General features: G+C 47.4%; 1 protein-coding gene and 1 pseudogene across 1 annotated transcript; both read right to left on the minus strand.

Moving 5' to 3' along the window:
* Window positions 1-42,824: 42,824 nt before the first annotated feature.
* LOC125520534 (putative laccase-11) lies at window positions 42,825-45,212 on the minus strand. The gene is made up of 3 exons (XM_048685491.2): window positions 44,550-45,212; window positions 43,365-44,456; window positions 42,825-43,271 (listed from the first exon to the last, which is right to left on the minus strand). The coding sequence occupies exons 1-3, from the start codon at window positions 45,058-45,060 to the stop codon at window positions 43,141-43,143; spliced, it is 1,734 nt and encodes a 577-aa protein (XP_048541448.1). The 5' UTR covers window positions 45,061-45,212; the 3' UTR covers window positions 42,825-43,140.
* A 15,679-nt stretch (window positions 45,213-60,891) lies between these two features.
* On the minus strand, window positions 60,892-62,218 carry LOC147991804 (uncharacterized; annotated as a pseudogene).
* Window positions 62,219-72,089: the final 9,871 nt, after the last annotated feature.

A 72,089-nucleotide genomic window follows, 5' to 3' on the forward strand; every position in this document is an offset into this window, starting at 1 on the left:
TCTGCTATATGAAGTCTTTCGATGGGAAAAATCAGAAGCCATGTTCTTGGACGAAACTCCGCCGCCACGAGGCGGAACCTTGGCGGAACAAATCTAGGGGTCTGGCGGAGCTGTTCTGCCGGGGAAACTTCCCTCCGGGAGGGGAAAATCATCGCCATCGTCATCACCAACGCTCCTCTCATCGGGAGAGGGCAATCTCCATCAACATCTTCATCAGCACCATCTCCTCTCAAAACCCTAGTTCATCTCTTGTATCCAATTCTTGTCTTCAAGTCCAGGATTGGTGCTAGTAGGTTGCTAGTAGTGTTAATTACTCCTTGTAGTTGATGCTAGTTGGTTTATTTGGTGGAAGATCATATGTTCAGATCCTTTATGCATATTAATACTCCTCTAATTATGAGCATGCTTATGCTTTGTGAGTAGTTACGTTTGTTCCTGAGGACATGGGAGAAGTCTTGCTATTAGTAGTCATGTGAATTTGGTATTCGTTTGATATTTTGATGAGATGTATGTTGTCTCTCCTCTAGTGGTGTTATGTGAACGTTGACTACATAATACTTCACCATTATTTGGGCCTAGAGGAAGGCATTGGGAAGTAATAAGTAGATGATGGGTTGCTAGAGTGACAGAAGCTTAAACCCTAGTTTATGCGTTGCTTCGTAAGGGGCTGATTTGGATCCATATGTTTCATGCTATGGTTAGGTTTACCTTAATACTTTTGTTGTAGTTGCGGATGCTTGCAATAGAGGTTAATCATAAGTGGGATGCTTGTCCAAGTAAGGACATCACCCAAGCACTGGTCCACCCACATACCAAATTATCAAAGTACCGCACACGAATCATATGAGCGTGATGAAAACTAGCTTGACGATATTCCCATGTGTCCCCGGGAGCGCTTTTCTCTATATAAGAGTTATCCAGGCTTGTCCTTTGCTACAAAAAGGATTGGGCCACCTTGCTGCACTTTATTTAGTTTTGTTACTTGTTGCTCGTTACAAATTATCATATCACAAAACTATCTGTTACCACTTATTTCAGTACTTGCAGAGAATACCTTGCTGGAAGCTGCTTATCATTTCCTTCTGCTCCTCGTTGGGTTCGACACTCTTACTTATCGAAAGGACTATGATAGATCCCCTATACTTGTGGGTCATCAGTTCCTCCTCCGAATACTCCAAAAACAGCCTTCGAACACAAAGAACATGTCCGGCTCTGCAAAACAAGCACCACATATATCCCTAGAGAGTATAATATTTTATGAGCCTAACCCACTGAAAACTTTTGTGCCGTGACATCATGTCACAACCCGGTCATTATTTTGAACCGTTTTTCAGCCTCACGCTTCATGTTTTAAGATGCGGTTTTATTGGCACGTCTTGTCGAAGCAGAGATCATGTCTCCTTATTACGGGATTCTCACCAATATGGGCGTGCATAACCCAACCGTTCCGTTGGCATAATCCCTTGGGAATAGGCAGGCTTTAAGGCCTATGAGGAGGCGTTTGATATTCATCGCCTTTATAAAGGGGCACCGACCCGTCCTTCTCCTCCGCGCCTACCTCATCCTCGACCTTTCCAACCTTGAGTTCTAGTACCCAGGTTTCAACTTAACTGTTCCGAGCCTCCCAGTCATGTCCGGACCTGCCCCTCAAGGCCGGTGGGTGGCCTCCTCTGTCACAGAGGAGGATATCGCAAAGCTCCAGGCAGCAAGATACCTGACCGCGGAAATCCCCCATAGGCTCCCTGCTAAAGGACAGGTTATTCCTACTCCCAGATCCGGTGAGAGTGTCGTATTCATCTCCCACTTCCTCCGGGGGCTAGGGTTCACTCTCCACCCCTTCGTTCGCGGCCTCATGTTTTATTACGGGCTAGATTTTCACGATCTAGCTCCGGACTCCTTCCTTCATATCTCGGCGTTTATTGTCATGTGGGAGGCCTTTCTCCGCATTACCCCTCACTTTGATTTATGGCTCAAGACCTTTAACTTGAAGCCGAAGGTAATCGAGGGGGAGAAAATAGAGTGTGGAGGTGCCACGGTGAACAAGCTCGCCAATGCTTTTTGGCCCAAAGGCTCTTTCACGAAAGTTTTCGACCTATGGCAGCGGGAGTGGTTTTACATCACCAAACCTCGTGGTACCAAGTGGACAGCTACAGCTGCGTTCCGTCCTGGACCTCCATTGCAGCTCGCAACATGGATTAATAAGGGGCTGGACTAGGGATCCATTGACGAAGTGAAGACGCTACAAAGCCACATCCGGAGCCTCCTTGAAAAGGACACCGGCCTCATCAACGTAATCCATGTATTGCTAGTCCGCCGGGTCCTGTCGTGCCAGCGACGGCCCCTCTGCATGTGGGAGTTCAATCCGGAAGGACTAGAGACCCTTCAACACTTCTTCGACACGACGCGCAAAGGAATGTGGAAGTTATTCTTCGGGACACGGAGGCAGTGGCCGGATACCACCGAAGACATCGGCCTCGACTGCAATCATCCGGATACCTCGGTAAGCACTTCGACTCCTAAACACAACTTAGTTAAACATCCCGTAGTACTGAGAAAACATCTTCGCACAGGGCTGGATAAAGAAGGCAGAACGAATTAGGTGTTTAGCCCCTCTTCCCGAAGACTCGGCGGATCCTGTGTTAACAAGGATGCTGGCTCCGGCACCATATCAAGTGCCGGCAAAGGAGGACAAGGGGGAGAGCAAGAAGGCAAAAGGTGGCCGCCATTCTAGAGGTACACCAAATGCTATGTCTGGAGTGATTGGGGCTCCCTCTTCTAAAGACAAAAGAGAAGGGGAAGCCGACATCCCTTCCCCATATGGGAAGAAAAGGACCGCCTCTGGAGATTTGGAGGAAGGCGCTCCTAAGCGAGGGAAGATGTCTTTGCCAGGCGGTTCGGGTTTGGAAGACGACGTTGACGCGCAGTTCCTTTATAAGGACAAGCCTTTAGCCGAATCGTAAGTGAACAAAGGTGTCCTAAACATATTCCGTTCCTTTTCGCTTACAAGGGCAACATCTGAAATATATGTTTGTAGTCCAGCGCGTAGTCTTCCTCAACAGTCCTCCTCCTCGGGGGATCTTCTTCCAGAGATGATGGAAAGCGAGACGCCTCCCCAGACCCTCTCGCCCAATAGGGCGGACGACTTTGAGGTGTCATCTCGGAGGACCTCTCCTGATCAACAAGTGGTGCGAGGGACAATGAAGACCGCGCCCGAAGGTGATACTTCGGTGGCCCAGGGTTTGGGGCATGCAGCCCCTTTAGGGACCAACAACAAAGGCACCGAACTATCCGGTTTACAGCCGGAGATGATTCTAGAGTCAAGCAAACACATCCCTTCATAGGGAGTCCGTACTCCCATCGCCGTTTCCAGGAATCAGGAGGCGCCGGATACCTTGATGGACGTGTTGCAACATGCGTCCATCTCGGAGGAACATCGTACCTTGATGGGTATGGTAGCTGAGCAGATTATGTCCGTGAGAAGCGGATTGAATGAAGCCTTCACGAGCCTGCTAAGAGGCTTCGAGGTATGCAATGTAATATCTTCAATTGCATAGAAAATGCACCCGTGTATAGACAGTAGCCCCTGAGACTCTGGTTGGCGTCCAAAAGGAGGCAATCAGAGGATCAAAAGAGATATGCCCAGGAAATAATCTAACTAAGTGGAACATAGGCTGTTTCATCCACGGCGACTGCCCATGCTACAGAGGTTGCAGATCTGAAGCAGAAACTTGATGTGGCGGATGACGACATCACGTTTATTAACAGGCGGCTTGACGAGGCGCAAGGTATGTTTTGGGACAATCAGTATATGTATGTATAATAATATGAGCATGAAGCTGAGAGTTATATACTGAAATATGCATAACTGCAGATGGTGCTGCCGCGGTTGAGACCCTGTGGGCTGAGCTCGTCCGGGCCAAGGAGCAAGTCAGGATGAGTAATGTGGCTGCCAAGAAGGCAGCTGAGGAGTTAAAGGCTGAACAGGTTGCTCGGCACCAGTGCAAAGAGAGAATATCTTCCATAGAGCAAGATCTAAAGGATGCCACCGGCAAATTCCAAGCACCCGAGGAGGAGAACAAGGCCAAAAAAGCCAAACTTGAGAAGGCCTTACGAGATGCGAGAGAGGCACGATCCGAGTCGAGAGAGGCTCGGGAGGAGATCCGGCAAGCCGGGAGATAGCGGCCGGTAAGCCCTTTCTATTCTAGACTAAATTCGGCGATCCGAAGTATGCCCCGCTTAATCAAATGTGGAGCTCTCCAGATGCATTCTTGGACTTGCCGAAGAGTGCCTCCGATGCGGCGCAGTTTTACCAAGCGCAAGAAGGGTGTGCAACGGAGAAGCTTTTCTGGTCACAATTCAGCACGCCAAAGCGCCCACTGTTGCTGAACGAATAGATGGCCCAGTGGGCCGAGCTCCACAAGATATACGGTTCTACCATGCAGGACGTCGTGGTCCGGCTGTGGCCGACTGAGCTAGTTCCGAATAGTTATTTCGGTTTAGTGCAGCGACTTGTGGATGTGGTGCCGCGTATCGACGCCGTGAAGCGATCAGTGTGCATTGAAGGTGCACGGATGGCTTTTGCCTGTGTCAAGACGTATTGGGAGAAGATGAAGGCCACTGATATTGCAGCGAAGAGTCCACACGGGGGCAAGGACAAACACACGCCGGAGCATTATTTTAAAGATGTCCTAGAGGGCGCCCGCTTGATAGAGGGTCAGTGCTCGAAGGATATGATCTTCAAGTGAATGTACCAAGATTGTAAAAAACAATATTATGATATATTAAGGCTTCCTTTTTTTATACTTTTGCCTAAAAGTTTTGGTTCCTCCTGTGCGGCCGTCTTTGTATAATCTGAAAGTTTTCCAGTCGTCGGCTTCGGCCCCGACGCATAAAATACGGGGGTGTTCGGGCACTTGATCACTCTTGACCCAACGTCTTGGTCCGTGAAGGAGGTGTCAAGGTGGCGAACTAGGCAATCGGACTATAGGGCTTTAACACTTTTACTTAGCCATAGGAGTTTGACGGTGGGTCTATGATATAGCCCCTGGTATGTACGCGGTTATCCCAATACAGTGCGTTACATAGGTGACCTTAAGAACGGTCCTTCGTGTAATACGGAAGGAATCACGAAAGATTCTGATAAGTCATCGAGTGGTTGACCAGCTCTAGCCACATCATGACAGTCAGTTTTCGGCTTTCCCTACTAAGGTGCTTGACCAGATGAATCGGAAACACAATCGCAGTAGTTCTCCCTTTACTACCATAGCCGATAGAGTGGAACGTCAGGTAGTAAGCACAGGAGCCGGGCAACCCAACTATTGACCAAATACATGATTCGGAGCTGATGCATATAAGGCCAAACTCGTGACGCCCAAGTGTGCTATAAAGCTTTTCGGACTTGTCGGCGACCCACTTGTTCCCATATCGAGCCCTTGGCAATTTGTGTCGAGGTGCGTGTGTGAAACAACCGAAGAAGCAAAATTCAGTTCTGTAGAAAAAGCGAATACTGAATACGGATTATGTTCACTGGGACCTGATTGATATGTCAATCGCCATTTTACAGATAATAACGCCACAACCCAGGCTATTTGACATGTCGGGGGTCGAAGGCTGAGGAAAAAGGCACTTTATAGGCTCGAAATAGAGAGTGCAGTTTACAAAAAAAAATTGGACCTCCTGTCGCACGTCTGCGCCGCCTTGCCTCGGTGAAAGGACTCCTTAACAGGAATAGCCTTTGAGTAAGTGTATGAAGCCGAACTCCGAAAGAGTCCGTGAGATGGCCAGCCTTTGAGCCACCTGTGGTAAAAGATAAAAAATGGTTAGAAAAGAAAAGGAGGCTATATCAGTGCTTGTAGGCCTGTCCGTATTGTGCCTCCGCCGATGACCAGGGTATTTTAAGTGCATAATTATGTATGCGTGGTACAGACTTCGCGGGTATATGAGGTGAACGACGGAGGCCGAATTGCTAAACCATCCCTGAGATTGATCGGTCCTGTTTAATAGAGACCGGCGACTTAATGGACAATAATATATGCGGCTTGATGAGGCCGCTTTGTACTTCGGCTGTACTGGCCGTAGTATGACCCTCTGTACGGAGGGAGCGTTCTGTATTTCCATATATTTTTATGACGCCGCGTGGACCGGACATCTGAAGTCTTGCATGGGCGTAGTGTGGGACCGCATTAAAACGAGCGAAAGTAGTACGCCCCAGAAGTGCATGGTAGCCAATGAGGAACGGGGCAATATCGAAGGTCAAGCCTTCGCTTCAGAAGTTGTTCGGCGAATGAAAACTACTTCCAATGTGATGGAGCCCATGCAGTGAGCTTCTACGCCAGATACTGCTCCCTTGAGGGTAGTTGTGGTGGGCTTGATTCTTGAAGGATCAATGCCTATTCCACGGACAGTGTCTTGGTAGAGTAGATTAAGGCTGCTGCCGCCGTCCATAAGGACTTTCGTGAGATGGAACCCATTGATAATTGGGTCAAGGACCAGAGCTGCTGAACCTGCATGACGGATACTGACTTTGCGATCAAAAGTGATCGGGCAGGCCGCCCATCGGTTAAATTTTTGGGGGACCGACTCTATGGCGTAGGCGTCCCGTGGTGCGCACTTGCGCTCCCTTATAGGGTGTGCGTCACGTATACCATGTTTACTGTTTTTACTTTGGGGGAAATTGCTTCTGACCCCCGCTGTTTGGTGGGCGAGTCTCTTTGTCATCGCTGTCACTGGGCGCCCCCTTCCCCTTGTGTTCGGCATTAAGCTTGTCGGCTTGTTTGAAGACCCAACAGCTTCTATTGGTATGATTGGCGGGTTTATCAGGGGTGCCATGAATATGGCAGGGCCGATCTAGTATCTTGTCTAAATTGGATGGTCCGTCTCTGTTTTCCTTGAATGCCTTTTTTCGGTGACCGGGTTTGGAGCTGCTGAATCCGGCGTTGACCGCCGTGTCTTGTGTTCCTTCGTTATTATTGCGACGCTTGTGTTTATTGCACCGTGGCTTGCCGTTGCCGTCTCAGACTTCGGAAGTACCTGGATCGCTGGCACTGTTGCTTCTACGAGCGAGCCAGCTGTCTTCTCCCGCGCAAAAGCGGGTCATCAGAGCGGTAAGGGCTGCCATGGATTTTGGTTTTTCTTGACCGATGTGGCGGGCGAGCCACTCGTCCAAGACGCTGTGTTTGAAGGCCGCGAGGGCTTCCGTGTCTGGACAATCGACAATTTGGTTCTTTTTAATTAAGAATCTAGTCCAGAGCTTCCCGACTGACTCTCCGGGCTGCTGGATGATGTGACTTAAGTCATCGGCATCTGGTGGGCGGACATGTGTACCTTGGAAGTTATCACGAAAGGCGTCTTCCAAGTCCTCCCAGCTGCCAATGGAGTTCTCTGGAAGGCTGTTAAGCCAGTGCCGTGCTGGTCCCTTTAGTTTCAGTGGGAGGTATTTGATGGCGTGGAGATCATCACCGCGGGCCATGTGGATATGGAGAAGAAAATTCTCAATCCATACGGCGGGATATGTTGTTCCATGATTCGATGTTCATGGGTTTAAGCCCTTTTGGGAATTCGTGTTCCACTACTTCATCAGTGAAGCAAAGGGGGTGTGCGGCGCCTCTATATCGGGTTACATCGTGACGTAGCTCAGATGGAGTCCGTATACGGTTTTTGGCCCGGGCGTGATTATGATTGTTGCGTCCGGCTAGATAGCCATTGTCGCCCATCGGCGCACGCCCCCGCGATCCATAGATCGATCTGGTCTGACCTGCTCTACTGTCCAGGTCCTGCCATAGGTCGTATGTATGTCCCCGAGCTGTTTTATCTCTGCCTTTATGGTGAGGTAGTGCGGGCTGGTGTTCAGCTTGAGTTGTCGCTTTGTCTCGGCCACGTGGTGGTCGATCAGCCGCATTACATGCTGACGATACATGCTCCAGCGCCTTGTCCTCCAATTGAGGTAGCAATTTGCGCTTCAAATAACTTTTGGATGGGCGCTCGAGGCCGTGTTCCTTGGCTACCAGGACATGGGTCCATCTATCATTGAGCAGATCTTTGTCAGCTTGAAGCTGCTGCTGCTTCTTTTTCAGGCTCCCTGTAGTGGCTATAAGCCGGCACTTGAAGCACTCCTGCTCGAGAGGTTCCTCAGGCACGATAAAATCCTCGTTGCCGAGGCTCTCCTCATCCTCAGAGGGTGGAAGATAATTACTGTCCTCCGAGTCTTTGTTTATGGCCTGTTCGTCAGGGCTAACTTGCCCGTCTTCCCGTTTGTCATGTTCTGAAGTTGGCTTAACGGGATCTTCATTGTCTTCGGCATCGTTCGGGGTATTGTTTTCTTCTGTGCCGGTATTGCGTCTTTTCCATGGCGTGACTTGGAGCGGCGCTGCTGACGTCGGCGCTTTGGTTGTATCTCAAGAGTTTTATCCTCGACTGGGTCTTCCTTGTCGACGCCGCTATTCTCTTTGGGTGTTTCCAACATGTACACATCATACGAGGAGGTGGCCGTCTAGCGTCTGGTAAGCAGCGGGTTTTGGGCCTCCTCTTCTCCGGCATCGTTGTCCATACCATCGATGTCGTCGGAGACGTAATCGAGCATGTCGGTTAAGTCCTCAACAGTGGCTATGAAGTGGGAGGTGGGTGGGAAGCAAAATTCCCCATCATCAACCCCTAGTTCGAGCTGGATATAAATCAGCTGTGAGTCCCCTGCTAAGGAGAGGGATTTTAATGAGTTCAGCACATCGCTTAAAGGTGAGTGTCGGAAGATGTCCGTGGCGCTAAATTTGACGTCCGATGCCTGATCGGGCTCGACGAACATGGTGTAACGCCCTGAGACCGATGTGCCAGGTGTCGTTCTGTTATTCGCTGTTGTTGCATTGTCTTTGCTTGCGTTTCATGCATTGCATATCATGTCATCATGCGCATCTCATTTGCATACATGTTCGTCTCATGCATCCGAGCATTTTTTCCCCGTTGTCCGTTTTGCAATCCGGCGTTCCGTTCTTCTCCGGTGGTCCTTTCTACCTTTCTTTCATGTGTGGGGATTAAACATTTCCGGATTGGACCGAGACTTGCCAAGCGGCCTTGGTTTACTACCGGTAGACCGCCTGTCAAGTTTCGTACCATTTGGACTTCGTTTGATACTCCAACGGTTAACCGAGGGACCGAGAAGGCCTCGTGTGTGTTGCAGCCCAACACCCTTCCATTTTGGCCCAAAACCCACCTAACTCTGCTCCATCGTCTCGGTCGTTCGATCACGATCGTGTGGCCGAAAACCGCACCTCATTTGGACTCTCCTAGCTCCCTCTATGCCTATTTAAACACCCCCCTGAAATTCGGATCTCCTTCCTACCCGAAACCCTAACTTCGTCCCCCTCGCGCCACTGGACGCGTCCACCCCGCGCCCAGGCATGTCCGCCCCCGCGTGCCATCTCACTCCAGCCAATCGGAGCGCGCCACCTCAGCCCCGCCGCCGCTCTCCTCCAACCCGTGGGCCGCCACCTGTCCCAGCCGGCTTCCGCGTCGCCCCACTTCGCCGCCGGCCCGCGGAGCCCATCCGGGGCCCGCGCGAGCCCGGATCTCCGCCGCCGCCCGCAGGCACCCCGCGCCTCCTCGCTCCCGTAGCCGGTCGAGGGGAGGAGCCCCTCGATCCGCGCCTCCGCCGCCTAGCGTCTCTCCGCCGGCGACCTCGCCTGCAACCTTCGCCGGAGCGCGCCACCCTGCGACTTGGAGCCCCGTCCGGCGCCGCTGTCGCCAGATCCGGTCATCACGCGCCGGGATCCGCCCCTTCCTGCTCACGGCCGGCCTCCCCTCGCCGGAGCACATCTCCGCTGGAACCGCGCCGCCGTCCACGGCTTCACCGGAATCATCGCTCCCTGCGCCAGATCGGGAGGAGCCCGATCCATCTGCGTTGACCGCGCCGCGCCTCCACGTGGGCCACGCCCGAGTCTGGCCCAGCTCACCGGCCTCCTTCCTCTTCATTTCAGGCCGCGCTCCCGGGCCCATCTCCAGCGCCGGCCTCGCTCGGCCTCCTCCCCAGCTCCCTTCGCCAGCCGCGTGGGCCGCAGCGCCAGGCCCAGCCGGGCCACCTCCTCCGCACCGCGCCAGCCCAGCTGGCCTACCTCTCCCTGCTACCGGGCCAGGCCCATGGGTGAGCCACCCACATCCCAGCGCCCCTTCTCCCCTGTGCCTGTTGGGCTGCCCAATTTCGGCCCGATGCATGTTTTTTTCCTGTTGCGATTTTGTCTATTATCCTGAGTCAGCCAGTTTTGCAGTTTAGTCCCCCAAGATCATGCATTTACTAACTCACAAATGGTGCATCGGATTAAAATGATTTATATATGAAACTTGCTCAGAATTTTGTGTAGATCAATACTATCCAACTTTCACCTATTTTTAAAATGTTTAAAATGTTGTTTGCATTAATTTGCCCCTATGCCATGCTAATACGGTTTAATTCATAACTAAATAACCGTAGCTCCGAATTAAATAAACTTTATATGTAAATGGGGTAGAAAAATGCCTAGTTCAACATGGTGACCTTTATTTGCATGTTAAACAACTCTAAAATTGTGTTTAGGGCAGAACAGTACCAAACCTAATTTATGCTCATGAGGAGTTTCCGGAATTGTTGTTCGTTGTTTCCGGCCTCATTTAAAATTGCCTAGATAGGTAGTTTTGTTGTGCTTCCCCTCTTGCCATGTTAATCAACATTTAATATTGTTGGGGTACATAAACGAGAGAGAACTAAATAATTGATGTGGTGTTTTGTCAATATGCATCCCGATGCATATTGAGCTCCACTTAATTTGTAGGATTGCTTGTGCATTTTGCCATGCCATGCCTCATTAAACCGGACATGCATCATACTTGTTTGCGCATCGTGCCATGTTGTTGTCGTGGTCGTTTACTATGTTGTGTGCTTCTTTTCCGGTGTTGCTTCTTCGGGTTGGTTCCGATAACGTCGCGTTTGTGAGGAACCGTTCGACTACGTCCGTTTGTCTTCTTCATGGACTCGTTCTCCTTCCTTGCGGGATTTCAGGCAAGATGATCATACCCTCAAAATCACTACTATCTTTGCTATGCTAGTTTGCTCGCTCTTTTGCTATGCCAATGCTACGATGCCTACCTTTTGCTTGTCAGCCTCCCAATTGCCATGTCAAACCTCTAACCCACCTTGTCCTAGCAAACCGTTGATTGGCTATGTTACCGCTTTGCTCAGCCCCTCTTATAGCGTTGCTAGTTGCAGGTGAAGATTGGAGGCCGTTCCTTGTTGGGGTTTTTATTTACTTGTTGGGATATCACGATGTATCTTATTTAATTAATGCATCTATATACTTGGTAAAGGGTGGAAGGCTCGGCCTTATGCCTGGTGTTTTGTTCCACTCTTGCCGCCCTAGTTTCCGTCATATCGGTGTTATGTTCCCGGATTTTGCGTCCCTTATGCGGTTGGGCTATTATGGGAACCCCTTGACAGTTCGCCTTAAGTAAAGCTCCTCCAACAATGCCCAACATTGGTTTTACCATTTGCCACCTAGCCTTTTCTTTTCCCTTGGGAGTCGCGCTCCTGAGGGTCATCATTATTTTACCCCCCCGGGCCAGTGCTCCTCTGAGTGTTGGTCCAACTGAGCGATGTCCGAGGCTACCAGGGGCAACTCTGGGATGGCTTACCCGACGTCTGGCTCATCTGAGTGTGCCCTGAGAAAGAGATATGTGCAGCTCCTATCGGGATTTGTCGGCACATTCGGGCGGTCTTGCTGGTTTAGTTTTACCCTATCAAAATGTGTTGTTGTACCGGGATACCGAGTCTGATCGGAATGTCTTGGGTGGAGGTCTATTCCTTCGTTGACCGTGAGAGCTTGTGATGGGCTAAGTTGGGACACCCCTGCAGGGATTTGAACTTTCGAAAGCCGTGCCCACGGTTATGGGCATATGGGAATTTGTTAACGTCTGGTTGTAGAAAACCTGAACTTGACCTTAATTAAAATGAATCAACTGCGTGTGTAACCGTGATGGTCTCTTTCCGGCGGAGTCCGGGAAGTGAACACGGTTGTTGGAGTTATGCTTGCCGTAGGTAGTCCAGGATCACTTCTTGATCATAGACTTCACGACCGTGCCTTGCCTTCTCTTCTCGCTCTCATTTGCGTATGTTAGCCACCATATATGCTAGTCGCTTGCTGCAGCTCCACCTCATACTTTTACCTTACCCCTAAGCTTAAATAGTCTTGATCGCGAGGGTGCGAGATTGCTGAGTCCCTGTGGCTCACAGATACTTCCAAAACCAGCTTGCAGGTGCCAATGAGTCCGTGCAGATGTCGCAACCAAGCTCAGGAGGAGCTCAATGAAGATCTTGTCCTTTGTGTTGTTTCGTTTCCAGTTGATCAGTAATGGAGCCCAGTTGGGGTCGATCGGGAACCTTTGTCGCATTTGGGGTTCTTCTTTTATTTTGGTTCCGTAGTCGGACCATGAGTGTATTTGATTGATGTAATGTTTATTCCTGTAATTGTGTGAAGTGGCGATTGTAAGCCAACTATGTATCTCTTTCCCTTATGTATTACATGGGTTGTGTGAAGATTACCTCATTTGCGACATATGCCTTCAATGCGATTGTGCCTCTAAGTCGTGCCTCGACACGTGGGAGATATAGTCGCATCGAGGGTGTTACACACGGGCGCACGGAGTTTGGAACCTGTGGCCGGAGACGAATCTGAGGTTCCGATGACGCAGGTCATGTTCGAAGTTGGGTCTGCGTGCGGCTCCAGCGCTGCTGAGTATGCGGCTCCCATGGCGGGGTTGAGCTTCCCGTCCTCGGGTGGCGCAATCTGCTCCGGATCTGGGGCCGGAGCACTCACATGTGCTATCTCCTGGGTATGGTCCGATGACAGATTTAGTTCATGCTCATCGCGATGGCAGGGAGCGGCTGCCATGGGCTCGAACCTGTCGAAGATCAAGTCTCCGCGAGTATCAGCAACGTAGTTCAAGCTTCCAAACCTGACCTGATGGCCAGGGGCGTAGCTATCGATCTGCTCTAGATGGCCAAGCGAGTTGGCCCGCAGTGCGATGCTGCCGAATACGAAGATCTGTCCGGGGAGAAAAACTTCCCCCTGGACAACATTATTGTAGATGATCGACGGAGCCATCGAACCTCTTGGAGATGATGCAGCGGAACTCTCAATGAAAGCACCAATGTCGGTGTCAAAACCGGCGGATCTCGGATAGGGGGTCCCGAACTGTGCGTCTGAGGTTGATGGTAACAGGAGACAAGGGACACACAGTTTTACCCAGGTTCGGGCCCTCTTGATGGAGGTAATACCCTACATCCTGCTTGATTAATATTGATGAGTATGGGGGTTACAAGAGTGGATCTACCATGAGATCGTAATGGCTAAAACCCTAGAAGTCTAGCCTATATGATTATGATTATGATCACCTCTATGGACTAAACCCTCCGGTTTATATAGACATCGGAGGGGACTAGGCTTGTGCAAAGTCGATTACAAAGAAAGGAATCTTCATATCTGAACGCCAAGCTTGCCATCCACGCCAAGGAGAGTCCTATCCGGACACGGGTGAGAGTCTTCGGTCTTGTATCTTCACAGCCCATCAGTCCGGCCCATGTCCAACAGGCCGGACGCCCAAGGACCCCTTAGTCCAGGACTCCCTCACTGAGAAATTTGTATATTGATCTACTACAAATGGAATGGGTATTTTATCGCTCTCTGGTAAAAAATGAAAATGAATTTCGTGAGCGTAAAAGTTTCTGTTTTTCAGCAAGATCAAACAATTATCACCCAAGAAGATCCTAAAGGCTTTACTTGGCACAAACACTAATTAAAACATAAAAAACACAATCATAACACTAGCATAATTGTGCTAACACTCAAAAATAGGAAGCAAAAAGCAAAAATAAATTTTATTCATTGGGTTGGCTCCCCACAAGCGCTATAGTTTTACGCCCTTAGCTAGGCATAAAGCAAGGATCTAAGTTTTGTCTTCCAAAGTTTTGGCAATTTTTGTAAGGGTTTTCTCAAACCCGGGAGGCTCTTTATGCTTCCCTAAATTCTCCAGAAAAGAAACCATCTTAAGATCCAAAATATCCAATCGCTTATTACAAAAAGTAATCAAGGCATTCATGCGATTGATACTACCATTGAGGTGTTTGAGGGGTTCATTATATTTTTGTATTTCAACCATATGCTTATGCAAATCGCCAAGTTTGTCCAACATTTGAGCTCCCTCGGGCGTAAAAGGAAACCTCGGGGGAGGACCTGCTCAGCAGATGGGTGTGGTGTTGGGATTAGAAGGGGTGTGCGGAGAGGAGGAAGATGGATGAGGGCGTGCGGCACGTACATTAACGGAGAGAGGAGGGAGGGATTCGGAGTGGGGGGAGAAACGATGATGGACAAATATGGATGGGACGAGGCGGAGGGGGAATTAGAGGATGGTTTCGCGTGAGGATGCCCTCCGTCGATTCGATTCGGTCACCACTACTATGGACTGCATATTCTTGATTCCAAAGAAAAAGGAAAAACTTTATCCTAAACTTTTTTTGTGGGCACTGAAAAAAATTTATTTACATTATTAAAAAATGATGCATCTTTTCTTTTTTCTGATTGTTATATAAACTCAATAGCTTTTGTGCAAACTGTTGAAAATTAAACATTCTCTTAGAAAAATATCAAAAAACTAGATAAGTCAATTCCAAAACTCTAGGTTTTGATCTCGCAAAAAATAAACTCTAGGTTTTGGGTTTCAGTGTTAATTTTCGGCAGTCCAACTAGGCAGACCTTACCTGGCAGCACTCAATTATATTAACCACTAAGGAAGCTATGTGGATAAATCTCGTTGCCACCATGGTATCCAATATATTGGTGATAACTTGAAATATCTATTTTTAGAAAAGGAGGTTAAAAACCTGAAACTATTAAAACTTGAAATATCTTGTGTTTATGAAAAACTTGAACTACCTTCTGCTTTAGAAAACTTGAGTCTTCAATATTATCTCTACTACTTATTAAGAATGTAAGGTTACCATTTCACTACTCTTCCCACCACCCCTTCGTCCAACCTTCCATATATACTTACCTTCTGAACCAATTCAATTGTAATTTACTTACCAAACTTCTAATCAAAATATAAGGTAATTCACGGGCAGAATTTGACGGACATTTATTTACACAATCGCATTTATTATTGACAAGTAAATCACAATCTAACATACTAGAATATTTATATCCCGTTGCAATCAATAATAAATATTCTAGTATGTTAGAACAATGCAACGGGATAATAAGTATTGTTCTAATCACACGAGTAAGCTCGGAAGGTGTTGGCAAGATCTTCAACGGCATTTTCATGTGAAGGTGTGTGAGGCACACCGGAAGACATTCCGCCCATGGCGCTTGGAGGTGCACCCATGCCTCCGATGAGAGATGCAAAACTCATGCCTCCCATGCCGGCCATGTCGCCCGGAGGTGCTCCAAAGCCACCCATGCCTACCATGGTCTCCATGGTAGCTCCAAAGCCACCCATGGCGCCCATGGTAGCTCCGAAGCCACCCATGCCACCAAGGCCATCGCCACCCATGACACGAATCATGGCTCTTTTGGATCAAGACTTCTTCACGGGCAAGATTTACATACTCCTTTTGCGCCTCATTGAGGATAGATGTGTCCAAGAAGAACAAGTGCTTCTCCCAATCCAATAATCTAGACCGCTCCTCCATGCCCACCTTCCTCTCCTCCAATGCCACCTTCCTCTCCTCCAATGCCACCTTCCTCTCCTCGGCGGCCACCCTCCTCTCCTCGGCCACCAACCTCCTCTCCTCGGCTACGGCATCTTGGTTCCTTGCCATCTTCCTCACCTCGTTGGCTTCTTTTCTTGCCTTCACAATAGCTTCCATAGCATTTTTTGAGCTGACCATCTCCTTTCCTCTTCTTCTTTTCTTTTGTATCTTTCTTGGCCCCATCCGGTCGTTTTGGCTTCGAGTATGAAACCGAGTTTGGTGTGGGGCTTCTCTTGCCGTCATCACTTGATGCCTCCTCCTCATCATCATCCAAATCAATTGTTTGCTTGCCTTTGTTCCTCAAATCCAAATCATCCATATCATCACACTTCTTCCATTTCTCATCATCCTTCAATGCTTCATAGCAATGAGGCAAGGTAAATGACCTTCCTTTCTTGATCTTCCCCTTCTTGGTCCTCTTCTCCTCTCCTTTGAACAACTTTTGTGCAATATTGTACTACATGAAAAAACAAGTTAGCACTACAAACACCAACAACAAGCATGATGAGCATGGATGAAATGGCACTTATCCTATCTTCATCATTAGTGCCACTTGGGTTCAGCTTGTCAACCGCCTTTTGTGCAGCCGCCCACTTTTGACAATCCTTGTTGATTGTCGACCACCAGGAGTTAAGAGATCGATCGGAGCAGTCAATTCCACTCTTGTTGCGTAGATCAAAGTGTTCCTTCATCCAGTTCCAATAAGCATCTACACTTTGATCACCTCCAACGGATGGATCCCTCGACACTTCCAACCAAGTTTTGCATAGCAAGACGTCTTCTTTGTTGGTGTAGTTGCCTCCTCTTCCTTCCGGTGCGTCCACATTGCCCTCACCATCCTTGTCCACCTCGAACTCATGGTCCCCGAAATGAATGTCATTCGTTTTAGACCAATGCGAATTGTTGGAGCCAACACCCATAATTGACATGTATGCCTCATCGCTGACAGTACAAAGTATATAGAACAGTGCAAATAAGCTATTTATATGTATGCATTCAAAAAAATAACAACAACAAAATAGTTGGTGAAATTTTATACCTTTGGGTAATTTCCTCGAACACATTGTGCGCGTCGGCCGCCGGCTGCTACCTCTTAAGCACTGCATTGGATTTCCCCGAAGAGGAGAGGATGACGTAGCAAAGTAGCGTAAGTATTTCCCTCAGTTTTTGAGAACCAAGGTATCAATCCAGTAGGAGGCTACGCGCGAGTCCCTCGTACCTACACAAAAACAATAGCTCAACGCAACCAACGCGCTTAGGGGTTGTCAATCCCTTCACGGTCACTTACGAAAGTGAGATCTGATAGAGATGATAAATAATATTTTTGGTATTTTTGGTATAGGGATGCAAAGTAAAAAGTAAAAGCAAAGTAAAAGCAAAGCAATAATAAAGTGATGGAGATCGATATGATGAGAAAGAGACCCGGGGGCCATAGGTTTCACTAGTTGCTTCTCTCAAGAGCATAAGTATTCTATGGTGGGTGAACAAATTACCGTTGAGCAATTGACAGAATTGAGCATAGTTATGAGAATATCTAGGTATGATCATGTATATAGGCATCACGTTCGAGACAAGTAGACCGACTCCTTCCTGCATCTACTACTATTACTCCACTCATCGACCGCTATCCAGCATGTATCTAGAGTATTAAGTTAAAAACAGAGTAACACCTTAAGCAAGATGACATGATGTAGAGGGATAGTTTCATGCAATATGATAAAAAACCCATCTTGTTATCCTCAATGGCAACAATACAATACGTGCCTTGCTGCCCCTTCTGTCATTGGGAAAGGACACCGCAAGATCGAACCCAAAGCTAAGCATTTCTCCCATGGCAAGAACAACCAATCTAGTAGGCCAAACCAAACTGATAATTTGAAGAGACTTGCAAATATAACCAATCATACATAAAAGAATTCAGAGAAGATTCAAATATTATTTGTAGATAGACTTGATCATAAACCCACAATTCATCGGTCTCAACAAACACACCGCAAAAAGAAGATTACATCGAATAGATCTCCACAAGTGAGGGGGAGAACATTGTATTGAGATCCAAAAAGAGAGAAGAAGCCATCTAGCTACTAACTATGGACCCGTAGGTCAGAAGTAAACTACTCACACTTCATCGGAGGGGCTTGGATGATGATGTAGAAGCCCTCCGTGATCGATGCCCCCTCCGGTGGAGCTCCGGAGCAGGCCCCAAGATGGGATCTCATGGATACAGAAAGTTGCGGTGGTGGAATTAGGTTTTTGGCTCCGTCCCCGATCGTTTGGGGGTACGTAGGTATATATAGGAGGAAGAAGTACGTCGGTGGAGCTTTGAGGGGCCCACGAGGCAGGGGGCGTGCCCTCTACCCTCGTGACCGCTTCGTGGCTTTCTTGACGGAGGGTCCAAGTCTCCTGGATCTTATCTGATGAGAAAATCACGTTTCCAAAGGTTTCATTCCGTTTGGACTCCGTTTGATATTCTATTTCTCCGAAACACTGAAATAGGCAAAAAAAACAGCAATTCTGGTCTGGGCCTCCGGTTAATAGGTTAGTCCCAAAAATAATATAAAAGTGGAAAATAAAGCCCAATATAGTCCAAAACAGTAGATAATATAGCATGGAGCAATCAAAATTATAGATACGTTGGAGACGTATCAAGCATCCCCAAGCTTAATTCCTGCTCTTCCTCGAGTAGGTAAATGATAAAAGGAGAATTTTTGATGCGGAGTGCTACTTGGCATAATTTTAATGTAATTCTTCTTAATTGTGGTATGAATATTCAGATCCAGAAGATTCAAGACAAAAGTTCATATTGACATAAAATTATAATACTTCAAGCATATTAACTAAGCAATTATGTCTTCTCAAAATAACATGGCCAAAGAAAGTTCATCCCTACAAAATCATATAGTTTAGTCATGTTTCATTTTCGTCACACAAGAATGCTCTCATCATGCACAACCCCGATGACAAGCTAAGCAATTGTTTCATACTTTAGTAATCTCAAACCTATAAACTTTCACGCAATATATGAGCGCGAGCAATGGACATAGCACTATGGGTGGAATATAATATAATGAGGGGGGTTATGTGGAGAAGACAAAAAAGGAGAAAGTCTCACATCAACGAGGCTAATCAATGGGCTATGGAGATGCCCACCGATTGATGTTAATGCAAGGAGTAGGGATTGCCATGCAACGGATGCACTAGAGCTATAAGTGTATGAAAGCTCAACAAAAGAAACTAGTGGGTGTGCATCCAACTTGCTTGCTCACGAAGACCTAGGGCACTTGAGGAGGCCCATTGTTGGAATATACAAGCCAAGTTCTATAATTAAAAATTCCCACTAGTATATGAAAGTGATAACATGAGAGACTCTCTACTATGAAGATCATGGTGCTACTTTGAAGCACAAGTGTGGTAAAAGGATAGTAACATTGTCCCTTCTCTCTTTTTCTCTCATTTTTTGGGCCTTTTCTTTTTTATGGCCTTTCTCTTTTTTTGGGCCTTCTCTTTTTTTATGGCCTTTCTTTTTTTTTCCTTTTTTTATTCCTCACTTGGGACAATGCTCTAATAATGATGATCATCACACTTCTATTTATTTACAACTCAATGATTACAACTCGATACTAGAACAAAGATGACTCTATATGAATGCCTCTGGTGGTGTACCGGGATATGCAATGAACCAAGAGTGACATGTATGAAAGAATTATGAACGGTGGCTTTGCCACAAATACTATGTCAACTACATGATCATGCTAAGCAATATGACAATGATGAATGTGTCATGATGAACAGAATGATGGAAAGTTGCACGGCAATATATCTCGGAATGGCTATGGAAATGCCATAATAGGTAGGTATGGTGGCTGTTTTGAGGAAGATATAAGGAGGTTTATGTGTGAAAGAGCGTATCATATCACGAGGTTTGGATGCACCGGCGAAGTTTGCGCCAACTCTCAATGCGAGAAAGGGCAATGCACAGTACCGAAGAGGCTAGCAAGGATGGAAGGGTGAGAGTGCGTATAATAAATGGACTCAACATTAGTCATAAAGAACTCACATACTTATTGCAAAAATCTACAGGTCATCAAAAACCTCGGCACTACGCGCATGCTCCTAGGGGGATAGATTGGTAGGAAAAGACCATCGCTCGTCCCCGACCGCCACTCATAAGGAAGACAATCAAATAACACCTCACGTTTCAAATTTGTTGCATAACATTTACCATACGTGCATGCTACAGGACTTCCAAACCTGAACACAAGTATTTCTCAATTTCACAACTACTCAACTAGCACGACTTTGATATTATTACCTCCATATCTCAAAACAATCATCAAGCATCAAACTTTTCTTAGTATTCAACACACTCATAAGAAAGTTTTATTATTAATCTTGCATACCAAGCATATTAGGATTTAAAGCAAATTACCATGATATTAAGACTCTCAAAATAATCTAAGTGAAGCATGAGAGATCAATAGTTTCTATAAAACAAATCCACCACCGTGCTCTAAAAGATATAAGTGAAGCACTAGAGCCAAACTATAAATCTCAAAAGATATAAGTGAAGCACATAGAGTATTCTATCAAATTCCAAACCATGTATGGCTCTCTCAAAAGGTGTGTGCAGAAAGGATGATTGTGGTAGAATAACAAGCAAAGACTCAAATCATAAAAGACGCTCCAAGCAAAACACATATCATGTGGTGAATAAAAATATAGCTCCAAGTAAAGTTACCGATAGAAGTAGACGAAAGAGGGGATGCCTTCCGGGGCATCCCCAAGATTTGGCTTTTAGGTGTCCTTAGATTATATTGGGGGTGCCATGGGCACACCAAATCTTAGGCTCTTGCCACTCCTTGTTCCATAATCCATCAAATCTTTACCCAAAACTTGAAAACTTCACAACACAAAACTTAAAGTAGAAGATCTCGTGAGCTCCGTTAGCGAAAGAAAACAATAGACCACTTCAAGGTACTGTAATGAACTCATTCTTTATTTATATTGGTGTTAAACGTACTGTTTTCCAACTTATATATGGATTATAAACTATTTTACTAGCCATAGATTCATCAAAATAAGCAAACAACACACGAAAAAACAGAATCTGTCAAAAACAGAACAGTCTGTAGTAATCTGTAGCTAGGGCAAGATCTGGAACCCCAAAAATTATAAAATAAATTTATGGACGTGAGGAATTTATCTATTAATCATCTGCAAAAATAATTAACTAAATAGCACTTCACAAATAAAAATGACAGCAGTTCCCGTGAGCGCTAAAGTTTCTGTTTTTTTACAGCAAGTTCAACAAGACTTTCCTCAAGTCTTCCCAACGGTTCTACTTGGCACAAACACTAATTAAACACAAAAAACACAACCAAAACAGAGGCTAGATAAATTATTTATTACTAAACAGGAGAAAAAAGCAAGGAATAAAAATAAAATTGGGTTGCCTCCCAACAAGCGCTATCGTTTAACGCCCCTAGCTAGGCATAACAAGCAAGAATAGATCTAGGTATTGCCATAATAGTAAGATTCATTATTAAAACTCATTTCATATTCTCTACGTTCGGCAGAAAGTTTTCTGTGAGGCAAGCAAAAGTAATCAAAAGGGCTAAATTTAACGGGACAAAAGTCCCCAAGATCAACCTTGGGAGGTATAGGTTCCTCCTTTGGTCCTTCATAATGCACAACCAATTCATCAGTATAAGCATTCTTTTGGTAGAACTTTGTGAGCCTATATTCAAGAGAATATCCTAGTTCATTATTTCGAATATCTAAATCATCATTAAGTTCAGAAATTCTATCAACTAAAACATTGGTAGGAACCCTTTTTCTAAGATTTTCATTGAAAGCAACATAGTCTAGAGATTGAAAATGCATTATTTCTTCTTGATCAAAGAGGATAGCCTCTATGGGAGAACGGCAAGCGTCCACCCTATAATGCACAAAGATTTCTTTGGCTTCTTTTATTATGAATCTAAACTCATGAGCCAAAAAGATAGTAGCGGCACGCTTAACAGAAGAATGCTCAATATTAGAAAATTTTAGAAAAATCCTTTGTATGGAAGGATCCATGTGCATGAATTGTCTTTCAAGTTCAACTACAAGCATGGCAATAGTGTCCGCAAGACTACTAGTTCTGTCAAGGATAGAACTACCCATAAAAGGTAAAGCACCGGCACAAGTAAAGAAATCTTGAATAGCTCCTTTTCCAATAATATTACAACTACCAACACAGAATTTTTTTGTATGAAAGATGGTAGGTTCTTTAGCAGGAGCATTAGAATTTTTCATGATATTATTATTGTCCATATCGACAATAATTTCCCCAATTTCAAACATAGAGGCAGAAGGTAAACGACTTGACATAATGACAAGCTAGCAAACTAACACACGAGCAAACAAAAAGCAAACGGGCAAAAGAGGCAAATAGAGAAAGAGATGGAGGATAGAGAGAGGGCGAATAAGACGGTAAGGGTGAAGTGGGGGAGAGGAAAATGAGAGGTAAATGGCAAATAATGTAATGCGGGAGATAGGGATTGTGATGGGTACTTGGTATGTTTACTTTTGCGCAGACTCCCCGGAAACGGCGCCAGAAATTCTTCTTGCTACCTCTTGAGCACTGCGTTGGATTTCCCCGAAGAGGAGAGGATGATGCAGCAAAGTAGCGTAAGTATTCCCCTCAGTTTTTGAGAACCAAGGTATCAATCCAGTAGGAGGCTACACGCGAGTCCCTCGTACCTACACAAAAATAATAGCTCAACGCAACCAACGCGCTTAGGGGTTGTCAATCCCTTCACGGTCACTTACAAAAGTGGGATCTGATCGAGATGATAAATAATATTTTTGGTATAGAGATGCAAAGTAAAAAGTAAAAGCAAAGTAAAATCAAAGCAATAATAAAGTGATGGAGATTGATATGATGAGAAAGAGACCCGGGGGCCATAGGTTTCACTAGTGGCTTCTCTCAAGAGCATAAGTATTCTACGGTGGGTGAACAAATTACTGTTGAGCAATTGACAGAAATTGAGCATAGTTATGAGAATATCTAGGCATGATCATGTATATAGGCATTACGTCCGTGAAAAGTAGACCGAAACGATTCTGCATCTACTACTATTACTCCACTCATCGACCACTATCCAGCATGCATCTAGAGTATTAAGTTAAAAACAGAGTAACGCCTTAAGCAAGATGACATGATGTAGAGAGATAAATTCACGCAATATGAAATAAACCCCATCTTGTTATCCTCGATGGCAACGATGCAATACGTGCCTTGCTGCCCCTTCTGTCACTGGGAAAGGACACCGCAAGATCGAACCCAAAGCTAAGCACTTCACCCATGGCAAGAACTACCAATCTAGTTGGACAAACCAAACGGATAATTCGAAGAGACTTGCAAAGATAACCAATCATACATAAAAGAATTCAGAGAAGATTCAAATATTATTCATAGATAGACTTGATCATAAACCCACAATTCATCGGTCTCAACAAACACACCGCAAAAAGAAGATTACATCGAATAGATCTCCACAAGAGAGGGGGAGAACATTGTATTGAGATCCAAAAAGAGAGAAGAAGCCATCTAGCTACTAACTATGGACCCATAGGTCTGAAGTAAACTACTCACACTTCATCGGAGGGGCTTGGATGATGATGTAGAAGCCCTCCGTGATCGATGCCCCCTCCGGCGGAGCTCCGAAACAGGCCCCAAGATGGGATCTCGTGGATACAGAAAGTTGCGGCGGTGGAATTAGGTTTTTGGCTCCGTCCACGATCGTTTGGGGGTACATAGGTATATATAGGAGGAAGAAGTACGTCGGTGGAGCTTCGAGGGGCCCACGAGGCAGGGGGCGCGCCCTAGGGGGGGGGGCGCCCTCCACCCTCGTGACCGCCTCGTGGCTTTCTTGACGGAGGTTCCAAGTCTCCTGGATCTTATCTGATGAGAAAATCACGTTTCCGAAGGTTTCATTCCGTTTGGACTCCGTTTGATATTCTATTTCTCCGAAACACTGAAATAGGCAAAAAAACAGCAATTCTGGGTTGGGCCTCCGGTTAATAGGTTAGTCGCAAAAATAATATAAAAGTGGAAAATAAAGCCCAATATAGTCCAAAACAGTAGATAATATAGCATGGAGCAATCAAAAATTATAGATACGTTGGAGACGTATCACCGGCTCAACAAGTGAGCTCACCGGTGCCTCAGTAGCCGCCGCGCCCTGCAAGCTTCTTCCTCGACGGCTTCGAGGAGCCGGAGCCATCCACCGCCTTGTTCTTCTTTGCGGATGTCTTGCCCTTCCTTGGCCGCATCACATTTGGGAGCTTCGAGAGGGGGGCACGTGGCTTCATCGCGGGCGACGGCGCGACACCACCCTCCGCCGAGGTCATCCGCGGCGGCATGAAGAGGTCGCGCGTGATGGCAGTGCTCGGAGGAGCTCCGACGGAGGCGGTTGCGGCGGCGGCATTGGAGGGGTCGCGACTGTAGGAAGGGGTAAGAAAAGAAATACTAAAGCGCGTGCGGGGCGAAGGTGGCGCGGCGGAGAGAGTGAGGCGCGAGCGCTCGAGTGTGCCGCGCGCGGAAGTGGGCGCACCAAATACACAGCGCATGATGGCAATTCGTACCGCATGCCCAACTCTATATGCCGCGCTCTGGAGCCCCTCTACCGATTGCGCCCGCGCTAAAAAGGGCAAATTTGCGGTGCGACGCTTATTTAGCGTGGTTGTTGGGGATGGTCTAACACTACATTTTGTTAGAACATTGACTCGGTCGAGGGGGTAGGGCTCAAAGACAGTAGAGGTGAGTGAATACTAGATTATCGTTCATTCAATGTTCTACTTCACACTTCCCCTAAGACTGCCCACATGTGTAGTGTTGGATATTCACTCATATTTTCATCAATCCGATGAACGAAAATTATGATCTTCATATGTGTTCTTAGTGTTGGGGTACGTAGCATGCAATTTCAAAAAATTTCCTATGATCACGCAAGATCTACCTAGGAGATGCATAGCAACGAGAGGGGGAGAGTATGACCACGTACCCTTATAGACCAAAAGCGGAAGCGTTAGGTTAACGCGGTTGATGTAGTAGAACGTCTTCGTGATCCAACCGATCAGGTACCAAACATACGGCACCTTCGAGTTCAGCACACGTTTAGCACGGTGACGTCCCTCAAACTCTTGATCCAGCAGAGGGTCGAGGGAGAGTTCCGTTAGCACGACGACGTGGTGACGGTGATATGATCTGCGCAAGGCTTCGCCTAAGCACTACGACGCTATGACCGGAGGAGTAAACTATTGAGGGGGCACCGCACACGGCTAAGAGAACAATTGATGTGCTATGGGGGTGCCCCCTGACCCCGTATATAAAGGAAGGGAGGGGGAGGCGGCCGGCCAGGAGGCGCGCGCCATGGGGGGGAGTCCTACTAGGACTCCACTCCTAGTAGGATTCGCCCCCCCTTTTCCTTTCTTCACCGGAGGGGAAAAGGAAGGAGGGGGAGAGGGAGAGGGAAAGGGGGGCGCTGCCCCCTCCCCTACTCCAATTCGGACTGACATGGGGGGGGTGCGGCCACCCCTTGCGGCCCTCCTCTCTCTCAACTAAGGCCCATCTAGGCCCAATACTTCCCCCGGGGGGTTTCGGTAACCCCCGATACTCCGGTAAAATACCCGAACCACTCGAAACCATTCCGATGTCCGAATACTACCTTCCAATATATTAATATTTACCTCTTGACCATTTCAAGACTCCTCGTCATGTCTGTGATCTCATCCGGGACTCCAAACAAACATCAGTCACCAAAATACATAACTCATAATACAAATCGTCATCGAACGTTAAGCGTGCGGACCCTACGGGTTCGAGAACTATGTAGACATGACCAAGACACATCTCTGGTCAATAACCAATAGCGGAACCTGGATGCTCATGTTGGTTCATACATATTCTACGAAGGTCTTTATCGGTCAAACCGCAATAACAACATACGTTATTCCCTTTGTCATCGGTACGTTACTTGCCCGACATTCGATCGTCGGTATCATCATACCTAGTTCAATCTCAATACTGGCAAGTCTCTTTACTCGTTTCGTAGTGCATCATCCTGTAACTAACTCATTAGTCACATTGCTTGCAAGGCTTATAGTGATGTGCATTACCGAGAGGGCCCAGAGATACCTCTCCCATACTCGGAGTGAGAAATCCTAATCTTGATCTATGCCAACCTAACAAACACCTTCGGAGACACCTGTGGAGCATCTTTACAATCACCCAGTTACGTTGTGACGTTTGATAGCACACAAGGTGTTCCTCCGATATTCTGGAGTTGCATAATCTCATAGTCAGAGGAATATGCATAAGTCATGAATAAAGCAATAGCAATAAAACTTAACGATCATTATGTTAAACTAACGGATGGGTCTTGGTTAGAAAACTTAATCATCAAATGACAACACATGTCTATGGTCAGAAAACTTAACTATCTTTGACTAACGAGCTAGTCAAGTAGAGGCATACTAGGGACACTCTGTTTTGTCTATGTATTCACACATGTACTAAGTTTCCGGTTAATACAATTCTAGCATGAATAATAAACCTTTATCATTACATAAGGAAATATAAATAACAACTTTATTATTGCCTCTAGGGCATATTTCCTTCAGTCTCCCACTTGCACTAGAGTCAGTAATCTAGATTCCATAGTAATGATTCTAACACCCATGGAGTCTTGGTGCTGATCATGTTTTGCTCGTCGAAGAGGCTTAGTCAATGGGTCTGCAACATTCAGATCCATATGTATTTTGCAAATATCTATGTCTCCCTCCTTAACTTGATCGCGGATGGAATTGAAGCGTCTCTTGATGTGTTTGGTTCTCTTGTGAAATCTGGATTCCTTCACCAAGGCAATTGCTCCAGTACTGTCACAAAAGATTTTCATTGCACCCGATGCACTAGGTATTACACCTAGATCGGATATGAACTCCTTCATCCAGACTCCTTCATTTACTGCTTCCGAAGCAATTATGTACTCCACTTCACACGTAGATCCCACCACGACGCTCTGCTGGGAACTGCACCAACTTACAGCTCCACCATTCAATACAAATACGTATCCGGTTTGTGACTTAGAGTCGTCCGGATCAGTGTTAAAGCTTGCATCAACGTAAGCATTTACGACAAGCTCTTTGTCACCTCCATAAACGAGAAACATATCCTTAGTCCTTTTCAAGTATTTCAGGATGTTCTTGACCGTTGTCCAGTGATTCACTCCTGGATTACTTTGGTACCTCCCTGCTAAACTTATAGCAAGGCACACATCAGGACTGGTACACAACATTGCACACATGATAGAACCTATGGCTGAGGCATAGGGAATGACTTTCATTTTCTCTCTATCTTCTGCAGTGGTCGGGCATTGAGTCTGACTCAACTTCACACCTTGTAACACATGCAAGAACCCTTTCTTTGACTGATCCATTTTGAACTTCTTCAAAACTTTATCAAGGTATGTGTTTTGATCTATCTCTATAGATCCTAATGCCCAATATATAAGCAGCTTCACCGAGGTCTTTCATTGAAAAATTCTTATTCAAGTATCCTTTTATGCTATCCAGAACTTCTATATTATTTCCAATCAACAATATGTCATCCACATATAATATTAGAAATGCTACAGAGCTCCCACTCACTTTCTTGTAAATACAGGCTTCTCCAAAAGTCTGTATAAAACCATATGCTTTGATCACACTATCAAAGCATATATTCCAACTCCGAGATGCTTGCACTAGTCCATAAATGGATTGCTGGAGCTTGCACACTTTGTTAGAACCTTTAGGATCGACAAAACCTTCTGGTTGCATCATATACAACTCTTCTTTAAGATATCCTTTAAGGAATGCAGTTTTGACATCCATTTGCCAAATTTCATAATCATAAAATGCGGCAATTGCTAACATGATTCGGACGGACTTAAGCATCACTACGGGTGAGAAGGTCTCATTGTAGTCAACTCCTTGAACTTGTCGAAAACCTTTTGCAACAAGTCAAGCTTTGTAGACAGTAACATTACCGTCGGCGTCAGTCTTCTTCTTGAAGATCCATTTATTCTCTATGGCTTGCCGATCATCGAGCAAGTCAACCAAAGTCCACATTTTGTTCTCATACATGGATCCCATCTTAGATTTCATGGCCTCAAGCCATTTTGTGGAATCTGGGCTCATCATCGCTTTCTCATAGTTCGTAGGTTGTCGTGGTCTAGTAACATGACTTCCAGGATAGGATTACCATACCACTCTGGTGCGGAACGTACTCTGGTTGACCTAGGAGTTTCGGTAGTAACTTGATCTGAAGTTTCATGATCATCAGCAATAACTTCATCACTAATTGGTGTAGGCATCATTGGAACTAATTTCTGTGATGAACTACTTTCCAATTCAGGAGAAGGTACAATTACCTCATCAAGTTCTACTTTCCTCCCACTCACTTCTTTCAAGAGAAACTCCTTCTCAAGAAAGGATCCATTCTTAGCAACGAATATCTTGCCTTCGAATCTATGATAGAAGGTGTACCCAAAAGTTTCCTTTGGGTATCCTATGAAGACGCATTTCTCTGATTTAGGTTCGAGCTTATCAGGTTGAAGCTTTTTCACATAAGCATCGCAGCCCCAAACTTTAAGAAACGACGGCTTAGGTTTCTTGCCAAACCACAATTCATATGGTGCCATCTCAACATATTTAGATGGTGCCCTATTTAACGTGAATGTAGCTGTCTCTAAAGCATAACCGCAAAAAGATAGTGGTAAATCGGTAAGAGACATCATAGATCGCACCATATCTAATAAAGTACGGTTACGACGTTCGGACACACCATTACGCTGTGGCTTTCCAGGTGGCGTGAGTTGCGAAACTATTCCACATTGTTTCAAATGAAGACCAAACTCGTAACTCAAATATTTGCCTCCATGCTTAGATCATAGAAACTTTATTTTCTTATTACGATGATTTTCCAGTTCATTGTGAAATTCTTTGAACTTTTCAAATGTTTCATACCTATGTTTCATTAAGTAGATATACCCATATCTGCTCAAATCATCCGTGAAGGTCAGAAAATAATGATACCCGCCGCGAGCCTCAACACTCATCGGACCACATACGTCAATATGTATTATTTCCAATAAGTCAGTGGCTCGCTCCATTGTTATGGAGAATGGAGTCTTAGTCATCCTTCCCATGAGGCATGGTTCACAAGTATCAAGTGATTCCAAAAGCCCATTAGCATGGAGTTTCTTCATGCGCTTTACACCAATATGACCTAAATGGTAGTGCCACAAATAAGTTGCACTATAATTATTAACTTTGCATCTTTTGACTTCAATATTATGAATATGTGCATCAGTACAGTCAAGATTCAACAAAAATAGACCACTCATCAAGGGTGCATGACCATAAAAGATATTACTCATATAAATAGAACAACCATTATTCTCTGATTTACATGAATAACCGTCTCGCATCAAACAAGATCCAAATATAATGTTCATGCTCAACACTGGCACCAAATAAAAATTATTCAGGTCTAAAACTAATCCCGAAGGTAGATGTAGAGGTAGCGTGCCGACGGCGATCACATCGACCTTGGAACCATTTCCGACACGCATCGTCACCTCATCCTTAGCCAATCTTCGTTTAATCCGTAGCCCCTGTTTAGAGATGCAAATATGAGCAACAGAACCAGTATCAAATACCCAGGCGCTACTGCAAGCATTATTAAGGTATACATCAATAACATGTATATCAAATATTGTTGGGGAACGTAGTAATTTCAAAAAAATTCCTACGCACACGCAAGATCATGGTGATGTATAGCAACGAGAGGGGAGAGTGTGATCTACGTACCCTTGTAGACCGACAGCGGAAGCGTTTGGTTGATGTAGTCGTACGTCTCCACGGCCCTACCGATCAAGCACCGAAACTACGGCACCTCCGAGTTCTAGCACACGTTCAGCTCGATGACGATCCCCGGGCTCCGATCCAGCAAAGCGTCGGGGAGGAGTTCCGTCAGCACGACGGCGTGGTGACGATCTTGATGTTCTACTATCGCAGGGCTTCGCCTAAGCACCGCTACAATATGACCGAGGTGGAATATGGTGGAGGGGGGCACCGCACACGGCTAAGGAACGATCACGAAGATCAACTTGTGTGTCTAGGGGTGCCCCCTGCCCCCGTATATAAAGGAGCAAGGGAAGGAGGCCGACCGGCCCCTATAGGCGCGCCAGGAGGAGTCCTCCTCCTAGTAGGAGTAGGACTCCTACTAGGAGGGGGAAAGAAGTGGGGAGGGAGAGGGAAAGGGGGGGCGCCGCCCCCCCTCTCCTAGTCCAATTCGGACCAGGGGGGAGGAGGCGCGCAGCCCACCTTTGGAAGCCCCTCTCTCTCTCTCCACTAAGGCCCATATGGCCCATTACTTCTCCCGGGGGGGTTCCGGTAACCCTCTGGCTCTCCGGTTTTCTCCGAAATCACCCGGAACACTTCCGGTGTCCGAATATAGCCGTCCAATATATCAATCTTTATGTCTCAGCCATTTCGAGACTCCTCGTCATGTCCGTGATCACATCCGGGACTCCGAACTAACTTCGGTACATCAAAACTCATAAACTCATAATATAACTGTCATCGAAACCTTAAGCGTGCGGACCCTACGGGTTCGAGAACAATGTAGACATGACCGAGACACGTCTCCGGTCAATAACCAATAGCGGAACCTGGATGCTCATATTGGCTCCTACATATTCTACGAAGATCTTTATCGGTCAGACCGCATAACAACATATGTTGTTCCCTTTGTCATCGGTATGTTACTTGCCCGAGATTTGATCATCGGTATCTCAATACCTAGTTCAATCTCGTTACCGGCAAGTCTCTTTACTCGTTTCGTAATACATCATCTCGCAACTAACTCATTAGTTGCAATGCTTGCAAGGCTTATGTGATGTGCATTACCGAGAGGGCCCAGAGATACCTCTCCGACAATCGGAGTGACAAATCCTAATCTCAAAATACGCCAACCCAACATGTACCTTTGGAGACACCTGTAGAGCACCTTTATAATCACCCATTTACGTTGTGACGTTTGGTAGCACACAAAGTGTTCCTCCGGCAAACGGGAGTTGCATAATCTCATAGTCATAGGAACATGTATAAGTCATGAAGAAAGCAATAGCAACATACTAAACGATCGGGTGCTAAGCTAATGGAATGGGTCAAGTCAATCAGATCATTCACCTAATGATGTGATCTCGTTAATCAAATAACAACTCCTTGTTCATGGTTAGGAAACATAACCATCTTTGATTAACGAGCTAGTCAAGTAGAGGCATACTAGTTACACTCTGTTTGTCTATGTATTCACACATGTATTATGTTTCCGGTTAATACAATTCTAGCATGAATAATAAACATTTATCATGATATAAGGAAATAAATAATAACTTTATTATTGCCCCTAGGGCATATTTCCTTCAAATATACCTTTCACTTTGCCATCCTTCTTATCCGCCGAATACTTGGGGCAGTTCCGCCTCCAGTGACCAGTCCCTTTGCAGTAGAAGCACTCACTTTCAGACTTAGGTCCAGACTTGGGTTTCTTCCCTTGGGCAGCAACTTGCTTGCTGTTATTCTTGAAGTTCCCCTTCTTACCTTTGCCCTTTTTCTTGGAACTAGTGGTCCTGTTAACTATCAACACTTGATGATCCTTCTTGATTTCTACCTCCGCAGCCTTTAGCATTGCGAAGAGCTCGGGAATTGTCTTTTCCGTCCCTTGCATATTATAGTTCATCATGAAGCCTTTATATCTTGGTGGCAGTGATTGAAGAGCTCTGTCAATGACACTATCATCGGGAAGATTAACTCCCAGCTGAGTCAAGTGGTTATGGTACCCAGACTTTCTGAGTATGTGTTCACTGACAGGACTGTTCTCCTCCATCTTGCAGCTATAGAACTTGTTGGAGACTTCATATCTCTCAACTCGGGCATTTTCTTGAAATATTAACTTCAACTCTTGGAACATCTCATATGCTCCATGACGTTCAAAACATCTTTGAAGTCCCAATTCTAAGCCGTAAAGCATGGCACACTGAACTATCGAGTAGTCATCAGCTTTGGTCTGCCAGGCGTTCATAATGTCTGGAGTTGCTCCTGCAACGGGCCTTGCACCTAGCGGTGCTTCCAGGATGTAATTCTTCTGTGTAGCAATGAGGATAATCCTCAAGTTACGGACCCAGTCCGTGTAGTTGCTACCATCATCTTTCAACTTAGCTTTCTCTAGGAACGCATTAAAATTCAAGGGAACGGTAGCACGGGCCATTGATCTACAACAACATAGATATGCAAAAAAAAACTATCATGACTAAGTTCATGATAAATTAAAGCTCAATAGACATCCCTCTGGTCATCTAAATGATCGCGTGATCGATATCAACTAAACCATGTCCGATCATCACGTGAGATGGACTAGTTTTCAATGGTGAACATCTCTATGTTGATCATATCTACTATATGATTCACATTCGACCTTTCGGACTCAGTGTTCTGAGGCCATATCTACATATGCTAGGCTCGTCAAGTTTAACCCGAGTATCCTGCATGTGCAAAACTGGCTTGCACCCGTTGTATGTGAACGTAGAGCTTATCACACCCGATCATCATGTGGTGTCTCGGCATGACGAACTGTAGCAATGGTGCATACTCAGGGAGAACACTTATACCCTGAAATTTAGTGAGGGATTATCTTATAATGCTACCGCCGTACTAAGAAAAATAAGATGCATAAAAGATAAACATCACATGCAATCAAAATAGGTGACATGATATGGCCATCATCATTTTGTGCCTTTGATCTCCATATCCAAAGCACCATCATGATCTCCATCGTCACCGGCTTGACACCTTGATCTCCATCGTAGCGTCGTTGTCATCTCGCCAATTATTGCTTCTACGACTATCGCTACCGCTTAGTGATAAAGTAAAGCAATTACATGGTGATTGCATTTCATACAATAAAGCGACAACCATAAGGCTCCTTCCAGTTGTCGATAACTTTTACAAAACATGATCATCTCATACAACAATTTATATCTCACACGTCTTGACCATATCACATCACAACATGCCCTGCAAAAACAAGTTGGACGTCCTCTACTTTGTTGTTGAAATTTTACGTGGCTGCTACGGGCTTCTAGCAAGAACCGTTCTTACCTACACATCAAAACCACAACGATTTTTTGTCAAGTGTGTTGTTTTAACCTTCAACAAAGACTGGTTGTAGTCAAATTTGATTCAACTAAAGTTGGAGAAACAGACACCCGCCAGCCACCTGTGTGCAAAAGCACGTCGGTAGAACCGGTTGTTGTGGTTCTAAGTCTGACAGTAGAATAGGGGGGGTAGGGATGTAAAGGTAAGATCCTAGCTACGGCGAGATTGTGCACACAAGATGTACGAGTTTAGGCCCTTCGCGGAGGAAGTAACAACCCTACGTCTCAGTGCCCGGAGGCTTGGTCGATTGGATTATGCGTGAAGTTACAGGGGGTGCAAACCCTTGTCCCAGAGGAGGGGGTGGCTTATATAGAGTGCGCTAGGACCCCAGCCATCCCCCGTTACATAGGGTTCAATGTACATAAAGATGAGGCGTTACTGGTAACGCCAGTAATGAAGTCATATAACTGATCATTAATGCCATGGAGTGAATGCCTGACCGTTGCTATCTGGAGTGACTTTAGACCTTCTATACTCCGAGTGGTTCTTGGACGGTCGAGTGATGATATACTGGTCGGATATCCGAGTGGAGATGTTGGTCGAGTGGACATGTACTCAGCTGATTCCAGTCAGTAGAATTTGCTGTCCTTTGGTTGCCTTTCTCTGTAGGGCAGTGTCCTTGGGAGGGGTGCTTAGATCAGGTCTATTGCCCTACCTACTAGTTTTTTTCTTTGCCAAATTACCCAAAGCTTATGCTATTTTCAATCCAATCGTGGATATTATGCCTGTTATACCTCTATTCTTTTTTCTATTAGCCTTTGTTTGGCAAGCTGCTATAAGTTTTCGATGAAATCTTTAGTACTCTGTATGTCAAATTGAATGATGTGTTCATTCCAAAAAAAATTAAAAATGGGTCATGTAATGTTGATGCGGGTACATGGCATCGTCACCGGTCTCATGAACGTGGTCATGTAATGTTGATCCGGGTCGCTTCATCCAACAATACCACCGAATCAAAATAAGACGTTGGTGGTAAGCAGTATGACTATTATCTTCCACAATTCTTTGTGTTCTACTCGTGCATATCATCTACGCATAGACCTGGCTCGGATGCCACTTTTGGGGAACATAGCATGCAATTTCAAAAAAAATTCCTACGATCACGCAAGATCTATCTAGGAGATGCATAGCAACCAGAGGGGGAGAGTGTGTCCACGTACCCTCGTAGACCGAAAGTGGGAGCGTAAGGTTAACACGGTTGATGTAGTCGAACGTCTTCGCGATCCAACCGATCAAGTGCAGAACGTACGACACCTCCGAGTTCAGCACACGTTCAGCTCGATGACGTCCCTCCAACTCTTGATCCAGCAGAGGGTCAAGGGAGAGTTCCGTCAGCCCGGCAGCATGGTGACGGTGATGGTGATATGATCCATGCATGGCTTCGCCTAAGCACTACGACGCTATGACCGGAGGAGTAAACTATGGAGGGGGGCACTGCACATAGCTAAGAGAACAATTGATGTGCTATGGGGTGCCCCCTGCCCGTGTATATTGTCGGGGTTGTGGTGCGACATATGCCAAGGGGTGGCTTATCATGGAGAGGGCCAAGAGGACATCGTCAGGCTCTAGAGGCGGGAGTGAGCGAGAACGCCTAAGCCGGTGGATCTTAACCAGGTTCAGGGCTCTCCTAGGAGATAACATCCCTAGTCCTGCTCTGCGGGGTCTCCGCATGATCACTATCTCAACAAAGGTGACTACAAAGTTGCTCCTTGAGCTGTTTTGCTAGACGAGAAAGATGAGCAAGGCTAGCCTCTCTTCCCCTCTCTTTATGGGTGTGTAAATCTGCTAAGGTTCTGAACCCTTTGCATGGGTGCCCCGGGGGATTTATATAGGCCTACCCCCCGGGGGTACAATGGTAATATGGCCGTGTGTGGGACCCAGTGTTCAGTGTCTCTGGTCGCCGGCTTCTCCGCCGGCTACTGGGGCCCGCCATGTGGTGGGTCCCGCCGCCTGCATTGTACTTGGCCGACAGGCCGAGCCCGCGGCTTGCGGGTCTTGCCGGCTGCTTGGCACTATAGCCATGCCACTGATGATGCATGCTTTGTTAGGGAAGCGTGGCTACAGTCCCACCGCCTGGCGGGCGCTCACTGTAGCCACATCCCATCTTATCTGGTTAATGGTGCATAGACTTCAAGAGAGGGGGAGGGCCGCCTGCTTGGAGTCGGCGTCCCCCGCGCCGACTAGTCAGGGCTCGCCACCTTCTGGCGTCTCGCAGACAGGTAGGGCCCGCCGCCTGCGGGCCGTACTGACAGCCCGTCGTGGGAGCATGGCCTTCTCTGCCATGGTGATGTCACGGGTGGCGTGGCAACATTGCAGCGTCGGGCAAGGGTTGTTCGCCCGGTACGGCACTGTAGCCACGCTCAGCCCTGGATTCGGGGGTGGCAGGCTGCGCTGTAGCCACACCCCGTCTGGTCGTTATAATGAGGTGCTAACTTCGAGGGAGTGAGGGGCCGCCTGCTAGAAGCCGGCCTCCCTGGAGGCCACCTGCTAGGAGTTAGCCCGTCCCGTCGCCGCCTTGTGGGCTCCACCGCCTTCTAGCAGTCGGCCGCTTGGACCAGCCGGCCCCAAGAAGTCGGTTCTTTGTCTTCGATGCCTGAGGGGCGCAACCGCCCCCGATGTCTTGAAATACTATGGGGGGCTGATGAGGCTACCCGTGGTCATTAACTCCGACATATATAAAGGAGGGGAGGAGGAGGCGGCCGGCCAGGAGGCGCGCGCCATGGGGGGAGTCCTACTAGGACTCCACTCCTAGTAGGATTCGCCCCCCCTTTTCCTTTCTTCACCGGAGGGGAAAAGGAAGCATGAAGAGGGAAAGGGGGACGCTGCCCCTCCCCTAGTCCAATTCGGACTGCCATGGGGGGGCACCCCTTACGACCCTACTCTCTCTCCACTAAGGCTCATCTAGGCCCAATACTTCCCCCAGGGGGTTCCAGTAACCCCCCGGTACTCCGGTAAAATACCCGAACCACTTGAAACCATTCCGATGTCCGAATACTATCTTCCAATATATGAATCTTTACCTCTTGACCATTTCGAGACTCCTCGTCATGTCCGTGATCTCATCCGGGACTCCGAACAAACTTCGGTCACCAAAACACATGACTCATAATACAAATCGTCATCGAACGTTAAACGTGCGGACCCTACGGGTTCGAGAACTATGTAGACATGACCGAGACACATCTCCGGTCAATAAACAATAGCGGAACCTAGATGCAATATTGGTTCCTACATATTCTACGAAGATCTTTATCGGTCAAACCACAATAACAACATACGTTATTCCCTTTGTCATCGGTATGTTACTTGCCCGAGATTCGATCATCGGTATCATCATACCTAGTTCAATCTCATTACCGGCAAGTCTCTTTACTCGTTCGTAGTGCATCATCCCATAACTAACTCATTAGTTACATTGCTTGCAAGGCTTATAGTTATGTGCATTACCGAGAAGGCCCAGAGATACCTCTCCGATACTCGGAGTGACAAATCCTAATCTTGATCTATGCCAACCCAACAAACACCTTCCGAGACACCTGTAGAGCATCTTTATAATCACCCAGTTACGTCATGATGTTTGATAGCACACAAGGTGTTCCTCTGGTATCCGGGAGTTGCATAATCTCATAGTCAGAGACACATGTATAAGTCATGAAGAAAGCAATAACAATAAAACTTAACGATCATTATGCTAAGCTAACAGATGGGTCCTGTCCATCACATCATTCTCTAATGATGTGATCTCGTTCATCAAATGACAACACATGTCTATGGTCAGGAAACTTAACCATCTTTGATTAACGAGCTAGTCAAGTAGAGGCATACTAGGGACACTTTATTTTGTCTATGTATTCACACATGTACTAACTTTCCAGTTAATACAATTCTAGCATGAATAATAAACATTTATCGTGACATAAGGTAATATAAATAACAACTTTATTATTGCCTCTAGGGCATATTTCCTTCACTTAGAGCGTCTACAACTGGACTGGGCAAATCTGACTCCATAAACGTCCACGGACGCATCGCCAGACGGCCACTCATTTGTCCTCTCGTACAAAGACACCCCACATATCCAAACTCTCAAAGCCATACACATCCATAATATAGCACAAATTCACCACCAGCTCAATAATGCAACAAGGCAAAATAAAACAACAATTCAACATGCCAAATGAAATACGACAATGCATAGATAAGCGATACGAGAATGAACCTTTCGCTCGCGACAGCAGCGGTCATGCTCTATTTGCACACGTCGATCTCCCTCTTCGCCTAAAGCCACTTCTTGCCTTCCAGATCCAAGACGGTAGCATAAGCCAACATGAACCTGAAATCCTCCATGTCCTGAGCCGACTGCACCTTCTCTTTCTCAAGCTCAATATTGATCCAAAAGTCTTTGCCTTCTCGAGCTCCCATTCAACATATGCCTCAAGCTTCTCCAAGTGTATCTTCTCCCTCTCAAGCTCTAATTGTTGCTTGCATTCTCCCGATCCCAATCCATCATCTCCTTTTGCACACCCAAGAAGAGCTTGTACCTCTTTTCCTTCTTGTCCTCCTTGGTGGAAAAATGCTTGCCCATGTGGCGGACATTCTACTCATAGCGGAGCCATGAGTGGCCCTACCCTTCTCCCACTTGTTTCCCATCATTTGGAAGTTCCTCTTTGGCACGGTGGCTTGCCCCTCTTCTCCTCCACCTTCTCATATTCATCATCCAATCCAATGGATTCTTGTGAGCTTGTGCCATCGTTTTTCTTCAAATTCGAGGTCATCGACAAGTTGTTGCCACTTTGGTTTCCCATTCAATTTCAACCAACAAATAGCACAAAGTGAATGGCTTTCCCTCGGTTTGTCAGTACAAAGTGGCTGCCAACTCTGTCTAGCAAACAAGAGTCACTCATGAGAATGGAACAAACAAAGTTAGCAGTGCAAATGATGACAAAATGAAGCAAGTCGACTTACATGACTATTGATTCCAATAACACTTTGGTTTCGGTCAACCACAAAAGAATAGTGGCCACAAAACCTGTTCATGCTCTCATGGATGGTGGAACATCTATTTTGGAGTGTCCTCATTATGGATTGTATGGATAGGGTTCGACTCCACATATTCCTTGCGTTCATGGTAATGCTTGTGGATCTTTTTCCAATACGTGTTTCCCTTTTGCTTGATCTATATAGGGTCTATGCTTGTGGCCAACCAAGCTTGACACAACGAAACATCCTCATGGCTTGTGAATGTCGGACCTATTGTTTTGGGTATATTTTTTGTTAGGAGGGCCTGATGTTTGCCTAACATCATGCATAGGAGAATGGGTATCCCCCAAGTCATAATACATAGACTCTTGGCCGTCATTGACCATGTCCTCCATGATAACCTCCTAAGTGATTATATAGCAAAAATAAACTAATGGCATATGCAACAAACTCATTCAATGGCATATCCAACATTAATCCCTAAATTGATCTAATGACATACACAACAAATGAATGAATCAATACAAAGTGGGGCAAAAAAATGTACCATGTCCTCCTCATCCATTTTGTGGAACATGACCTGGGCAGACCCAACGTTGGTGGTTCCTGAGGCATACTGCGCCTATTGGAGTTGTGGAGAGTCATGCACAATCTCTCATGCATCCTGTTGTGTCTAGCCATCCGGTATCCCTGCCCATTCAGATGGCGGAACAGAGTTGGTCCCGAGCGGGGCGGATGGCACACCTTCCTGCTCGAAAGTGTGGGCGGACGCGAACGGCCGCACCAGACCGTACACGTCCACGTCGATGTGGAGCAGCTCCTTGTCTGCAACTTCTTAGGCCCACTTTTTCCTTCGCCTCTCCCTCCACGGTGATGTTCTCCGCCTTGCACAGACTTCGTGAGGCATCATCCATGCTTGCGGTGGGAGAAGGGTTCCTCGGTGACGACATCTCGAACATGGGAAATGGCGGATGATGGCGGCGGCGAGGGCCGGGTGCAAGGGTGGAGGATGGCGACGGCTCGAGGGTGGTTGATTTGATGGACTTAGTCGTTTGGAGGGGGGAGGTGGGTCTGATCTATCGGATCCGATGTGGCGGATGCATCCGAGCGTCCCTATATTCGCCCAAGATATGGGCTAGATTTGAGGCGTGCCGAACAACCTGGGCGTATAGGGCTAGTTTGAGGGAGACCGGTTGGGTGGCATTTTTGCAATTGGTCACTGATTGGGTTGTCTGCCCGGTCGATATGAGGGGTCCGGCTGCAGATGCTCTTACACACTTGACATACATAACACGTCGTTTATGACCTCCATCATATTCTATGTGTTGTTCGGGGTGGCACACATTAAGATAATACAAAGTGGGTTCCAACTTTCAATGATTTTTTCCGGCGGGGGGGGGGGGGGGGGGGGGAGGGGGCTCCTGTCTTTCTTCTGTTCTGTAGTACATCTTATATTGACATTGGTTTGGACGGGGATGATGATGAATAAAAATCCTTAAGCTCTAATCATGTGTAGGTGGTGCTAGGTGTGGCATAGCCGAGCAGCTTGGGAGTTTTGTCCCTATTCTTCTTCATGGATAGCGGTTGGTTGTATGTCGACATGACTCGATGGCCATCGTTGGCAACAACATTGTCTTTTCTAACACCCCTTCTTTTCGAGCCCTTACAAGCAAGGACGTCAGCCCGATCTGGCAACTAGCTTGGTTGCCTGACTAGATCGGAGTGATGCCCCGGCCCCACCTATATGTTTCGGATGTTTGCCATCCTCATATGTATTGTTTTATTACCGCATCGATTCAACAAGGTTTGATCATCTACGGTCCTCTGTAGGTACTTCGATGGCTGGATTTTTCGATGTTGTCCATCGTCGACGAGAGCCATGGTTCTTTTTGATGCTTGTAGTCTAGTTGTAATCTCCACTTGGTCTCGATTTGTTTTTGTGTCTGTGGGTTTAGAGTTCCGTTACCATAATTTGATTGTACCCGAAGCTCCATTGATGTAATTTAAACCAAACCTATGGCTATTTTTAAAAGAAAAAAAACACCATAGCTTATTTGAAATTACATTAAGGAGATGCTTATCTGAGCACACGTACTGGTGCTCGACGGCATATGCAGTCTACCACCGGTAGCTAGGCGTAGGGGAAGGCCATGAAGTACACTGCCACTCTTATCACTTGCTACATCGATCTTATCTGGTCCTGCTGTCCAAAGGGGGGAGCCTTTTTTCCCCTTTAGCTGTAATGGCTGGCAAGTTGCGAGCCATAGGAAGTAGGAACAGAATGCTCAGGTACGGACTGCGTCGTTTAGGGCGCGATAATTCACGGCGTGTCGGCGTCAGCGCTGGACGCTCAACAGTGCAGAGCTTGCATGCAGCAGCAGCAGAGCGCGCCATATTGCTTGCCAGATGCCAGGGCAGTGCAACGCAGCGGCTGCGGCGCTGCCTGCCCCTCTCCTTTTTCTCTTTTCCCTCTTACAAATATGTAATTAATTAGTGCAGAACATAGTACGGTACATTTTGAAGCCTTTCCAGTGTTTCTTGCTGGTAAAAAAAAGATCTACCGAGAAGGCAAAATGGATTCACAGAAGATGAATATGGTGATTCCACAAATCTCCTCATATAAAATCAAGCACATACTATGTCAACTACAGTAGAAGAAGAAAAGAAACAGGTGCTCCACCGATCGAGTCTCCCCTTGTATTACAGCTACTAGTCAATACATATGCATTACAGCTTCAGGAATCAGGAGTAGTGGCGCCAGCACGCGAGCATGGCGACGCAGCGGCGCGCGATGTAGAACCGGGCGCGCTGCTCCCTGACGAGCCGCGCGCACCGCCGCGGGAACGACGACGGCCCGCCGCCGCTCCTGCGCGTGGCCATTGCTCCTTTCCAGCCCCTCTTCTTCGACAGCCCGCACTTGTCCATGGACGCGCCTTTCCACCCGGTCTCCGCCTCCTTCCTTCCGATCAGCGCGCCCGGTCGTGAGCTCGATCGGAGACGAAACTTGGTCGGCGGAAACGGGAGGACGTGAGGGGCAGGGCAGAGCAGAGCGACAGAGCGAGGGAGGGAGGGAGGAGGGCTGTTGGGGGCGACGAGCCAAGTGGTAGAGCTCCCGGGGTGGCATTTGTCTGCTTATATCGTGCAGCAATCGGGGATGACGGAGCGGTCAGTGGAGTGCCGTGTCTGCTCGCGCGCGTAGGGCCTTGATGCGCCAGGGGGCACGCCACTTGGTACCCTTTTCTATTGGTGTGTTGTTCAAACTTCACGTGTACCTTGGCACTGCACGCATGTTCCTGAGTTAGCTAACAAACAATTTAGTAATGCGCCAGGAGTGAGTTTCCTTTTACTGGCATGCCAAGGGTGAGTTTTAAAAATGAAGACTAGGAGCAATGGTTATATTCACTTCGAGTAAAGTCTGAAATAAACCCTCACGTTATAGAGGTCAACCCTCACCTTCAAATCTTCAAAGTCGGTACCCTGAATTCTCTGATTTCTGTCTATCCTAACTCTAAACATGTTTGGTGCATTGGGATAAGATATGATCCTGGCCAGGTTCATCATCTACTCTCACTGACAATATGGATCCACAAGTCTTCCTATCCCCTTATCTTCTTCCTCTATCCTCTCCTCTCCCTATCCCCTTTCCCTCTCCCCATCGTCGATCCATTTTCCTCCTCCTGCCGGGTGCGATCTTGGCCCGCACCTCGGCGTGGCTGTCGTCGAGCGACAAGACATCAGGGTTGACGCGCATGTCGGCCGCCGGGAACCTCTTCGAGATGAGCATGCACGTGACGTGGAAATCGAAGAGGAACAACAGTACATATACCAGATGATGGACTGGAGCACGTTGAGCTGCACCACGAGGCCATTGGGGTGGAGGCTGTACATACAGACGAGGAGCTGGATCCTGGATGCCCATCACTGACGAAGCTAAAAGGAATCTGCTAGGGGCGAAAGAGAAAATATGAGTGTTTGAGGGGGGGGGAGCTAAAAGGTTCCCATCTAAGCCCTTCCAAAAAATTCTTCACAAGTTGGTTGGAAGGCGGGGGGGGGGGGGGGGGGGGGGCGCAGCCCCCAGGAACACACATAGGTCCGCCGTTGATGCCCATGATAAGCATCTTGGGGAGCGTCGCGAACGAGAAGAGCGCGACGGACAAGTCGAGGCCGGTGAAGGTGATGGGGAGGCGCGACCATATGAGGAACGTGGCGTCAATGACGAGCTTCTATAGCGTGTCCGCGATGACGAAGCGCAGGTCTATTGTATGGAGAGCGTTGCTAGAGATGATCTTTAAGATGAGCAGCGGAACAGCGAAGAGGGCAACGAAGTGGTTTATCCCTGCACACTGGTCCACCACTGCATGCACAACAAGTGCTTCCTCCGTGCCTTGTAGGAGGAAGCGGAGGGCTGCCCGGTCCCCTACATGGGGTGTGCCTCCACGACGCACAGGTGCTGCTTGAGGTGCTCCCGCATCATGCCTTCCCCCTGGTTGTGTGCAGGCCGAGGCGCTCGAAGGATTTTATGTTATCGTGAGGACGGCCCAATTCAGATTTTTTGCCATGATTTGTCGCGTTTGCTAAAGAAAATTGCCATCCCCACGACAACATAAATTGCCATGAAAAACATTCGATTTGTCATGCTCTCTCAGCGAACATCACCACAATAACATTTCCGTAAATCATTAGCTGGTCCAGAATACGATTTAATATTGTATACACACTATAAACAGTACTAATAAATTGCCTAGCTAGTAATCTTGAACCCAACAATCAACAGATGTTCCAGGGGTGAGAAGGAAAAGGTGCAATGGAAGAATAACGGCATTCCCTTTCAAAAAACATGAATTACACGACGCCATCCATGGAACTTGCTTACAAGTTTACAGTTACACCAATCTTTCTTTTTTTCTTTCCAAGAGAAAACCAAACATCACAAAAACGGGCACACCATTCATTCATTCATCCAGTCAGGCCAAACCGATCGAGCTGAATTCCTCGACCACCACCAAATTGAGCATGTATGCGTGCACGCGTGCGAACGTGCCTCGCGCGCATGGACCAAAATCGCCAAGGATCTGAGCCGTAGGCTACTAGCACGTGGGGATATCGGAGGGCGGAGGCGGCAGCTTCTGGTTCGGCAGCGGCCCGTCGTTGACAAGCCACGCCATGGATAGGCCCCAGCTCAGGTGCACGTCCAGGTGGCAGTGCATGATCCAAACACCTACAAAAAAGTCAACGGTTCAATCAATACTGCAGCAGTCAACACAAAGTCAACCTGAAGCTAGTGCAAGTGGAGGTGGTTAAAATAACCTACCGGGGTTGTTGGCGACGAAGCGGATGGCGACCCAGCCGGCGGTGGGCACGCTGATGGTGTTCCGCTGCACCGGGTCGACGAGGTTGTACCTGGCGGTGTCGTTGGCGGCGTCGTAGTTGCCGAACCCGGTCCCGACGACGTGGAAGTCGTAGCCGTGCAGGTGCAGCGGGTGGCTCTCGGCGCCCTGGATGCTGGTGTCCTGCAGCACCACCTCCACGGAGGTGTTGAAGGCGAGCGGCACCACCCGGGTGCCGTGGGTCACGAACGTGTTGTTGGGCGGCGTGCCGGTGTAGTTGAACTTGCGCAGCGGCGCCGCGGGGAAGTTGGCCGCGAGCACGCCGTAGTACCGGCGCCGGTAGTGCGCCTGCAGGAGCGACGTCTTGGGCATCACGAACGACACGTTGTTGATGCTCGCCGCGAACCGGGTGTTGTTGGGTCCCTGGCACGTCCCGTTCACCGGGCTCTGGCACGGGTCGGCGCCCAGCCCCACGGCGAAGAAGAAGCTCCGGTCCACGCTCAGCGGCACCCGCGCCGGGTACCGCGCGCTCGCCAGGCTCCGGAAGTTGGACGAGAAGTTGGTCACCGCGCCCGTGTCGTTGTACCGCGGGAGCGGCGGCGCCGGGAGGCCCCGGAGCGCGGCGGGCCGCTGCGGGGCGTACTCGAGGACGGCGGTGGCGGTGGTGTTGTCGAAGGTGCCCACCGTGTTGGTGTAGGGCGCGACGGCGATGGCGAAGGCCGTGGAGGACGGGTTGGTGGCCGCGGTGAGGAGCACGTCCATGGTCTGCCCCGGCGAGATGACGAGCGTGTTGGCGGCGAACGGCTTGACGTAGCTGGCGTCCGCCTGCACGACGGTGAGCGTGTGGTTGGCCACCGCGAAGAAGAGCTCGTCGTTGAGCGCCGCGTTGATGAGCCGCAGCATGTACGTCCTCCCGGGCTTCACCTTGAGCTTGAACGTGCTGTTGGCGCCGCCCGAGCAGTTGTACGTCGGGCCAGGGAAGCCGTTGAAGGTGTAGGCGTCGGACACGTTGGGCCCCCCGCCGGTCTGCAGCGCCTGCTTGATCACCGCCTCCGGGTCGGCGTTGAACCACTCACCTGCCAACCGACCAGCAGTCACGTTAGTAAGTTACAGTCGGTGAAGCACACACAGTGACAAAAATGGCGGACAGTGGAGTGTAGGAGACGTACCGAGCATGAGGGGGACTTCACGGTAGGGCTTGGGGAAGGGGTAGGGGACGCCGCGGGGCGGGAGGATGACGAGGGGGCCGTGGAGGGTGGCGCGGAGCCAGGAGAAGTGGGCGTGCCACCAGAGGGTGCCGCGCTGGCCGACGATGCGGAAGTTGTAGACGTAGCTCTGGCCGGGGCGCATGGGGCACTGCGTGATGTAGGCCGGGCCGTCCGCCCAGGCGCTGCGCAGCTGCCGCACGCCGTGCCAGTGGAAGGTGACGTTGTTGTTGATGTTGTTGTGGACGTTGACGACGAGCCGGTCGCCCTCCCGCACCGTGATCCTCGGCCCCGGGAACCGCCCGTTCACCGTCGGGATGCTCTTGGTCGTGCACAGCCGCGTCACCGTCGCCATGGTCACGTTGAAGGTGTAGCGGCGGGTGAGGCCGGCGGTGAGGCCCGGCATGGCCAGGAGGAAGGCCAGGAGGAGGCATGCAGGCGAGGCGCACCGGAGGCGGCGAGCATCCATTCCCATTGTGCAGCTAGCTAGCTTCCTGCTGGCCACACTTCAACTCCGCGATCGATTAGCTATGTAAAGCTAGATCGAACTCTGCAGGAGCTGCAAGGGAGATGGATCGCTAGCTCGCTGGCTAGAGAGTGGATGGAGGTGGTGAGTGACATGAGTAGCTAGGGTTGGAGTGGCTATATAAACGGCCGGCGGCAGTGCTCCTGGCCTGCTCGTGGTGGCGTGCATGGTAGGGGGTCACCCAGTCATAGTGGTTGGCTGGGTTTGGTGGGCGTGCATAGAAATATTGTCACATAGGGCCGCTCCCCGCTAGCTCTTTCTGCTCGACTGGCCGATCTTTCCAGCCACCGGATCGGATCGACTGGCCCTGCGAGTGGTTGCGTCCGACGATTCATCCGTCGACCGGTGCAAGTTGACGGCAGGCTCCTTTTTTGTTTCTGATTCTGAAACCTAGGAAATGCTTTGATGGCCAGGAATATTAATTTAAGCACGCTACTTCATGTGCACCATGCAGCTGTGCTGACATGATGGTGCACCTAAACGCAGGCATGTCTTGGAATATCAGTTTCTCTTTTTCCTTTTTTCTTTTTGAGAGACTTCGAATATCTTTTTCTTTTCTTTTGGCGAGAAGCGAGACTTGGAATATCAGTTTCGTTCTCAGCTAAAAGCAAAAGCCTGCAATAGCTGAGAGTTTCAGTAAAGCTTGGTAGAGGAAATTTGTCGATGGGGTAGAAGATGATCAACATTTTCATCCCAGGCAGTATGGTGTATGCATCTGCTATTAACACCATGTGGAACACCGAAAGTGGGACGGTGCAGGAGTTCCTATACCGACAAACTGTTGCAAAGCTTAAGCTGGTGGGCTGCCATTAATCATTGAAACCAGAGGTAAATGATAATTTCATAATTGTTCTGTACCTCTGCCTCACACCGATAATTCAATATGGTGGCATATCACTTCTGAACTGAAGGCATGTGAAAGCCTCATGTGACCTTCACCGCGAATGACAAGAAAACTGTTTAGCCTTTTATGGGTGCTAGGTTTTGCTTTCTTTTTCAGAGAAACTGCTGGTTTCCGGCAGCGCCACATATCCAATTATATAAATTAGTCATAGAGAATGCAGATTCCTTTGTGAACTTCTCAAGTTAACTATGGCCCTCAGGGTCAAATCCATAACCACCTTTGTTTAAGCTTTTCATTTGCCGTCCTCTTCCCCGATCTTGTGCTGTCGGAACAAAATTAAATCACTGTTCTCTAATAAATTTTCTATTTGAAGCTTTTTTTTATGTGTGTGAATGTGTGTGCTGCTCGCTTGTTGCTTAGAGCTGCGTGGTTGTTGCAGTGGAGCTCGCTGCTTTTGCCGGATTGGATTGTCATTGTACCCTGTGTGTTCTGATCTTAGTTTTCTTTTTTACTGGGACCCAGTTAAAGCGTCTCGTTCTGTCTTGGTAACCAAGGGAGGGAGACCATGTAGGCACACACCTGAATAAACGCCCAGCCTAATGCTTCAAGGCGAGATTACCTCGGAAAGGATATGAATTAGTATTCCTAATGTATGCGTAGCAATCAGTAGCAAATAACAAATGGAAGCTCTTCGGAGACTAACTAATCAATCGCGCATCGCTTTATCTTTATTTGTCAGTTTATACGGTGCTGGTAACATTAGTATTTTATGCGGTAATTAAGCACGAAACACTTGCTTGCAAGAGCGTAAAGCTTGGGGTTCATTAAGGTTGTGAGATTGGTCCACGTATAATTAAACTCTGTTGTATGTTTGCCGCAGACTGCTGTTTAATATATATCTTTTCAAATGTTTGCCACCCAGTAAAAGAGAGGAGAAAACACGGACGGTAACAACTAGCCCCTGATATCCACTACTACCATATGTCTGCAGTGCAGGTAGATCGATACCAGCAGGAGATCTTCACGTTGGTTACGATGTGACAAAAAAACATCTGCGGCCAGTAGTTGCGACGCAAACGTCTGGCCGGTTTTTCGCGTCGATCGATCTGGCTAACTATCTTCAAGTTGAAGTATCATCACCAGACACTCCCTTCAGTCCTGGCTCACGTCGCCTGGGCGTTTGGCGTCATGGAGCGAGTGGTTGGCCATGCACCCGCGCTCCGCCTCCCGCGGTCGTGCGTGTGCTCCTGCTGGATCCAACGAACCCGTCGGCTTTCCTCGGGCGAGGCGTCCGGGCGAAGTTTACGGCCGGCCGATCGTACGAGGCCGGCGGTATATATCTTAAACTACGATTCGGTCAGTCTCGGGTTGCCATCGGCGTATCGGTCGCCTCAGCTAGCTGCTGCGCATGGACGCATGGTGGACGCGCTGATGATTGCGCGTCTGGTCGAGCCCGGTTCGATCGCATCATCGCCCGGGAGAAAACGAAGAGAAAGGGGAAAACTACCGGCGACCCGCCGGCAAAGCATGGATGGATGGCTACGCCTCGTTTGTTTTAGCACACGAACCAAGTTCTAGAAAACAAAGGGCATTGCACATCGGTGGTGTTTCCGACGTAGCGATTGCTGATTAAGCGGTCCGCTAATTCCATGCCGTTTGTTTCTGTTCGGAGATTCGTGCATTGCTATCTCCGCCTTCCACTCTGGTTGGAGTAGGCTTTGAGTTCAAGGATCACCCTAGAGGGGGTGTTGGAAATTTGCCAAAAATGCAGCAGTAATTTCAAAAAGTTATGGAAAGATTTTCGCATGCAGAGAGTAGGTGTCACACATACATGTGAGAAATGCTGGAAAAAATGATCGCCTGCCAGCGCGGGATAAACAACAAACTAAGTTATTGTGCAAGTAACAAGTAACTACAGTTCAAAGTATAAACACAAATTGTCATAAAAGTCTTTAAGTTACAGTAAGGACATATCCTAAACACACTTAAATCTTTACGAATTTCTACACGTGTGTGTTCCTGCTTGTCCTTTACAAGCACATATGTTTTCATTTACTGTCGATCAGAATGAATATGGCCCAAACGCTTCGGTGGCCATTGACTTTGCGCACTAATCTCCGTGAAAGTTGGTTGGCTCAGTCAGCTTTGAGCAAATCATTCACTCAAAAGCGAACCCGTCAAAGCATTTTCTTTCCTCACATAGGACCCTCTCCTCTTGCTCTTTTCATTTCATAGCGATCAACTCTCTCATCCCCTTCCCGCCACCCCCCCCCCCCCTCTGATTGCCGTCGCGAGCTCCCTCTCCCGCACCACCGTCACATCCTCCTCCCTGACCTCCATTTCCAGCGCCAACAACTCATCCTCCAATGCAAGCTCTCTCTCTCCCACGGGGTGTTGGGGTTCGATCCAATTTGGTTCTACCACCATCACTCCAGGATTCGTCTTTTTCTTCACATTTTATTGATCTAACTCACATTTTAACCCAAAATTTCACTCCACATTTGACCAGAAAAAATAAATCCAATTTTTTTATTATTTGTACAACAACCTTTTCTAAAATGTTGCCATGGAAATGTATAGTTGTCACGATACAATTTACGACCCCATGATGCAGCTAGTAAATTTGCCGTGATATGCATAGTTGCCTTGATATAAGCAAACTTTTCTCTAAATTTTCCATGATCTAGAGAAAATTGCCATGGTCTTGCCATTTTTAATCGTATTGTGGCGCAGCTTGTGAATTAATCGGTTTTTTGTTGTTCTGATAAGTTGTGATCATTTTATCTAGTTTTTTTCATGGCAACTAAATACACTTCTGCAATGCAACTAAATATACTTTTGCCACGACAATTAATCATGTTTTGATAGGGCAACTAAAGATGAGTTACCATCAAACTAGTGATCAAGAACAAAATATTGTTAGAATTACCAAAAATAAGGCATTCTCTCCTTATTGTTGTTTTAATAACTCCACCAATTTTCGACAACTACTTTTTCAAAGACGTGTTTGTTTTCTTTCCCATGGTTAGTCATGTGTCAATAGGATGACAACTTCGCCCTCAAACCCAATATGTTTTGCCACGACAGTCATACAACAATTACTTTTCATGCCAACCATACGCCAATTACCTTTTTAGTTTGTCTCTGGCAACTTTTCAGATAGGTATGGCAAATTAGGCGATAACTTGTCACGGGGATGAGTTGCACACTCTCATTTTGCCATGAGCAGATGGCACTTTTTCATGAATTTTGCCATGTGAACACAAACAATTTTTGAATTTGCCATCATGTACATAACCAAATAGTTCTAATTTTGACATGCGAAACACCACAACATTTTTCGAAATTTTCCATCATGCGTGGAAACAAAAAAAAAATAAGTTTGCTATGTGACCAGTGCAAACTTATTTCTAAAGTTGACCTGCCTTATAATTTTTTTCAAGTTGCCATGATGTCTACAACAATTTTTTTTAGAAATTATCATGTTTCCATGATTATCCAGATTTTATATACAAACTAGGACATAAGCCCGTGCGTTGTAACGGGAGAAAAAACGAGTAGTGCGAAACACATTCACAGTTCTCTATGATGATTGTTACATCATTAACTAAAAAAGATACTGCCATAGAATCAATGAATTTGTACGCAGGATCTTAGTACCACTTCGTGTACGTTGAAGCTTAATTATCGTGAGGAAATTTAGCAGCGAGATAAAAAATAGATGACGGAAGGAGAACTATGAAAGCCTCCATCCTTTATTATTAGGTAAAGATAACATGACTTGCCTCCATGTTCAATTACATTTGCCATGTGACTTTTGACATATTCTCCTACAAACTTCCATCTTTTATAAAACATAAATCTTAAACTCTGCTATGTCACCAGTTTTTTCAATTTGCCATGATTTAGGAAATTAATCCGTCCAAAATTTCCATACGTATTTTTACAATCCTTTGCAACCTATTTTGCCATCATTCATGTAAATTAATTTTATCAAAAAAATCCATGTCACCATTGTTATCATGTTTTCTAAAATTTGCTATGATTTTTAAAGGACAAATCCTTACATTTGCCATAATTTTGGCTTTCTTCCTTTGTAACATCGTCTAGTCTTTTTTCTATAAAAGTTAAGTTGCCATGATTTTATATTGACTATTTGTTAAACAAAAGTTGCAATGAATCATGACATGGCAATGTTGTCAACATTGGTAATTTCCATGCTACATTATTGACACTTGTCATGTGTCCAGCAACTGGCATCCTTCAACACAGATTTTGGCCATGCTATTTTTGTTTTTTGTTTTTGATAATACTATTTTTTGAGATGGAAATTTCTATGCCCCCTGCAAATTATACGTATTATTTTCATGGCAGTTATATTATTTTCACATGGCGGTTTCATTGTACATACCATGCATAATTTTCTGCATGTCATCTGTTTTTTATCATGGTGAATCTCGTAGTTATAGCATGGCAATTTTTTTTACAATTAGCAATGTAATTTTTTAAAATATTTTTTTACCATGGCAACTTCGTCCTACTAACAATGGAAAATAATAAAACTAAGTCATGTTTAGTTCACTAGACTTAGCATGGCAGATTCGTTATAATCGAAATGACTTTTTTTCAAATTCGTAATCATAGTGGCAGAAAATTGCATTACATCATGGTAAATCCACTCGTCATAACATCATAATTTTTTTCTTCCAATGATTGCAAATTTGTGTCTCTAACTTAACTGTTTTTTGGTTTGTGGAGGAACATAGTAGTTGGGTTGAGGAAGAATTACATTTGTTTCTCTATTTGCTTCTACCATATCTTTGACTGTTATGTTCCTATGTGCCATGTTTCGCTTTTCATGTGGTAGATTTAGTTTCTTACTGATAGCAATTGTTGGCACAAATAACACTGTTACTTCCCACAACGTAGTTCCCTAGTATTGGCAAGTTAGTTTTTTTGTCAATCTAGGGATGACCCAACCAAATAAGCATATTCATTGAGATTTAGAAACCATTTTTTTTGTATTTTTCCTTAATTTTCTTTGATTGTAACTTAATAAGGCATCACAAACTTATTTTTTGAATGACGGCAACTTGTGTCCACCCTATCGATTTTGGATTATGGAAGTTATAGGAGGAAGGTGTGGATTGGGGAGCAGTGGGTGTAAAGGGAGGGGAAGAGTGGAGGATCAAGTGGCCGGGGGAGGAAAAAAAAGGTACTCGCACTGGGGGGAGAGGTAAACGATGGGGTCACGTTGGGATCCTAGTCCATGAAACGTTTCTTGACTGCGAAAACTATTTGCTCCCCCCCCTCGTTGGGGGGACGATCCCTCGCTCCGGCCACCATACTGGGGGGGGGGGGGGTCATCTATCTATTAACGTCCTTCACTTTTTTTGGGGGGGGGGTGACTTACATATACATTTTTTCCGTGAAGTTTTTGTTACTGGTATATCTAATCCCGAGATTGATTGCACTCTCTGTCTCGGGGGTCGCCATCCATGAACTTAGATGGAAGAAAGGGCATTGCCTATGATGGTGCACCAAGATGGCGATGGAGTTGTCCCTAAAGGCGGGCAAATTTCTTCAATATTTTTTTCTCTAGGCTCGTCCAATGACCCTTTCATATGTGCCTCTTTGTGTTTATACTTGAGGCTAGATTCAAAATTCGCCCTGACCTCAAGCTTAGACGAAGGTAGGGGCATAACTGATGATGGTGTACTAGCACAAGATTGCGGTGGCATTGCATTTATGGGGATATAAGAGGGGTGGTGGGTTGCCAAGGCCTAGTCAGGTAGACGAGGAGCTTGAAGGGGGAAATGTATCCGGTGCACCCGCACTTGTGCCGCTACCGATGCACCGGATGCCATAGAATATTTTTAAAAATCTGAAAAAATTCTAGCATGTTAACACAACATAGGGTATGATGTCACAAAATTTCGTATTAAAATTTTAAATATTTTTTAAGATACAAAAATGATAATTTTGACATTAGTGTGATAATGGGCCAAATCTAAAGCCCAAGTTATGTTATGTAGTATCCAGTGTTGAATTTGTCATTTTTGTTCATTGAGTTATGTTTCGAATTTTGACTTGAAATTTTGTGACAACCTACATTAATATTGTGTGAGTGTGCTAAAAAAATTTCAGAATTTTTTCAACATTTTAGAAGTACAATATGAGTTCGGTGCACCGGTAGCACCACAAGCTTCGGTGCACCAGATATTTTCCCCTTGAGGGCTTGTTCGGTTAATCCCTCCCACAAGGGGATTGGAGAGGATTGGAGGGGATTGAGGTGGATTTTGACTTGTGGGGGATTTAATCCCTCTCAATCCCCTCCAAACCCCTTCAAATCTGAAGGAACCGAACAAGGCCTGAAGGGGGTGATGTGAGGGTGAGGCAACATATCCAGCAGTGGTGCATCATCGAGGATGGCGTGAAGGTGGTTGGGAACAATGATGCCAATTATGCATCGAAGGGAGACTTAGCAACATTGGGAAGGTCGAGTGTTGTCGACCGGTGGTATAATCATCTGGGGGCGGGGATCCAGTGAGGAGGCCTATGGTTAGGGAGGCGTAGTTATAACAAAGGATCTACATAGCACATATTCCTAGTTTCCTACAAAACAAATTGGTATTTTGCAGCCTCGCCATGACATATACATTCACATGTTTACTTCATACTAGAGGCTAACGCGCGCTTTGCAGTGCCATTCATCACTCGTATGATTAAGTCCTTTTTCTCTAGCAAGTTATTGTCTTTGCTTGTTTTGTTTTGGTTTTTGTGTTGGCTGTGTTTTAGTAATGCCCTTGTGGTGTTTTTTTTCATTCGTATATTATGATGGGGTGCGGTTACAGAAGGTATTTTTTCAGAGCAGAAAGTGGAGTTGTTCGCTGCGTGGTTGTAGCGTACTTACACATTTCAGCCTCGGTGTCAGCTGATGGTCGATGTGTGAGTCACTTGGGAGCTCCTACTTCACGATGAAACCATGGAAATATTGTTATAGCGTTCAGGTGGACCGGGCCATGGAGCTCTCGCTCGCTCAGCTCGGCTCTCTACTCCACTCACTCACTTAGCATTTTTTTTCCTGCTCGCACCGTTGCTATCTTATAAAATGCGAGCAATTTTTTATTTGAATTTTTTCCTTAAATCAAAAGATGTTAATGATTTTTTAAAATCTAAGATTTTTAATATGTTGCAAACTAAAAAGGCATGAATTTGAAAAATATTCAGGAAAAAAATCTCAAACAAAGTCTAAACGGAAAATGTTCACAAACTTTAAAATGTTTATGAACTTTAAATATATTCATAAATTAAGAAATTTTCATGAACTTTAAAAATAATCAGGGATTAGAAAAATGTTCACAATTTTTAATAAATTTCATGAATTAAAATGTAAATAAGGAAACTTTATAATATAAAATAGAAGAAGAAATAATAGGGGAAAACATGAACCTCAACCAAGCACACACCCTTACAGGCGTGCCCAGTGACCCCATAGCCCCTGATTTATCAGGAGGATTCAAATCTAGAGATATTAGAATCTTATTCACTGATACATACTAGGTTGCCAAATGAATTTTTTTGTAAACACGATACAAACACAAACACTCACAATCACATACATATAATCACACCTATGACTATGAGTACACGGATGCACACCCTATTCCTATGAAAACTTTTGAGAGACTAAGCCGGCTGGTTTTGATTTTGACGAAGTCATTAAATATGTCTCACTATCAAAGGAAACATCACCTCCCATTGAACATATATTTCATCTTTATGATGCACCAAAGTGACAAATCTGATATTTGATCTCTAATGGGCTGAAGTACCATTTCCCTCCTAACCATCCAATCACACGCTGATTCTCAAATTTGCCATTGTTTCTCACAGAGTTTGCCCTACTTTTCTTAGTCATCAAAATGTGAGAGCATCTACAGCCAGACTTGACAGATCTGGCCCCTCCAATGCCTGCGGACGTGCCCGGGCATGTCCGCGGGCACTGACCGGGCACTCCTCACATAACCCTCTCCGCACCCGAGCACCTTATATATGAAATCTTAAAACCATACAAACCATGCAAAGAAAAGATATACGCACTAGGTAGATCAATTAATCCTCGACTACACTACTCATCGTCGTTGGAAATGTCCACTATCTCTGTTTCGGACTCCGGGTACATGGGGGGTAGACGCAACTCCGACTCCTCCTCTAGCTCCGCTTCCACCTCCTCAAAGAGTGCATCGGTCTTCGCCTGTTCTTGTCGGAGAAAGCACCGGTTGGACTCCACGTACGCCTTATCCTGAACAGACTCCAGGATGGATGTCTGCTCCGCCGCTTGGGCGACGACGAACTCCACCGTGGCCTCCATGGTGAAGCCCGCAACTGGCGCCGGCTCCTCCTTCGGATCCGCCCCCTCCATGGCCTCCGGCTGCTGCTGCCCCTCCTCCTCCTCCTCCTCCGGCTTCGGCGAGTCTGAAGGCAGGCCTGCTACGATTCGGGCCGCGTGCCTCGCCCGTATTTCCTCCTCGATCTGGAAGTGGCGCTCTGACGTTAGCATAGCGTAGGTGGTCTTCTTTTGGCTGGCCATGTCGGACGGCGAGGGAAGAGGAAAGTGGAGACGGAGAGAAATGTGCTCGGGCTGGTGGGGTGGAGAGAAAGGAAGCATCGGCCGGCTTAAATAGCCAGACTTTGGCCTCGGGCGGTGAGCCGGAGCGGCGCCATGCGGCGTTTACACCCCTACCGAAGGAGATGCTCGTCAGATTGTTGGGTTTCCAGGCGATTTCGTATGGGACCCGACCGTCGGTTCGACATGGCAGACATGGGTCGGGGCCTTCTCATATCCGCCCCATAATTGAGCTGATACGAGAGGTGCCGGTCAGCTCGGGCTTTTGAGACTCGTTTGGGATGCCTGTCTGGATTGATTTTTTTCAACCAGTCATTGACTGGGTCGTCATCCCGGACGAATGAGACGTGTTTGAGGCGCACGATTGTAGATGATCCGAGATCCGCATGGCAAAAAAAAACATGCAACATGCGTGCATGTGTCCATGTGCGCTAAGCCAGCCGGCCAGGTGTCTAACCGGAAACGCGACAAAGTGTGGTAGGTACAGATATGGACCAAGAATGCCTGGCAGTGGTGTACGAGGACCACACCTCGGACCATGACGGCTAGTACAAAACTTGGAAAATATTATCATCTCCAGCTATCTTCGCACCCATGATCCGAATACTAAACTGTGTCTTCGATCGAAACCAGCAACGACCGTGCATGCATGCATGCATGCCTGGCCAATCCACGATGGCCAGACCGGCAACGTAGGCGCGACTTCTTCTTCTTGCTCTCCTGCGACGGAACCGGATCACGTTCTTAAACATAGCGACACAACGTTACGAGGTGGACGTGCGTGGCGGAGAGAAAAGAAACGTAGCCGGTGTGGTGCCCGGTGGCTTTCCGCGAGCACCAAACTGTCCCCGAGGCTAGCTCTGCCCCGCCGTGTTCCTCGGTTGGTGCATCGCTGAATCGATCCTAGGATATCTGGAGCGGTCTACAACGACATGTCGGCCTACCTCGTCGTCGTGAACGGAAAGCTGCAATGGGAATGTTTCTGAGACCCTGACAACAGTGCTGCGGCCGCACAATCGCAGGGCAGGTCCGAGGAGGCACGCGGGCGAGGACAAAATTACTGTTATAACCTTGCTAACAAAATCCTGATTTGACCTTATTTCAAAAAAAAAAATCGATTTTGACCTCTTTGGATGACGCCAACATCCCTGGCGTCTGGCCCCTGGCCCGCACTGCCCGTTGACCTGCTGACGTGGCAAAGGGGCCAGACGTCAAGGACCCTGGCGTCTGGCCCTGGTAAGTAGATAACCCACGGGAGAGTGTGTGGGACCCACCCCACACACTTTCCCCAATACACAACTCGAGCTTGAAGAACACTTGGAGCTACCACACTCTCTCCCACCCCTCAAGATCCCCCTCAAATCCTCTCCAAAAGGTGCATCCCTTAGGTGGATCTTTTCATCACTTTGTTGCTCTTGGTAATCTCCCCCAAATCATCCAATTATTATTTTTGTTAAATCTTGTTATTTTGGTTGCATTTTATACATGTTGGTGGAACCCTAGTTTTTGTTTTCTCCCTTATGTTAGTGTGAATGGCTTGGTTAACTTTGATAATATAGTGATATGCATGGTGTGTAGTAGGAATATATGCTTGTTGAGTAGAAAGATTGGGGGTTAGGGTTAGTTAGTGATTAGGGTTAACTTTGCTTAGTGTGTGTTAACTAGTGATACTTTTGTGGACATCACCAATAATTTAGTGTTGATATGATTTGGATATAATGAGATGTATTTGGATAAACACCAATTCTCATTGAAGTCTTAAATGCATTCATGTTATTTTTAGATGGAGAGACTTGTTAATGTTCATTACATGGAAAAGGAGGCATTCTTGAGTAACAATGCCGACACGGGTGAGGAACCATTGGTTTTTGATACAAGCCCTAGCTATGAGGATGTTGTTGCAAAAGTGAGACAAGTCTTAAAGTGGATGGACACCAATGTTGATGTTAAGTTAATAGGAAGGTATGATGTTGGAGTTGGAGCCAAATCTCGCTTGAAAAGTATGCCTATCACCTCGGATTGCATTGGGATGTATACAAGGAAAAAGTTTCCCAATCGGAAGACAAGTCACTTGAATTGTTTGCCACCAAGGTTGAATCTCCTTGGTTTACCTTTGATTTGAACCGGCATGTCTCTTCCCTAATGGATGACATGAGCGAGAGGACAATGGTGCCACTTGTTGAGCATAGGGTTGTGGTTGATGCCCCCAATGCTTATCGCCAACCACGTCCCCGTGTGCCATCTATGAAAGCAAATGAGGTTGAGTTGTATGCCCCCAATGCTTCTAGCCAACCGCCAACTAGCCAAGCAAATGAAGTTGAGGTGAGTGCTAGTGACGAAGTAATTCAAGAGGATGAAGATGCTTATGATGACGACGAAGAGCAAGAGGAAGGGTTTCATGGTAATGATGTTGGTGACTTGAATGCGTACATAGCGCAAAAGGACATGGATCGTGACTTGCCTTTTAGGCGTCAATATGCGTATGACTCGGATGACGAGGGTCCAGTTGAACAGTTGGACGAGGATGGATTCACAAAGGAGGAAAACCAAATCCACTTTCAGCTGACGGGCTTAGAAAAAAGAACTCACTTGTTTAAAGATCTCATCCTTGCCCATAAAGTTGTTGTTGACGGTGGAATGAGAATGACGGTGATTGAGCCAACACCATGCCCGGATCCAGGAGAACCAAGGGTGGAGAATGAGGACGAGAATGCTTATTTGGAGAAAGGAGTGAAGTTTCTAAGCTTGCCTATGCTGAAGTTTTGGTTGGCTGACTATGCCATTCGGAACCATAGGCCAATTTATGTTGAGCACTCCGACATGAAGTTGCGTTACACCGTGAAGTGTGAGCATGAAGGATGCCCATGGAAGGTTCGTGCAAGAAAGCTTAAAGAAACCGAAGAATGGGTGTTAACAAGTTGTGTTGCCACTCATAGGTGCAAACCGTCATCTAAACGACTTCGAACGACACACCATCAACTCACATCTGAGTATCTCGGATACAAATGGATGAAAGACATAGGCTTTGATCCCACTGTGAAAGTGAGGTTTCTAATGCGGACGGTGAAAAAACAATTTGGTTATGAAGTCAAGTATGGGAAGGCATGGAAGGCAAAGCCAAATGCTATTAGGATGTTGTATGGTGGTTATGAAGAAGCATACAACCAGCTCCCAAGGTTGTTGGCCGCGATTGCACATAAGAACCCGGGCATGTTTCATGTGGTCGAGGATCATGAGGGAGTGTTCCACCATGCCTTCTGGAGTTATGGACAATGCGTGGAGGCGTTTCAGCATTGTCGTCCGGTCTTGTCTATAGATGGCACGTTCTTGACCGGTAGATACAAGGGCACACTAATGGTAGCAATGGCGCACTCATCAAACGACAATGTGTTGCCGTGTGCATTTGCTTTGGTGCCTTCCGAGCACCAAGACAACTGGGAGTGGTTCATGGGTCATGTTAGGCACAACGTGATTGGGGCTAGGGAGGTATGCATCATATCGGACCGACACCATGGCATACTCAAGGCAATGGACATTGTTATTCCAGGATTTCCAAAGCTTCACCACAGATGGTGCATGAGGCATTTCGTGGCCAACTTTTACCGGGCATGTAAGAGCAAGGAGCTCAGCAAAGACCTTACCCATGTATGTGTGGCCTTCACCACCCAAGGTTTCGATGCTCGGTACAACAAACTCTTTGCAGCGGTGAACGAAGGGGGAAAGAGTTCTTAACTAGGAATTTAAGCGAGAAGCACAAGTGGGCACGCGCTCATGACGATGGTGGTAGGCGATATGGCGACATGACGAGCAATCTGGTAAAATGTTTCAACAATGTGCTGAAGGGTGCTCGTGCATTCCCGGTGACTGCAATAGTGGAGTACACATTCTTCAAGCTGAATGAGTACTTTCAGAGGCATTCTGAAGAGACTGCAAAATGGATAGGTGAAAAAAAGGATTATCCGGAAAAGGTTGATGAATGGTTGCAGTTACAAGCAAGCAAGTCTTCACGGCAACAAGTTATCATATTCGACAGAACTGAAATGATCTATCAAATTGATGAGCCAGGTGGCACAACACGAGATGGTAGACAATATGGTGGTGCTGCATTTGAGGTGCGTCTGAAGACTCGGTGGTGCCAGTGCGAGAGGCCTAGTAAGTATCATTGGCCATGCTCGCATTTGATAACGACGGCGAAGGCGAGAAACATACATGTTTGTGATGAAAAAACCGTGCGGATGCAAGAGTTCCATGTGGAAGCTACTAGGTTGACATGGGCGTCAAGATTTCACCCTTTCTTGGACCAATCATAGTGGCCTGAGTACCATGGCCCTCATATTAGGCCAGACCCTCTTCTGAAGATGGAGACCAAGGGTAGAAGGAGAACTAAGAGGTTCAGGGGTGATATGGATGACCTGGCTGGATACACTGGCATGAAACAATTTGGTAGCGGTCATTTCATGGAGGCTCCTGACACTATCAACTGTGGGGTGTGCGGTGAAGGGGGACACAATGAGTGGACATGCAAGAATAGGAAAACCAAAAAAAGAAAAACAAGTCATGAAGGTGGCACCGATGGTGAACGAGGTGGAAGAGGTGAAGGTGGTGGTGGTCGAGGAAGCACAAGTGCCAGAGGTGGTGGTCGAGCAGGCACAAGTGCTAGAGGTGGTGGTCGAGCAAGCACAAGTGCTAGAGGTGGTGGTGGTCGGAGAGGAAGCACAAGTGCTAGAGGTGGTGGTGGTCGGAGAGGAAGCACAAATGCTAGAGGTGGTGGTGGTCGGAGAGGAAGCACAAGTGCTAGAGGTGGTGGTGGTCGGAGAGGAATGGTTGATAATGGATCGGCCTTCGGTTATTTGCTTAATCCAGATGGTTGATCTAATAATAATGGTATATTATTTGTTCATACAATTCCTAGCATTTATTGATTTACTGTATTTACACATGTATCTCTTTGTGTCTTGTGCTAACAATTGTTCTTTTTGTAGGCATGGCTTCATCCGGTTCCAGGACGAGGCCGGCGTGCGGGACCAAGAGGACATGCCGAAGATGTAGATGGAGGGCACGTTGGACAAGGAGAAGGAGAAGGATGTGCCCACACCACCATGTTGGTGTGGTGATGTTTGCAAGCTGAAGGTGTCCACGGACCGCAAGAAGTCATGGACAGAAGATAGAAGGTTTTTCGTGTGTCCCAACTATGCACATGATCGTCGAAGGCCAACTAACGCATATGACATACCACCGGTATGTTGGGTGTACATACAAAAAACCTCATCAAGTTTGAACTCATATTACTAACAAAAACATGATTTTTATGTAGTCGCCTCCTCCACTTTGCAAGTACTTCACTTGGATAGGTCACGAGGTACCAAAAGATGTCCAAGAGGACCAACATCGAGATTACTTACGGAGGCAGCGCCTGTTCGAGGAGTCCTTTGCACGGGGATTGGAGCATGAGCATCGTGAGAAGGAGAAGAACGAGCACAAGAAGCGCGAGCAAGAGAGGGCACGCAAAGAGAAGGAGGCTCGTCAAGAAGAGAGGGCAAGAAAACTTGCAAGGGCTCGCGATGCATGAGAGGAGGACGAGGCACGTGACAAGAAGGGAAAGTGGCCCCGTACTACTCAGTAGACAAATGGAAAGGCACCGACGTCGATGATGGAATGTTGAGACTTTGTTTAATGTATGAACTTGTCATTCAAGACCGTGTGTGGTCATGAACTACTTATGTCATTTGAGACATCATGTGTGAACTTGTTATTCGAGACCTTGTGTGATCATGAACTACTTATGTGCAACCTATTTGAAATTATGTGCAAACTATGCTTTGTTCATATTTTTGTTTGATTTCCAATGTTTAAAAGTGTGTGCAACCTATTTCCAATATTTCGTGGCGTCTGGTCCCCTGACTTCAAACCAGACGTCAGGGATCGTGGCGTCTGGTCCCCTGACTTCATACCAGACGCCAAGGACCCTGGCGTCTGGGGCCCTGTACATTATTTTGGACTTATTTCACACAAGAAGATAGCATTATTTTGGACTTATTTCACACAAGAAGATAACACATATATAATAATATGACAGGTTCATAGAACACAGAAGATAGCACATTTCACAGAACTTTCACCACGACAAATTCTTGCATACAAACGACAACAAGTTCACATATTTTTCATCATGAAAAATTCATGCATACATAAGACACCAAGTGCATACATAAGACACCAAATTCAAGACAACCTTAAAAGTTTTTACCACAACACCAAGTTCATGCATACAAACGCCACCTAGTTCATGCACTTCCAAACAAGAAGCTCACTTCCTCCTTTCTCTCTTCACGAGAGCTGCAAGTGTAGGCTCCTCCTCCTCTTCGTTGTATGCCTCATCCTCCGCCTCAACGTTGGACTTATATCTTTGCATTCCTGTTGGGATAAGCTGATGAGGATACTTCGGACTATGGAATTGTGTGTTCCATGTCTTCTTTCTACCTTTCTTACCTGGTGTCTTAGCTATGACTTTGCCTTTCCTAGAGCGAGCATTGCCTTGTGTCGGTTGTGTAACCTGTGATGGTTGTGGAGCATCAACATCATACTCATGATCCTCTTAATGTGTTGCATCATACTCATGCTCCTCATGATGTGTTGGCTCCTCTTGATGTATTGGCTCCTCTTCATGGACCTCCTCCTCCATGTCCTCATCGTTCTGGATATAACGCCGTCTATTAGCTCTGGCGGCGCGGGTACCAGGTGCATACACGTCACTGGACTGAGCACCATGGCAAGAAAGCATTGCTGCCATCTTATGGAACCGCTTCTTGAACTTCTGCAACAACACAAAATATGCTATGATATGAGATGCAAATAAATAATCTGCGAAAAGAAACTTTTATAATATATTGGTCGCACCTCCATCGTGCTCCTAAGAGTTTTCTCAGATAATACACCACCAGGTGGATGACTCAGTGCAACATTGGCATCGTTGACGCACAGAAGCAACTCTCTGCCCTGCAATTCATGAACACACCAAACTTATGTATTTGAAAGAAGACAACATAATGCAAGTTTGTTAGAATAGGTCAAACAGACTACCATTTCGTCATGCATCGGTGCATAGTCAATGTGAGCCCCTCTGGTGTCTCTCACAGCCGTGTTGAAGGTATGATAACCTTCTGCAGTCTCCGGGTCTTCAGACACCAACTCCGACCACTCCTCGTGAGTCCAACCGGGCTTTAGCTTTAACCGGTAACGATCCGCATACCACACTTGATACTTCTGATATGCTGACTGATTATGAGGTCTATTCTCTGATTGCACTAACGTGTCTCTTTGATTCCAAATTTCTATCCACGCACGGTGTTTGTTTGCCCAATCCGATATATCCTGATTGTTCCTTTGATCGAACCTACAAATGATGCACGGGACAAAGCATTAGCAAACATAGACTTATTCAATGCTCTACTACATACTCAAGGCATGCTTACTCACCGATGCAGAGATAGCATTTCCTCGTTGCTCTCCTCAATTGGAATACCTTGTCTTCTTCCAAATTGTCTTGCCACACGGTCTACAAAGTGCCACTCGATTGTGAAGAAGCATATCATTGGGCACCTCGCCCGCCAAAGATGGCTATCACGTGTGCACATCTCATTAAGATCATAGTCACGATCTTCCATATAAGGCAACCAATGTACCTGCAAAACAAAGAGATACATTGTTAGATACAAGTTTCATTCTTGACTAAATTTGGTCTCATCGAACTTCTCTATACCTACTCAGCAGTCAAGGTGTCCAGCTCGTTCATATAGCACTTGTATCGCACATGCAAGTTTCCTGTGTACACTGTAACTTGTTCCCAATAGTAAGCAAGCGTAGGGCGTCGATATGGATCATCATCATGCAGCCCGTCTGGATTACCCCGTGGGTTTGCCATGTTGGGGTTCTTGATATCGGGCCGTCCAACCGGGATCCGCTCCCACATCCACACGGATAGGCTCCAAACAAACCCAGCCAATGAGGATGTATCTCCCTTCCTGCGACACGCCAAGTCAAGCTGCAATCAAACAAACATGTTAGATATGGAGGCGCATGACAAATGCAAGTTAAATGGTTGCAAATATCTCTTACCTGACAATACAAATATGCTAGTGCGGCCGAACCCCAGCTATACTGGGTATCCCAGTTATTGAGTGGCTCCAGGAACATCCAGAGGGCCGAGTTCCCGGTTGCATCTGAGAAGACTACCTTGGTTAGTACATACCAAAGATTGGCCCGCACGTACTGCTGCACAACCACGTCATTAGCACCCTGAGGACACGGATTGGTGTTTCCTCTAACCGCTTTTAGCCAAGAATGCCTCACTCTCGCGGTATCGGCCTTGCCTTCCTCAGGGGCGTCGGGCTAAACACCAATTAAAATGCCAGTCCGTTCTCGCCAATTAACGACACTGACATGACCGGTAACAGCTTGTCCATTGATAGGAAGGCCGCTTATTATAGCCATGTCCTCAAGAGTCATCGTCATCTCCCCAAATGGAAAGTGGAACGAGTGAGTCTCCGGCCTCCAACGATCTACAAGTGCGGTCAGCGCCGCGTGGTTCACCGGCGGAGCGCGTCGCTTAAACTGCAACACGAATGGGAGAAGACCCAATCTCCAAATGTAAGGCTCGTACCGTGGGTCGTAAGTAAAGTCATCAGCGGAATGACCCCTCATGCGCATAGCAACTACAAGCTGCAAATAAAGTGATGTTTTAATCAATACAAGAACACAAATGAGAAACAACGAAAATTGATAAGTCTTGCTTCTTACCTCTCCCTTCTCAATGGCACGTGCACGATGCTCCTTATCCCACTCATCGATTAATCCGCCATACCAAGGTCCATCATCATCCGCCATCTTAAAAAAATATCACAAACATCTATGAATACATGAACAATATCAAACAATACTATTTCCTTCTTCAAGTTATGCCATATGAACACACCATTCTTCTCACACATAACCACATCATTTTTTTCTTCTACATATGCACACATATCATCTAGAGTACCAAATTTCACCATCAAATAAATTTCATAATCATCATCCGCCATTCTATTGAACAAATCATGCCACAAACAATCATCAAATTTCATCATCTCTTTTGCAAATAAAATTATGCCATCTATATATTCAACTATATTGTCATACCACTTCACACATATAATATTTTTTCTAAATATATTTGCTTGCCAAAGTAGCCTTCTCAGATTCAAAAAAATATTATGCCATCTATATATTCAACATATAGCTAATTTACTAGCACATGCATACATCATCTATAATTCAAAAAAAAATTCACAAACTATGTCTATTGGTGGACAACTACAAACATCTACCAACTACACTACCTACCAAATCATCTATCATCTATCAACTACAAACTATTTCCTAAAACAAAGAAACCATCTACTAATCTAACATCACCTAATGTGAAATAATGCATCCAACAAAAGAGGGGAAAACCAAAACAAATTGGAGGGAATGGGGGAGAATACCTCAAAGAAGCTTGGGGGGGGGGGTTCAGATCTACGAGTTTGAGCGGAGGATGGAGTAGATCAGGGGGGGTGAGGGAGAGGAGGGGCGACGAACAGAGCCCCACCGTTCGTGAGGCGCAGCCAGGAGAAGTTGAGATGGGGATGGGTGGGCTGGCCCGCGCGGTTATCCACTTACCAGGGCCAGACGCCAGGGTCCTTGGCGTCTGGCCTCTTTGCCACGTCAGCAGGTCAACGGGTAGACGGGCAGCGCGGGCCAGGGGCCAGACGCCAGGGTTCCTGGCGTCTGGTTCGCAACCCAGACGCCAGAGATGTTGGCGTCTCCCAAAGAGGTCAAAATCGATTTTTTTTTGAAACAAGGTCAAATTAGGATTTTGTTAGCCTTTAGGTCATAACAATAATCTTGTCCCGCAGGCGAGGCGCTTTTTTTGGTACTCCACTGCAGAGAAATCAGTGCGTCCAGTCCACGCCTACATTTGGCAAGAATCGACACAGCAACTTCACCCTAGATCTAGCTAGCTCATTTCAAAGCTAGCTCAGCCCGCAGGGAACTAGCAAAGCTGGGCAGCAGTTGGACGTCACGTCACATACCCATCGATAGTGGTGGTTGGCCTCTTTTTTCTCAAAACGAATAGTAGTGGTGCAACGTTGAATCTGGAAGAGGACGGCCGGGATGGCTCTCCTCTCCCCCCTCCCCCCTCCCCCTCCTGGCGACACCTGCTTCTGGCTCCGCCCCGGCGGTGTCCCTGCCCGTTGCGAACCCTCCCCCTCCCTCCCCTCCGCGGACTCCTCCAGGCTCTGCTCCGGCGTCGCGTGCCGCTCCCCTCTGCTATCTGATCTCCCCTTCTTGCTCTGGCCGCATCGCCCCTCTCCGGGCCAACAAGTTCTGGGCGCTTGATTCCGATGGTTCCGGGTCGGATTCTTAGGCTCCTTCTCCTCCTCTCCGCCCTGTCCCAGTGTGCTGTTCCCCTGTGGCTGCGGCGGCGGGTCGCCGGCGTAAGTTCACGCCCGGGGGGCGGGGGCGGCCCGTCGGGCCTGCCGTGGATTTGGATGGGTGGCGCCGCGTTTCGCGTGGCCACCGGCGTGCGTCGTGCTGGTCCCCTGTTGCGGGTCCGTTGGTGTCCGTTGGGGTGGTTGGGGCTGCGCCGCCATCGGCGTCTTACTCTTCGGCGGGTCCCCTTGCTTGCTCGCCCTCCGCTGCGGTCTCCGTCGCTCCAGCGGCGTTGGCGCTGGTGCCAACCCTAGATCCGGGATCAGGGGCGGCGCTGGTTCCCCCGCCTATGGTGCGAGCCGTGCTGGGTGCTGCTGGGCCTGATGGGCCTGTCTCGGTGTTGGCCTTGGCGTCCTTGTCTGATTCCTCCCCTTCCTTATCCGGCTTCTGGGCCACGGGTGGCCCAGGCCCAGCCCACCCCTCCAGTGAGGCCTTCTATCGAGCCGGGCCTGGCTCGGTCAGGGTACTTATGGGTGCGGAGGGGTGCGGTTCCCCCATTTCTAGGGTTTCCTGCCTCCTCCTCAGATCTGTCTCGACACCGTCTACCCATTCGGCGCTTCGCCAGATCTAATCCTACCCCTCCCCTCTTCCTCTCCTTTGTGGCGGTGACTGCGATGGATCGCTCCCGTGCATCCTCTAGTGAGGCGGTCTCCGGGCAGAAGCGGAGGCGTGATGGCTCCGGCGATGCGGCCGCGGACCTGGAGTACGAGGCGGCTCTTCGTGCGAAGCTTCAGGCCTCTCTTGCCCCGGAGGCGGGGTCGACGGCGGCGTCGGCTGGCGTGTCTCCCCGCGCCTCTGGGTCGGGCCCGTCGGTGCCTCTCCCCCCCGCATATGGTGCCCCTTCGGCTGCGGTCGATCCCTGGGAGTTGGCGGCGGCGGCCAGTCGGGCGGGCTCGTCGGGGCCAACCCAGGCGTCTCCCCCGCTGGGTGCTACTCCCCGGGGCGGCGCTCCGTTGCGGGCTCCGGTGGCGGCTGGGGGTGGTCCGTCCCGTTTCTTCCCCCGTGGCGCGTCGGGGGCCCCGGTCCGCCGCCCTGTTGGTCCTGCTGCCGGGCGGGGCTCTAGATCTGGTCTTGTTTCGCCTGGTGACGGTATCCTTCCTCCTCCTCGTGGCTCTGGTCGCATCCCTCCCCAATCCCAAGTCTCCAACCCCATCCTCACCTGTTTCGCGTGTCACCGCCCCGGTCATTTCCAATCTCGGTGTGAAAACCCTCCCTTTTGCCTCATTTGCAGAGAAGATGGTCACCTCACGGTGGACTGTCAGAATCGTGTCAAGCCTCCCGCTTTTGTTCATTATGGCACCGGCCTCCCCGAGTGTTCTTTCTTTGCTTTAGATAGGGGGATCCCGGAGGCAGCCCCTATTCCATCGCTTTCCAATGTTGGCATTATTTCCGTCCAGGCTAAACACATTTCTTCCCAGACCCTTCTTGACGAACTTCAGTTATGGGACGAGGGTGGTTGGGATTGGCAAATTCGCCAACTTTCTGAGTTTGATTTTGCTGCGACTTCTCCTTCCAAAGAGAGCCTCCGCATGATCTCCTCTTGCACTAGCTTCACGCTGCCTCTGAATCAACTTGTGGTCTCGGTCAAAGCTGCTTCCAACGGGTCCAAGGCGATTTCTTCTTTGTCTGATGTGTGGGTACTGGTTGATGATGTCCCTCCTAACATGCGCACCATGGCGTTCCTCATGGCTTTCGGGGTTCTCATCGAGAAACCTATTGAAGTGGACCAAGACTCTCGGGCCATCCTGGGGCCGGCCCGACTTCGGGTCTAGTGTGTTGACCCACTGTGCATCCGTGGCGCCATTGATGTCTTCCCTGCGGCTGGTGGCTTTCGGCTCCGGGTGCGGGTGGAGGGGGCCTCGGGTCCGGTGTCGCCTCCTCCTCCTCCCCCGCCCCCGGCCTCTGGCAATGGCGACAAGAGCAAAGATGGGGATGGATGCCCCGACGACTCCATGCATGGGACTGATCCTCGTTTCACCCAGTCGGAGTGGGATGGGCTTTCTCCCGAAGATCAGGATATGCTAAAGGAGAATGCGCCTGCTGGCAGGGGGCCCAGGACTCGGCGCCTGGCTTGGGCGGAGGGGATGCGGCCTCGGGTGGGGCTAAGGGCACGCCTTTCTCGGCGGTGTGCTCCAATCTCCCTGCCCGTCCTGCTTCTCCCTCCTTGTCTGGCATTGAAGATCTTCCCCCGGATGGCCCCGCTGTGTCCAAGAAGAAGAAGAAATCCTCTGTCAAGAAATACTCCGCCAAGAGCCATGCTTCTGGTGACTCTAGGCAGTCCGCGGCTGGGCTCTGCCGAAGGCTTGATGCTGATCTGGGTTCGGCCTCGGGCCCGTCCTCTACTGCGGCTTCCCCCAGTCGTGCTCGCCCTGTGCATGTGCGCTCGCCTGCGTCCACGGCCCGCAAGAGCGGCCACGTCTCCAACTACGGTGAGCGGGTGGCCGATCGGGCTGCTCATCGTGCTGCGGCTCGGGATCTGCCCCCTTCAGGTTCGCTCCCAGCCCCTCCCCCTCCCTCCCCACGGTTTCCTCTCCTGTGCGTTTAGTTCTTCCTTCACAAGCTGATGATCACTTGCTCAAAATTTTAGATGATGTGGGTATTTGCTTAGACTCTAGCTTGGGATCCCCCTCGTCTATTCTTGGTATTATTAGGGCAAATGAAATGGCCCAGGCTGATATTGCGAAAGCCAAGGAGGCTGGGGTGGGTTCGGGCGCCCCACTAGTTGTGGCCGGTGGGGACGAGGGGGGAGATGACAGGTGTCAAGCTCCCCCGGTGGTTTCTAAACGTGGGGCAGGGAAGCGTGCAAAATCCTGCATGGCGCCGAGCAGGTCGAGTCTCCGTATTAAAAACTTGTCTTTTAGATGAAGGCCTTATTCTGGAAGATTAGAGGTTTTGGCGCTAGGGGGCGCAGGGACCAACTTAAAGACTTGGTTCAGTCTGAAAACGTAGAATTTATTGGCCTTGTTGAGACTATCAAATCTTCCTTTTCCTCGAGCGAATTATCGGCCATTGCTGGGATAGACAGATTTCATTGGAATTTTGTGGCCTCGGCTGGTCATTCGGGTGGTATTCTGCTTGGTTCCAAAAAAGATACTTTCGATTTTGTGGCTTTTGACCATGGCATTTTTTGGGCTAGCACGGTGGTTTCTCTTCGATCTCTCAATTCCTTGCTGGAAATCATGGTGGTATATGGTCCGGCTGACCACGCGATGTCCTATGCCTTTTTGGATGAGCTTAGTATTAAAATTGAATCATGCCAGCTACCCCTCTTGATCGGGGGCGATTTTAACATGCTCCGTTTCCCTACTGACAAGAGCTCGTCTAACTTCTCTTGGCCTCTGGCTGATGCTTTCAATGCTTTCATTAGGGACACAGCTATTCGTGAGATTCCTAGGGTTGGAGCCTGTTTCACTTGGTCTAACCATCAAACTCCCCCCATCCATTCTGTTCTTGATAGGGTTTTTGTTTGTTCTATGTGGGATTCTTAATTCCCTCATGTCAGTCTTAGAGCCCTTGCCTGTGTTGGCTCTGATCACACCCCCTTGATTCTAGATGATGGTACGCGCCCAGTGGGTCTCCCGAGGTTTCAGTTTGATGCTTCATGGCTACAAGTGGAGGGTTTCAATGAGTTGGTGGCACAAAAGATTCTGACTTTCCTTTCTTCTACTCGCCGTTCTTTTGGCCCGATGGATGACTGGCATCAATGCTCTTATTTCCTTCATAGATTCCTTAGAGGCTGGTCTAAAAACCACTACTCTGAGTCAAGGCGTGACAAATCTAGGTTGGTGGCTCAAATTGGCGTTCTGGACAAACGCGCCGATAGCTCTGGGCTGTCCTCGAATGAATGGCAAATTCGGTATGGTTTAGAAGAGGCACTGCTGGGCATTCATAGGCAAGAGGAAGTGTACTGGAAATAGCGTGGTACTATCAACTGGACCTTAAAGGGTGACTCACCCTCGTCCTACTTCTTTGCTATTGCTAACGGTAGACGTCGGAGATGCATTATTGATAGCCTTATGATAGACGGTGTCAGGGTTTCTGACCCTTCGGTGATTATGCGTCATGTGGTCTATTTTTTCTCTAACCTTCTAGCGGCTAAACCGGAGTTAGGCTTTAAGCTGGCCTCGTCCTTTTGGTCTCCTCTGGATCAGCTTTCGAACGCTGATAATGATAGTTTGCTGATCCCACCCACGGAAGAGGAAATTTTCGAGACGATCCGTTCTGCCAACTCGGATGCGGCTTCAGGGCGTGACGGCTTTTCCATTCCTTTCTTCCGGCAATTCTGGCCTCAGCTAAAAGGCCTAATTATGTCTATAACTCAAGGCTTTTGGTTGGGGACTGTTGACATCTCGAGACTTAACTACGCAGTTCTCACCCTCATTCCTAAAGTCAAAGGCGCTGACTTGATCTCCCAATTTAGGCCCATTGCTTTGATTAACAATTTTGCTAAGATCCCTGCCAAGGGAATGGCTACTAGGGTTTCTCCGATCGCCCATCGGGTCATTAGCCCTTTCCAATCTGCGTTCATTAAGGGGAGATTCATTTTGGACAGGGTGCTTTGCTTACATGAGATAATTCATGACCTTCGTTGTAAGAACACCAAGGCTGTGGTCCTTAAGCTTGATTTTGAAAAGGCGTATGACTCGGTGAGCTAGAGTTTTCTACGCCAAGTTTTGTTGGCCAAGGGCTTCGATGGTTCGGTGGTTCACCGCCTGATGCAACTTGTCACTGGTGGCCACACGGCAGTGGCTGTCAATGGCCAGACCAGTAATTTCTTTGCGAACGGTAGGGGCCTGAGACAAGGAGATCCGGCGTCTCCCTTGCTTTTTAATTTTGTGGCCGATGCTTTATCTCACATTTTGTCACGTGCTGCGGCTGCTGGTCACATCTCGCCTGTTAGCTCCCACCTTATTCCTAATGGCATCTCTCACCTATAGTATGCAGATGACACCATCATTATGGTTGAAGTTTCTTCTTCTCTGCTTTGAAGCTCTGTCGGGCCTTAAAATCAACTTCTCTAAGAGCGAGGTCATTATGATTGGGGTACCTGTCTCGGAAGCGCAGAGGGTGGCCCACCTTTTGAACTGCTCTCTTGGATCTTTCCCTCTCAAATATTTGGGCTTACCCATTTCCCCTCTTAAGATTTTGGCCAAAGATTTTGCCCCGGCTGTGACTAAAGTTGGCAATAGAGTTTTGCCGTGGCGAGGCTGTTATAACTCTCAGGCGGGCAAGGTTGCCCTTACCAACTCCTGCCTCCCCTCTCTCCCAATGTTTCTAATGGGCTTTTATCTTCTGTCCGAAGGGACTCACTCGGGCTTCGATAAGCACAGCGGTGCCTTTTACTGGAATTCCTCCGATAACAAACGCAAATATAGGATGGTTAAATGGGACCTCATTTGCAGACCTAAGAACATGGGGGGCCTTGGCATCATTAATACCAGAATCATGAATAAATGCCTTTTGTTAAAATGGTGGTGGAAGATTATGTTCCTTGATGATCGCCCTGCTTGGCTTAACCTTCTCAAAGCTAAATACTTCCCCTCCTCGAGCCCTATGTTCGCTCCCTCTTCTAGTGGCTCTCAATTTTGGCGTCAGCTTGTTAGTATTAGACCGATTTTCCGGTCCCTTGTGAAATTCGTTGTTCGTAACGGTAAATCTACTCGTTTTTGGTTAGACTGGTGGGTTGGGGACACCACGCTTGCGGTGGCTCACCCGACTTTGTTTTCGTTTTGTGCTAACCCCGAGATCTCTATCTCTGAGCTCTCGGCTCAGGGTTGGGTTTTAGATTTTCGGCGTTCTCTTTCCCCTGTGGAGTTGGAAGATTGGCAACGCCTTACTGCCTGCTTCCCCCTGCTCTCGGAGGAAGAGGACTCTGTTTTTTGGCCCCATTCCTCTTAGGGGCGTTTTTCTGTTAAGTTGGCGTATTCAAAACTTATCGCTGGTGGGCGCACTGACAAGTTTAAATACATTTGGTCTGCCCGCATCCCTCCTAAGATCAAAATCTTCCTTTGGCAAGCTCTTCGTCGCAAACTTCCTGCGGCTGACCAGATTAAGAAGAGGAACGGGCTGGGCTCTGACAGGTGTCAACTGTGCGGTGCCCTGGAGAATACCGAGCATATCTTTTTCTAGTGCTCTTTGACTAAATTCATTTGGAGTTGCATTAGACTTTGGCTTCGTGTTAATTGGAACCCATCCTCTTTTGGGGATCTTCGGCATTGTATTAATTCTATAGCAGGCCGGTCTAAGCGGGTTTTCCTGGTGGGCTAGGCTGCGATTTGTTGGTCGCTTTGGACTACTAGAAACAAGTTCATTATTGAACACATTTTCCCGGCTAACCCTGTGAGTTGCTTATTTAAAACCAATGTCTTTTTGCAGCAGTGGAGATCATTGACTAAGGATGGGGACCTAGAGGCATTCGACGATATGCTATCCAAAATGAAAGCTACGGCTCCTTCTCTGCTACGGCACCCTAGGAGGACGGTTTCTTAGTGGTTTGGCTGCTCGTTTGGCTGGCCTGCGCGTCATGATAGGCTGGATGCCTTGTACCCATACTTCTTAGCCGTTTTATGTTAAACTTATGTGGTGCCTTGTGATGGTTGTGACTATGTCTGGTGGCTTTATTTATAAAGTCGGGCTCTCACCTTTTATCTAAAAAAAAAGTGGTGCAACGTTGATCCTCTAACTGAAGCGTCTACAATAATTGGATGGCCCGTTTCAGACACAGTTAAAGAAAACCGGTAGAATGTCTCGCTGAAGGAACTACAGTAATTGGGCCGGCCCATTACACACAGAGTTAATGAAAACCGGTAGAATAATGTATATCTCGCTGAAGCAACTACAGTAATTGGGCTGCCCATTTCGCACACGGTTAAAGAAAACTGGTAGAATGTCTCGCTGAAGCGACCCCAGTAATTGGGGCAGCCCATTTCAAATGCTTAATTAACATTTTTATATACAGGATTTGAAAAATTCATCATTTTTAATACATGGTCA

Source organism: Triticum urartu, chromosome 1A (assembly GCF_056163025.1).
Source record: "Triticum urartu cultivar PI428250 chromosome 1A, HENAU_Tu73, whole genome shotgun sequence".
In the NCBI taxonomy this organism is placed as follows: domain Eukaryota; kingdom Viridiplantae; phylum Streptophyta; class Magnoliopsida; order Poales; family Poaceae; genus Triticum; species Triticum urartu.

Bases quoted from the DNA above. Each gene is read 5' to 3' on its own strand.
- LOC125520534 (XM_048685491.2), bottom strand. From the start codon at position 45,060: ATGGGAATGGATGCTCGCCGCCTCCGGTGCGCCTCGCCTGCATGCCTC. The intron at 44,457-44,549 runs GTACGTCTCCTA...GTCGGTTGGCAG, and splicing joins TGAAGTCCCCCTCATGCTCG to GTGAGTGGTTCAACGCCGAC. The intron at 43,272-43,364 runs GTAGGTTATTTT...ACTTTTTTGTAG, and splicing joins CTTCGTCGCCAACAACCCCG to GTGTTTGGATCATGCACTGC.